This window comes from Salvia splendens, chromosome 12 (genome assembly GCF_004379255.2).
Source record: "Salvia splendens isolate huo1 chromosome 12, SspV2, whole genome shotgun sequence".
NCBI classification, from domain to species: Eukaryota; Viridiplantae; Streptophyta; class Magnoliopsida; order Lamiales; family Lamiaceae; genus Salvia; species Salvia splendens.
In genome coordinates, this window is record NC_056043.1 from 25970722 (window position 1) to 26042810 (window position 72089).

Genomic DNA, 72089 nt, shown 5'->3' on the forward strand with positions numbered 1-72089 from the left:
AACATGCATAACTTCTCACACTTAGACCCAACACAGGTCTAAGTGTGAGGTGGAGTAGAAAATCAGTTATACAAACCAAAATCAAATAAAATTAAAATTGTTTTGAGATGGAAATAAGCTGAGATGGGAGATTGTACTTAATGCTTCCGGGGAGGTTGACCGGGGGATGCTGAGGGTGGCCCGGAGGAGGATGGGCGCCGAGACGGAGGAGAGCTTGTAGAGGGAGGTGGTGGTTGGCTGGCAAGGGTCTGTTGGCGGATCGCCTCCTGAATCCTAGCTTGAGCAACCAGCTGGGCATGTGAGTTTTCCACCTGCTGCGTAAGCATCTGCTCCATGCGGAGCCTCCATTCATTGTTAGTCCGTGCAGCCTCCTCTGGCTCTGTCGTGGGGACCATCTCCAGCCTTCGTCTCTGCTGCCTCTCAGGGCTTGCCGGACGATTAGCCGTCCTCCTCCCTTCGTCGCGCCTGGCCTCCTGCTGCTCTTTCTGCCTCTCCTGCCTAGCCTTCGTATAGAAGCGAAGCTTCCCGTCGGGCAGCCGTTCGAGTACCAGTATTCTTATAAAGAAATTCAGGTTAAATAATCCGGGCTTAGGGAAACTTCTGGGATGCTCCACGTCCCTGTGGAACACCAGGGTCCAATTCCGCTTAAGATAGGCCCCGAGAAGATGGCAGATATTGAGGTGGCGGGCAGGGCGAATGACAATCTGATTTATTGAGTAAGCAAGCCAGTAGCCAAGGTGCACCCTTCTCTGCTCCTTCATGCTCCACATAAAGTAGAGCTCAACCAGAGTAATGATCGCCAGTGTATTGGCTTGGCCAAGGAGATTGCAGACAAGGTAGACCCGGGCAAGGCGGAGGGCCGGATCAGCAATATGTGTTCCTCTAGACTCAGAGGTTTTGAAATCGGGGACACGTCCGTTGCACAAGGCCTGCCAGACAGCCTGTTGATCGAAGTCCGGCTTCCTTTGAGGAAGGCCAATGTCGCGCCCGAACCATTCTCCAATAGCGACGTGGGCCTCTATATAGAGTCTCATCCTCACAGAGAACTCGTTCAAGCTCATCTTCTGCTCACGCCCGAACACCCGGAAGGAGACCCTCTTGGCCTCCTAGTTTGTGCTTCCGGTAAATCGGAAGGACGTGAAGAATTCTTTGGCTAGGTCCTCAGGCACGAAGGCATCCTCAATCTCTAGCAGCCATTCAAAACCAATGCCGGTAATGTACTCGACGAATCTCTCCTCAACCCAGATAGTCTCCAGGGCTGGCTGGTGGAGTTTCTTGCCGGCCTTCAGCCGCTTCGTGGGCGTCACCCTCTGGTGGACCTCCTCAGCCCATTTGGGGTCTTCAAATTTCAGCATCTGCTGGAGGAGGTCCGTGGTCAACACCATAGTTTGCCTGGAATAGTCGATGGTTGGGGGTGTTGCAAGCCTTCCTTGTTGTCTGCAGAATATTTGGGCCCATCGGAGCTCTCTCCCCTCTGTATCAATACCCTCTTCTCCTTCTTGTGGAGGGGCAGGTTGGTATGCATCAGAAATCACAATGCCCTGGGTTGCGGGGCGCATCCTCTTTGGAGGAGGAAGAACAATTTCCTTTCCTTTCCTCTTCCTCTCCCTCTCTACTCTTTCTGGGTTGTCCTCGACAGCCCCCCTCTCTCATACGGCCTCACTGGCCCCTTGGTTTATCGCCCCAACGGCTCCTTGGTTTTCTGGGTCATCCAACAGCCGCTGCACTACACGGGGCCTCTCCACCTGCTGGCCACCCTGGCCTCCACCTCCTCCATCAGCGTGTTGATTTCCATTCTGCGCGCCCGGCGTCGCAGCGGCTCCTCCTTCGTCTCCGGGATCGATTCATCCTCTGCCAGAGGAATGAAGGTCCATTCTGCCTCCTTTTGTTGTAGTGTTTCGCTGGGGGGGGACAGAAAGTCCTCCGTAGAGTCGTCGTAATGTTCACTACCTCGATCGGTTGTGTCGGTCCTAGGAGAGTAGGGGAGTTGGAGCCTCCGCCACTTGGTGGTGTCGGAGCGTTGGGAGCAGCTTTGCCCTCTGCATGTGGTTGCGGCACGAATTATGTTTCGGTTGCCGGTCGCGCCCCTTCTTCCTCAGAATCGTCCCCACTGTACTGCACCAAGGGGGTGACGGGTGTAGGTTCAGGGGTGCGAAGGGGGGCTTGTGTTTGGGAGGTAGATGGAGGGTGTCGGGGAGGATTTTGGGAGGTGGAGGTTGTGGCTTTGTCCTTCGAGGATTAAGGTTTTCTATTTGGGGTTGGACGGAAGTTTCCCGGTCACCACTGTCGGCGCCGGAACTGGAGGAGGAGGATGAAGTCGGGAGTTGTTCAAGCAACATTGTCACTGGTAATGGTGGTAGGTCTTGGTGAAGAGGATGATAACTTGGGCAAAGGTTTTGATCTTGGGAGAATTTGGATGAGAGCAAAAGGAATGTACTATAGGCGGCTCGGGTAAAAGTGGTATACGGATCTGAAATCTTCCTTTTATAATGATATCGCGGTTGTTGGGATCCTCGACTGTTGAGATCCCTGCGGCTGTTCAGATCCTTGCGACTCTTCACGTACAGACGTGCCTTTTCAGAGTGCCAGCTGGCTTAGCTTCTCCGATACACTTCCTTCCTCTCTCTAGGACGTTCTGTCCAATGCGGCAGTTGGCGCTTCCTGACACCTTTTTAGTCACTGCGCACGTCCTTTCATTACCTGCCCTGATCAACGAAAGTACTGTACCACCAATTAAACTCGAATTGATCTGATCAAGTGGACAATTAATTCCAGATGAAAACTCAAATAGTTCCACTTGACCAGCTGGCTTACTTCCGTTGTGGAACTATTTGAGTTTTCATCTAGAATTAATTGTCCACTTGATCAGAGCAATTCGAGTTTAATTGGTGGTACAGTACTTTCGTTGATCAGGGCAAGTGATGAAAGGACGTGCGCAGTGACTGAAAAGGTGTCAAGAAGCGCCAACTACCGCATTGGACAGAACGTCCTGGAGAGATGAAGGAAGCGTATTGGAGAAGCTAAGCCAGCTGGCACTCTGAAAAGGCGCGTCTGTACGTGAAGAGTCGCAAGGATCTGAACAGCCACAGGGATCTCAACAGTCGAGGATCCCAACAACCGCGATATCATTATAAAAAAAAGATTTCAGATCCGTATACCACTTTTACCCGAACCGCCTACAGTACATTTCTTTTGCTCTCATCCAAATTCTCCCAAGATCAAAACCTTTGCCCAAGTTATCATCCTCTTTACCAAGACCTACCGCCATTACCAGTGAAAATGTTGCTTGAACAACTCCTGACTTCATCCTCCTCCTCCAGTTCCAGCGCCGACAGTGGTGACCGGGAAACTTCCGTCCAACCCTAAATAGAAAACCCAAATCCTCCACCACAAACCAACGCCGCCGTTCCACCTCCGAGGTGGATGAAAAGGCCCTACGGCGACTGACCAGAATCCTCCGGAGTATGCCCTCCAAGATGGATATCGCAATGGTTTACACCACCGTCAAAGCCCGACTTGGAATATCCCTGTCGAAGGACAAAGCCACAACCTCCACCTCCCAATATCCTCCCCGACACCCTCCATCTGCCTCCCAAACACAACCCCCCCTTCGCACCCCTGAACCTACACCCGTCGCCCCATTGGTGCAGTACAGTGGGGACGATTCAGAGGAAGAAGGGGTGCGACCAGCAGACACTCCAGCCGCTGAAATAGAATTCGTGCCGCAACCACATGTAGAGGGCACGACTGCTCCCAATGCTCCAACACCACCAAGTGGCGGAGGCTCCAACTCCCCTACTCTCCTAGGATCGACACGTCCGATACAGATTGTGAACATTAACGACGACTCTACAGAGGACTTTTTGCCCCCCCTGACTCAACTTTATTTTGCACAATTAATACCCACAAGTGTCCGGGGTTATTGTAGCATTTAGCAAGCAAGAGTATATCGTATCCCACAGAGACAATTAAGTGTAAACCTAAGTACCACGAACAAATTTCAACTACTATCCAGACAATCAGGAAATTTTGGGTTTTCAAACTACCAACTACTAAAAGCATATAAATTCAGAGATTAAATTAAAACACTTAAACAAGAAAACAATTAAGCAAGTTGTATAAGATGATGGAGAAATATGTAGAATTCCGGGATCCGATGCGCAACTCATAGTCTAACCCAATTGAAATAGATTTACCATTTAAAGTCTCCAGAATTGTTGAATAATCATGATTGTAGATTAAACCCCCTTCCGAGGTGAGAAATCCGTACATTAGGTGTAATAATTGAAGTTCCCATCTAATTCTTAGACCTAACTCCTAACAGTTTGATTAGATTAATGATCCCACTCAAAATCTCAACTCTCTCAAGTTCTATTGAATTAAGGTGTGAATTATTCCTCTTTCAAGATTAAATATTTCATCTCTCGATTACTCTAAGAAACCCTAACACTCCCAATTGGTGATCAAGCAATTGATAGGAAAAAATACAAGAATAATTCAAACAATTGCAAGAGCAAGATAAACCGAAATCAATTGGATTAAAACTATGAATCAATGCATCTTCACCAATAATTCTATATAAAAGGTGCTTAGCTACTCGTGTTCATGGTAGAAAACAAACCAAAACTAAGAAAAACAATGAAATTCATGATACAGATTACAATTGGCAGGGGAATTGAAGCTTGATTCTTCAAGCGTCTTCCAAGAGTGCTTCCTAGAGAGAAAGTGAGTTTTTACGGCTCGTAGAATATATCCCGAGTTGCCCTAACTCTTTTATCTTATTTCCCTCTTCTAAAATCGCGTCTGGCTTAGAAAATCGTCAGTTCGACGGACCCGACCCGGTGGAATTATTCAACATGAAATCCACCCGGTCGGGTAGAAGTCTCTAGAGTCCTCGCGTTATAAAAGTGTCAGCCGGCCGGGTGGAATTATTCAACATGAAATCCACCCGGTCGGGTAGAAGTCTCTGGAGTCCTCACGTTATAAAAGTGTCACCCGGCCGGGTGGAATTGTTGCAAAGGAAATTCACCCGACCGAGTGGCACTCTTTTTTTTGCTCCAATTTCACCTATTTTTGCCTAAAACACTCAACAAACACGTGAACTCCAAAACACAGAGTAATTGGCTGGAAATAACCATTTTGAGCACAGAAACTCAACAATTATGCGCATCAACATACCAGTCACAACACTATAAATACGAGTTTGTTAACTCCCCCAAACTTAGACTTTTGTTTGCCCACAAATAAGAATAAGAAATCATGAAGAACAAACTCATGCATAGAGGTGGGATTGATATATTACTTCAGAAAATTTTTCAAAGCAAGGTCGAAGGTAGGAAACATACAAAAATCAACCAAAAATTAATTGAAGATACTGTCTCGTATATCACTTGTTGTCAATGCTCTCACAAGGTTTATGGAGTGTGATTTTTTTTCATTTCCCTCTCACTCAAGTGTATAAGAGATAATATAAACACTCAAATCAAGTAACATACAAGGCTTACCATAGGCTTGCTCAACGTCAAACGTCTCCTCTACTCGGATGTGAAAGTGAATCTAAGATCAGGAAGGTCTTTATTCGGGTTGTAATGTAGACTCTTTGGACTGTAGGGAACATTTAGGCTATAGTTACTGAAGAATATAATTGAAGCAAACAATCCAACAATAACCATTTTCCAAAACAAAACTCAGATAAGCTCGATTTCATCATGCTTCCTCCTAGCCTCCAAGACCCACTTATAATATCTCCAACAACACAATTTTTCCCCCTAGACATCGTCTAGCTTATACCTCCGAGTTTTTTTTTTCAGACTACAGGAGAGACGAGTTTTGGGGAATGATCAACAATGAAGCGGCTTTCAATCCATCTAGAGCCAAAATCAACGCCATCAAAAACCCAGTGCTGAGATATATGGCGAAGGCCCTGGTCTACCTTCTTTTTGGCCACACGGAAGCATGAAGCATTTCAACAGAGATGTTATTCTTGTTGTGGGGAATGCTCAGCCGGAGAAGGATCAACATGGGCAACTACATGATTAAGCATTTGGAGAGGCAATCGAAAAAGACTACCGGAAAGCTTTGTTGTGGGGTATTTCAAGATAGAACCAGGGATGTGCATCAGATTCCCCGACCCGCAGCTCTTCGCAGTCGGAGGATGGGGTTACAAAGAAAACTGGAAAATGAACTCCCCGACTCATTTGGAGAAGATCGAAAATGACCCCCCTCAAGGAGAAGGGTCTCCAGACGCTAGGTCGGTCTTCATAGACTCAGCCTATTTGCCGCAGCTCATATCCCCGAGGAGCCTCTGCAAATCCAAGATGCGCCGACGGCCATGGATGAGGAAGGTGATGAGATCGGCTCTAAGTTTGAAGTGGGTCAAAGCAGTCGGCCCAAGAGGAGATAGACCCAATCCCTAAAACTCACAAAATTAAGATGCTTCAAGTACTTGTACTGGCTAATCACTATCAAAAAGGGAGATAGAGACTATCCCTATGCATGCCATATAAACAAGCAAGTAAGGAAAAAGCAATTAGGAAGATAGACTCGATTCCTACAATTACTTTCATTACACACAATACCGAGGAGATAGACACAATCCCTAAAACTCACAAAATTATCAATATTACCCCCCATTATAGAATAAAATGATCAAACAACAATTCTAACAACATCAATCTCGCAAGCAATAGCAATTTCATAACTCAAACATCAAGCATCAATTTCAAGCAATGAACAATTGATTCTCTCAACTCACCAATTCATAGTCAAAGACTTCACTTCACCACACAAGCAACAATTCATACTATAACTCATACAATCTTACAGGTCAAGTACATAACTATCATCAATTCAACTTGCAAAAGCTATAACCTTCCTACCCATCACAAAATACAACTCCATATCCATGGATAGAGAAGATTAGAGGTGAAGAACATATCTTTGTTGTTTAGAGCGAGACAATTCGAAATTAGGGCTTTCTCTTTGAGCTCTGGAGTAAAATCCACCAAATGCCCAAATTAATCGGACCAAAACACTCAAACAAGAGATAATTTGAGATGATGTGTGAGATTAGTGTGAATTCGTGTGTGTTTTGTGAAGAAAATCGAAGGAGGAAGCGAGAGGGGGTGAGAAAAAGAGGGAGGAGGTGGGTGTACCTGATTTATACCCAGGGTTCGCCGCGTCGGACTCAACCGGGTGGAATTATTGAACTGAATATTCACCTGGGCTGGTGAAACTCTCTAGACTGTCTATGAACAAAACTGGCGGTCCGGCCGGGTGGAATTATTGAACTGAATATTTACCCGGCCGGGTAAAACTCTTTGGACTGTCTATGAACAAAACTGGCGGCCCGACCGGGTGTAATACTTAAGAAAAACTAATCCTGCACACTGACAACTCCCAAGCAGAACCAACTCCACATTCTAATGGAACACTAAAGAAAAACTAAGACACTAAACAAAGAAAATTAAAACAATGGCACAACGACGCCAAGTAAAAGAATAACAAAAAAAAGTTACCTACTAGGGGTTGCCTCCCCTGAAGCGCTTTTGGTTAAAGTCGTTAGCTCGACATCTCCATAGCAGATTACTGGGGCTCCAAAGAGAGTCGGAACACCTCTTCCTTCTGCTCCATAGTATGAAACTTCTTCACATTTTGACCATTGGCCGTGAACACTCTCCCATCATCAGCATCAAGCTCCAAAGCTCCATTCTTCATCACAGTTCTAACTTTGAAAGGGCCGGACCACCTTGACTTAAGCTTTCCGGGGAAGAGTTTTATCCGAGCATTGAATAACAACACCAAATCTCCTGGGAAGAATTCCCGCTTCTCAATCATCTTATCATGATAGGTTTTGAGACGCTCCTTGTAGATGGCAGAATTTTCGAACGCCTCATTCCAGAATTCATCAAGCGAGTTTAGATAAGATTGTCTCTCATTTCCCGCCTTGTAGTAGTTGGCATTTAACTGCTTCACTTCCCAATATGACTTGTGCTCGAGCTCCACAAGAAGATGACAAGATTTCCCAAACACCAACTGGTAAGGTGACATGCCGATTGGCGTTTTATAACCCGTTCTATACGCCCAAAGTGCATCATCGAGCTTCAAAGCCCAATGCTTTCTATTGGCATTCACCGTCTTCCCCAAGATGCCTTTGATCTCTCGATTGGCCAATTCAATTTGACCATTGGCTTGAGGATGATATGGGGAAGTGATTCGGTGCTTGATACCATATTTGCTCAACACGACTTCCAACCACTTGTTCTTGAAATGAGAACACCCATCACTAAGTAAGGTTCTCGGCGCCCCAAACCTCGTAAAAATGTTCTTCTTTACAAAGTTGATAACCACCTTGGAAGAGTTGACCGGAGTGGGGATTGCTTCCACCCAACGGGAAACATAATCGATTGCCAAAAGGATGTATTGATGGCCAGAGGATGGTGGGAAGGGACCCATGAAGTCGATCCCCCACACATCGAAAAGCTCTATCTCCACAATAGTTATCATCGGCATTTCCTTCTTCTTGGAGACCCCTCCAGTTCTTTGGCATTCATTGCAATGAAGAACGAACTGTTGACAGTCTCCATAAATGCTAGGCCAATAAAATCCACATTAAAGTACTTTCATCGCCGTTCGATTAGCTCCAAAATGTCCTCCACTAGGACTTGAGTGGTAGTTTCTGATCACCGCTTCCCATTGCTCAATATGAGTGCATCTTCTAATTACTATATCCGCGCATCTTCTAAATAGGAACGGCTCATCCCAAAAATAGAACTTGACATCATGAAAGAACTTCCTCTTTTGATGCTTGTTGAGGCCCTCTGGAACCACCTTGGTTACGAGGAAGTTCACAATATCTGCAAAACATGGCGAGGAGCTCTAAGCATAGAAGAGATGCTCATCAAGGAACTCCTCATTGATAGGCTTCTTCAAGTTCTCCTCTTCAAAACAGTACTCCAATCTAGATAAGTGATCGGCTACCACATTCTCACACCTCTTTCTGTCCCGAATCTCCAAGTCGAATTCTTGTAGCAAAAGAACCCAACGAATTAATCGAGGCTTGGCATCCACCTTAGCAAACAAATAGCGAATGGCGGCATGATCTGTAAACACAATCGTCTTCGCTCCAATGAGGTACAGGCGAAACTTGTCTAAGGAATATACCACAGCCAACATCTCCTTCTCCGTAGTGGTGTAATTTGCCTGAGCTGGATCTAGAGTCCGGCTTGCATAGTAGATCACTCTAAACACTTTATCCCTCTTCTGCCCCAATGCTGAGCACACGGCCACGTCACTGGCATCGCACATGATCTCGAAAGGCTGTGACCAATCTGGAGCTATAAGTACGGGAGCACTCACCAACGCCTTCTTCAGAATTTCAAAGGCTTGCAGACATTCTGCTGAGAAGTTGAACTTGACATCCTTGGCTAGCAGATTGGAAAGGGGGCGGGCTATCTGAGAGAAATCCTTAATGAATCGCCGATAAAATCCTGCGTGCCCCAAGAAACTCCTCACGGCTTTCTCACTAGACGGTGGTGGCATCTGCTCAATCGCCACGATCTTGACTCTATCAACTTCGAGTCTTGCAGCAGATATTTTGTGCCCAAGCACAATACCATCCCGTGCCATGAAGTGGCACTTCTCCCAGTTCAGCACTAAATTGGTCTCCTCGCAACTCTGCAATACTCTCGTCAGATTATCCAAGCAATGATCATAGGAAGACCCAAAAGCCGAAAAGTCATCCATGAAGACTTCCATGATATCTTCCATCATGTCGTGGAAGATGGACATCATACATCTCTGGAACGTGGCAGGGGCGTTGCACAGTCCAAAAGACATCATCCGAAAGGCATAAACACCATACGGGCAAATAAAGGCCAATTTTTATTGGTCATCTGGGACGATCAGGATTTGATTGTATCCAGAATAGCCATGGAGGAAGCAGTAGTACTCATATCCTCCTAATCTGTCAAGCATCTGATCAATAATCGGGAGAGGGAAATGGTCCTTCCTCGTGGCTGCATTGAGAATTCGGTAGTCAATGCAAACTCACCATCCTGTCACCAATCTTGTGGGTATCATCTCATCATTGCCACCTTGAATCACAGTCATTCCGCCCTTCTTGGCCACGACTTGGGTGGGACTCACCCAATCACTGTCAGAAATAGCATATATAATCTCGGCTTTCAACCACTTCAATACCTCCTTTTTCACCACATTTTGCATTATCGGGTTGAGCCTCCATTGATTCTGAGCTTTAGGTTTGCATCCTTCTTCTAATAGAATCTTGTGCATGCAGATAGTAGGGCTGATTCCCTTGAGGTCTGAGATAGACCACCCTATAGCTCCCTTATGCTTCCTGAGCACTCGCAGCAGTTTATCGAGTTCAGTGGGAGTAAGTAAAGAAGAGATAATTACCGGATACGTCTCATTCTCTCCAAGGAAAGCATACTTGAGGTGTGAAGGCAACGGCTTAAGTTCATTTTTCTTCTCTTATTTCTCTTCCTCATCTGCCGGATCTTTGAGAGATAAAAACTTGTTGTTCCTTCTTGGGATCTCCCCACCAGAATTAAGAGCTCCCACAAAATGAAGTAGCTCTTCAGTAAATTCAGACACTTGTAGATTGTCTGAAGCCAGTAAAGACTGCGATAGGCATCGCTCGAGTCTCTCTTGATCATGTTACACGGTTTGAACCTCCAAGCATCCTCATCATCATATTTCTGCATCGCATCATAGATTTTAAATGTGATACTCTCATCATTCAGTCGGAGAGTAAGTTCTCCTTTGTGCACATCAATCAGTGCTCTCCCTGTGGCTAAGAAGGCCTGCCTAAGAGAAGTGGGACATGCCTATATTCCTCCATATCAAGTACTACAAAGTCGGTTGGAAAAATAAATTCCCTGACCTTGACAAGGATGTCTTCAACAATCCCCTTCGGATATGACACTATTCTATCAGCCATCTGCAGTGATATAGAGCACTCCAATCTTCATTTTCTGGAAGAAAGAATAAAACATCAGATTGATACTCGCCCCCAGATCACATAGAGCTCTCCCTTCTTGACAATCTCCCACTATGCAAGAGATGGTAAAACTTCCCGGATCCCTCAGTTTAGCTGGCAGCTTCTTCTGAATAATGGCGCTGCAGCTTTCAGTCAAATTCACCGTCTCATACTCCGTCCATCTCCTCTTGTTGGAAACCACATCCTTCATAAACTTGGCATAGCTGGGCATCTGCTGTAGTGCCTCCACCAATGGGATGTTTATCTGCACATTCCTAAATATATCCAAGAACCTCGAGAACTGTGCATCTGTCTTCTTCTTCTGCACACGTTGAGGATAGGGAATCCTCACGTCAATGGGAGTGTGAGCTGCAGGTGGTGTATGTAGAGTTGGAACCACGTTCTCCTTAGGTGGGGAAGTAATCTGTACTGTCTCGGTCTCAACTTCCTCGACTAACTCCTCCTCTTCCGGTGCCTTTTCCATTACTCTGTCCTCTGATGGCATTGCAGGTCCCTCATAACATTTTCCACTCCTCAACTGCACAGCTTTGCAATCTTTGAGATTTATGATGGTGTTCGAAGGGAATTTTCCCGATTGAGTAATAGTACTCACAGTCTGGGAAATCTGGCTGATCTGTGTGTTGATGTTCTTCAGATGATGGCCATACTTTGCACATCTGTCTCAACCTTCTCCATCCTGTAATTGTTCTGCTCCATGAGTTTGTTGGACTGTAGCATGAAAGACTTGAGTATGTCTTCCGTGGTCATCTTCTTTGGATCATTAACCACTCCATCAGTAACTGTGAACCTCAGCGGTGGTTGCAGAGCATTATTGGGGTTCCCATAAGAGAGATTGGGATGCCCCTTGTTCCCGAACTGATTATATCCTCCACCCTGAAAGTTGGAGCGTTGATTATTGTAGTACCAGGTGTTGCCCCCTTGATTCACATAGTTCACGTCCTCCATATTTCCTTGGGGTTCTTGAGACGTTTGCCCCATTACCATGCAGTCAAATTTCATGGTCAGCGCATCCAACTTGTCGAATAGGGCGTTCATAGGATCATGATCTGTAGTAGAAGCTACCCTATGCACCTTACTTCTTTCGTTGCTCCATCCTTCGTCATTAGATGCAAGCTCATCTATTACTTCCATGGCTTCATTCACTCCTTTCTTGAGAAAATAGCCACCTGAGCTCAAGTTCAACTCCCTTTGTGCTTCAGCCACACATCCCTTGAAAATGTAATGACTTGAATTGTCGGGGTTAACCCATGGTTGGGACACCGTTTCATCAAATATTTAAACCTCTGATATTCTCTGCAGGAGTCATCTGAATGACAATGATCTCGTGTTGCCTCTCTATAGCTTCACTAGGGGGATATAATTTCTCTAAGAATTTTCCACAATAGCATCCCATGTTCTAATTGATCTTGGCTCCAAACTCTCTAACCAGTCCTTTGCTGAATCGTCTAAAGAGAAAGGAAACAGCCTTAGTCGAACCTGCTCATCTGTCACTCCATTCAACTTTGTTGTGTTGCAAATCTGAATGAACTTAGTAATATGCTTGTTAGGATCATCTGTGGATTTGCCCCTAAAAGCAATGTTCTCCGACATCAGGATCAGTCCTCTTTTCAGCTCAAAAGTATTGGCCGCGATGTTGCTATGGACAGTTGGATTTGCCTGGCCTTAGAATACATATTGATTCTGCACAGGCACAGGTGGTCCACGGTTGACCTGTTGACGCAACTCCTCCAGCTGTCGTAGAAGCTCAGCATTAGTGGGAGGAAGGGGTGGTGGACCGATGTTACCCTCTTCGTACTCCATCAGACTAGGAGAAACGGGATCAAACAGAATATGGTCCTGAAACTGAGGATGCACCTATGCGGTTATGCGAAGAAGCTTGAATTTTCTGTGTGAGTCTTCTGTAGGCGTTCCTCTTCCGGTTTGTTGCTTTGATCTCCGGGTCGAAAGGTTCTAGAGGCAAGCCTTTAGAACGTGTGTATATACACCTGAACAAGAAACACAAATGTGAGAACTCAAAAAAAATTAAAATTAAGAATAAAAGAAAAATAAAGCAGTAAAATCTGAAGTAGTAATCTTGATTATTATCACGATATCAAGCTATAAAACACAAAATTGTCTCCGACAACGGCGCCAAAAACTTAACTCAACTTTATTTTACCCAATTAATACCCACAAGTGTACGGGGTTATTGTAGTATTTAGCAAGCAATAGTATATCGTATCCCACAGAGACAATTAAGTGTAAACCTAAATACCACGAACAAATTTCAACTACTATCCAGACAATCAGGAAATTTTGGATTTTGAAACTACCAACTACTAAAAGCATATAAATTCAGAGATTAAATTAAAACACTTAAACAAAAAAACAATTAAGCAAGTTGTATAAGATGATGGAGAAATATGCAGAATTCCGGGATCCGATGCGCAACCCATAGTCTAACCCAATTGAAATAGATTTACCATTTAAAGTCTCCAGAATTATTGAATCAATCATGATTGTAGATTAAACCCCCTCCCGAGGTGAGAAATCCGTACATTAGGTGTAATAATTGAAGTTCCCTTCTAATTCTTAGACCTAACTCCTAACAGTTTGATTAGATTAATGATCCCACTCAAAATCTCAACTCTCCCGAGTTCTATTGAATTAAGGTGTGAATTATTCCTCTTCCAAGATTAAATATTTCATCTCCCGATTACTCTAAGAAACCCTAACACTCTCAATTGGTGATCAAGCAATTGATAGAAAAAAGCACAAGAATAATTCAAACATGAAATCCACCCGGCCGGGTGGAAGTCTCTAGAGTCCTCACGTTATAAAAGTGTCACCCGGTCGGGTGGAATTATTGCAAAGGAAATTCACCCGACCGAGTGGCACTCTTTTTTTTGCTCCAATTTCGCCTATTTTTGCCTAAAACACTCAACAAACACGTGAACTCCAAAACACAGAGTAATTGGCTGGAAATAACCATTTTGAGCACAAAAACTCAACAATTATGCACATCAACATACCAGTCACAGCACTATAAATACGAGTTTTTAACTCCCCCAAACTTAGACTTTTGTTTACCCTCAAATAAGAATAAGAAGGTAATGAGATTGACTTCGTCTAGCTTATACCTCCGAGTTTTTTTTTGCGGACTACAGGAGAGACTAGTTTTGGGGAATGATCAGCAATGAAGCGGCTTTCAATCCATCTAGAGCCAAAATCAATGCCATAAAAAACCCAGTGCTGAGATATATGGCAAAGGCCCTGGTCTACCTTCCCTTTGGCCACACGGAAGCAGGAAGCATTTCAACAAAGATGCTATTCTTGTTGTGGGGAATGCTCAATCGGAGAAGGATCAACATGGGCCACTACATGATTAAGCATTTGGAGAGGCAATCGAAGAAGACATCCGGAAAGCTTTGTTGTGGGGTATTTCAAGATAGAACCAGGGATGTGCATCAGATTCCCCGACCCGCAGCTCTTCGCAGTCAGAGGATGGGGTTACAAAGAAAACTGAAAAATGAACTCTCCGACTCATTTGGAGAAGATCGAAAATGATCTCCCTCAAGAAGAAGGGTCTTCAGACGCTAGGCTGGTCTTCATAGACTCGGCCTATTTGCCGCAGCCTCATATCCCCGAGGAGCTCTGCAAATCCAAGATGCGCCGACGGTCATGGATGAGGAAGGTGATAAGATCGGCTTTGAGTTTGAAGTGGGTCAAAGCAGTCAGCCCAAGAGGAGTAGACCGCCAGCAATTTCCGCCAGATAGCTATCTCTGGATGATCTCCCCCGCGGTCTACTCCTCTTGGGCCGACTGCTTTGACCCACTTCAAACTCAGAGCCAATCTCATCACCTTCCTCATCCATGGCCGCCGGCGCATCTTGGATTTGCAGAGGCTCCTCGGGGATATGAGGCTGCGGCAAATAGGCTGAGTCTATGAAGACCGGCCTAGCGCTTGGAGACCTTTCTCCTTGAGGGGGGTCATTTTCGATCTTCTCCAAATGAGCCGGGGAGTTCATTTTCCAGTTTTCTTTGTAACCCCATCCTCCGACTGCGAAGAGCTGCGGGTTGGGGAATCTGATGCACATCCCTAGTTCTATCTTGAAATACCCCATAACAAAGCTTTCCGGTTGTCTTTTTCGATTGTCTCTCCAAATGCTTAATCATGTAGTGACACATGTTGATCCTTCTCCGGCTGAGCATTCCCCACAATAAGAATAGCATCTCTGTTGAAATGCTTCAAGCTTCCGTGTGGCCAAAGGGAAGGTAGACCAGGGCCTTCGCCATATATCTCAGCACTAGGTTTTTGATGGCGTTGATTTTGGCTCTAGATGGATTGAAAGCCACATCATTGCTGATCATTCCCCAAAACTCGTCTCTCTTGTAGTCCGCAAGCCGAAGGTCCTCAAGAAGGCCTTCTTCACCTTCTTCCGTCAACCGGAAGAGCTCATTAAACTCTTCGACGGTAAGGTCATGTAATACATTCTTAAGTCGGAAAGACATCGACTCAATCCTTTTTCCGGAGTACTCCACCTTAAGTGTGGTGAAGAACTCTACCGTCAGGGCCTTGTACGACCCGAACTTCCTCGCGAACAAATGTGTGAGATGGCCCGCCTCGACGATGATGTCCCAAGATTGCTTGATGCCGAGACCATTGAGGGTGACCCAGTTTGGATATCTTGATGGCACGCTATCCAACGCTGGCAATGCATCCCATTTCATTGATTCACCTTTCGGTGTGTAACGACTCCGTGAAGTTTTAGAGCGTTTGAGGCCATTCGATGAGTACCTAGAATGAGGAATGTTAGAACAAGATTGTACTCCATAACATAGTGAACAATAAAACATTCAAATTCCCCCAAACTTAAGATGCTTCAAGTACTTATATTGGCTAATCACTATCAAAAAGGGAGATAGAGACTATCCCTATGCATACCATATAAACAAGCAAGTAAGGCAAAAGCAATTAGGAAGATAGTCTCGATTCCTACAATTACTTTCATCACACACAATACCGAGGAGATAGACTCAATCCCTAAAACTCACAAAATTATCAATATCACCCCCCATTATAGAATAAAATGATCAAACAACAATTCTAACAACATCAATCTCGCAAGCAATAGCAATTTCATAACTCAAACATCAAGCATCAATTTCAAGCAATGAACAATGGATTCCCTCAACTCACCAATTCATAGTCAAAGACTCACTTCACCACACCAGCAACAATTCATACTATAACTCATACAATCTTACAGGTCAAGTACATAACTATCATCAATTCAACTTGCAAAAGCTATAACCTTCTTACCTTCACAAAATACAACTCCATATCCATGGATAGAGAAGATTAGAGGTGAAGAACATACCTTTGTTGTTTAAAGTGAGAGAATTTGAAAATTAAGGCTTTCTCTTTGAGCTCTCGAGTAAAATCCACCAAATGCCCAAATTAATCGGACCAAAACACTCAAACAAGAGATAATTTGAGATGGGTGTGTGAATTTGAGATAGGTGTGTGAGATTAGTGTGAATTTGTGTGTTTTGTGAAGAAAATCGAAGGAGGAAGCGAGGGGGGCGCCAGGTGAGAAAAAGAGGGAAGAGACGGGTGTACCTGATTTATACCCAGGGTTCGCCGCGTCTGACCCGGCCGGGTGGAATTATTGAACTGAATATTTACCCGACCGGGTGAAACTCTCTGGACAGTCTATGAACAAAATTGGCGGCCCGGCCGGGTGGAATTATTGAACTGAATATTTACCCGGCCGGGTGAAGCTCTCTGGACTGTCTATGAAAAAAACTGGCGGCCCGGCCGGGTGTAATACTTAAGAAAAACTAATCCTGCACACTGACAACTCCCAAGCAAAACCAACTCCACATTCTAATGGAACACTAAAGAAAAACTAAGACACTAAACAACCATTTTGAGCACAGAAACTCAATGATTATGCACATCAACATACCAGTCACAGAACTATAAATACGAGTTTGTCACCCCCCAGCAAAATACTACAACAAAGGGAGACAGAATGGACCTTCATTTCTCAGGCAGAAGATGGATCGGTCCCGGAGATGGAGGAGGAGCCGCTGCGCCGCCGGACGAGCAGAATAGAAATCAACACGCTGATGGAGGAGGTGGAGGCCAGGGTGGCCAGCATGCAGAGGGCGGAGGAGGAGCAGGTGGAGAGGCCCCGTGTAGTGCGACGGCTGTTGGATGAGCCGGAAAACCAAGGAGCCGTTGGGGCGATAAACCAAGGGGCCAGTGAGGCCGTGGGAGAGAGGGGGGCTGTTGAGGACAGCCCAGAAAGAGTAGAGAGAGAGAGGAAGAGGAAAGGAAAGGAAAGGAAAGGAAAGGAAAGGAAATTGTTCTTCCTTCTCTAAAGAGGATGCGCCCCGCAACCCGATGCATTGTGATTTCTGATGCAGACCAACCTGCCCCTCCACAAGAAAAAGAAGAGGGCAGTGATACAGAAGGGAGAGAGCTCCGATGGGCCCGAACATTCCGCAGACAGCAAGGAAGGCCTGCAACACCCCCAACCATCGACTATTCCAGGCAAACTATGGTGTTGACCACGGACCCCAAATGGCATGAGGAGGTCCACCAGAGGGTGACTCCCACGAAGCGGCTAAAGGCCGGCAAGAAACTCCACCAGTCAGCCTTGGAGACTATACGAGTTGAGGAGAGATTCACCGAGTACATTACCGGCATTGGTTTTGAATGGCTGCTGGAGATCGAGGATCCCTTCGTGCCTGAGGACCTAGCCAAAGAATTCTTCACGTCCTTCCGGTTTACCGAAAGCACAAACTTGGAGGCCAGGAGCATCTCCTTCTGGGTGTTCGGGTTTGAGCAGAAGATGAGCATGAACGAGTTCTCTGTGAGGATGAGACTCTATACAGAGGCCCAAGTCGCTAGTGGAGAATGGTTCGGGCGCAACATTGGCCCTCCTCAAAGGAAGCCGGACTTCGATCAGCAGGCCGTCTGGCAGACCTTGTGCAACGGATGTGCCCCCGATTTCAAAGCCTCTAAGTCCAGAGGAACACATATTGCTGATCCGGCCCTCCGCCTTGCCCGGATCTACCTTGCCTGCAATCTCTTTGGCCAAGCCAATACATTGGCGATCATTACTCTAGCTGAGCTCGACATTATGTGGAGCATGAAGGAGCAGAGAAGGGTGCACCTTGGTTACTGGCTTGCTTACTCAATAAATCAGATTGCCACTCGCCCTGCCCGCCACCTCAATATCTGCCATCTTCTCGGGGCCTATCTTAAGCAGAATTGGACCTTGGGGTTCCACAGGGACGTGGAGCATCCTAGCAGTTGCCCTAAGCCCGAATTATTTAACCTGGATTTCTTTGTAAGAATACAGGTACTCGAACTGCTGCCCAGTGAAAAGCTTCGCTTCTATACGAAGGCTAGGCAGGAGAGGCAGAAAGAGTAGCAGGAGGCCAGGCGCGACGAAGGAAGGAGGACGGCTAATCGTCCGGCAAGCCCTGAGAGGCAACAGAGACGAAGGCTGGTGGAGATGGTCCCCACGACAGGGCCAGAGTATGCTGCACGGACTAACAATGAATGGAGGCTCCGCATGGAGCAGATGCTTACGCAGCTGGTGGAAAACTCACATGCCTAGCTGGTTGCTCAAGCTAGGATTCTGGAGGCGATCCGCCAACAGACCCTTGCCAGCCAACCACCACCTTCCTCTACAAGCTCTCCTCCGTCTCGGCGCCCATCATCCTCCAGGCCACCCTCAGCATCCCCGATCAACCTCCCCGGAAGCATTAAGTACAACCCCCCATCTCAGCTCATTTCAATATCAAAACAATTTTAATTTTATTTGATTTTGGTTTGTATAACTGATTTTCTACTCCACCTCACACTCAGACCTATGTTGGGTCTAAGTGTGAGAAGTTATGCATGTTTGTTTTTGTTTGTGTTTGTTGGTATGCCTATATCTGTTTTGTTTTTTTCTGTTTTGATTGGCATGTTTGACTGTTGGCACTATTTCACACTTAGCCCAATGTCTGGTCTAAGTGTGAGAAGTTTTCCTTATTTTTTCTGTCGTGCCATTGCATGTACCTACCCCTTTTCCACTACATCCAGTCTCTCGAGGACGAGTTCATATGCAGTGGGAGGGGGAGGGTTAGTTCCAGAAAATAAAAATCATACATGTCAAAAGTTTGAAAACACAAAATATTAGTTAGTAATAAATAGGCAATATGCATGAAATTGGATAAGTGGAAGACTTGATTACTTTGGGAAGAGTTAGAGAAAGGAATCAGTATGTTTACATGCAGAAACTTGATTGCAAAAAAACTTGATCAGTTTGCACGACGCGAGTATGATGGAAATGCTCAATTTTTAAACTTACTGTGAAGCCTCTCTATATGTGAGTTATACGCCAAAGTAGAACACTTTCTACTATTTTTGCAAAAAAAAATTTTTTTTACGAGAGGCTGAATTTTTTATATTTAGATGAAAATTGCACAAGTAGTAAGGACTAAAGGCATTACGACTTAACCAATTTGAGCCTTTTCTTCTTTCGCTCCACGAACCCGTCTCGTCAAGCAAGGCACCCCTTAGTTAACCAAGTTGAGCCCATACACTTTGACCCCTTGTTACCCCAAAAATTTCACCAATCTAGTATGATCACAGAATCACAAAGCTAAAAAGGAAGCCAAGCATATAGCCTCAAAATGGAGGGATCACCCCTCCCCAAAATTCCAAACGCAAGAGGCTAAAAATCAAGGCCTTTATAAGCTGCCATCACCCCCTCTTTTTCCCCCACCACTTCGACACCATAAGCTTAGAGCATCCACTATAGGCAGCCCTCCCCAATAGCCTCGCCCCTTTTTTTGTCCACAGCCCCAATTTTTTGTCCACAACCCCAATTTTTTGTTTTTGCCACTATAGGCGGACATTTTCAATAGCCCCGAAATTTTATAACCAATTTTAATTTTATTTTTTTCATTTCGTTTTTAAATCAGCTGAATTGAAATAATTATAAAAAGAGGTAATTGAGACCGAATATTCGTTGTATTGACAAAGGTAAAATTATACAACGAACGTCCAAAAAATTACAAATAAAAACGCCGCCACCGTCTAATCGGTGGCGGAGTCCGATTCCTCCTCTTCTCCGTCTCCTTCTCCGTCTCTCTCGCTGCCGCCGGCCGCCGCTGCCCCAGGACCATCATCAGCCAAGCGCAGACGGCGCTGGAGCCGACGTATGAGGTCGGAGTATATATTCTTGATGTACGGGTCGGTTGCGGCCTCGTATTTGCTGCAGACTTCATGCAATTCGTGCGTCAGCTGCACATATACGTTATCCCTCAAGACCTCGCTTGCTCTTGACGGCGGTATACGCGCGAGCTGCGGGGCGCGCGATCCAGACGCTGCCGACGATCGGCGGGAGGAACCGCCAACTTCTCTAGCGCGTCAGATAGGGGCATGTTGTCCCGGAGAGCGGGCGCGCTTAGAGTGTGTAGCGGAGGGCTCTTCGGCTTGCTCTTCGTTCAGGTCGAACGATTGTGAGTCGCTGCCGCTGCTGTAGTCCCCGGCAATGTTGTGTCTTGTCCGCTTCAACGCCGGAGCCTGCTCTTGCGCACAGATGACCTTGAATTTCAGGCAGTCCTCGAGAACTAGATACTCCTCCCACGTTGTGAACTTAGGATGGCCCAGCGTGTCGTATTGGCTCATCCAAAGTGTTTTCACGTCAGCCTCGCTTCGGCCACTCTCCGCATAGAGCAGGTTGTTCTGGTATATGCCCGCGAACCGCCGGGTGGGCGGCAGAATCCAAGACCACTTCTTGCGGAGCTGTTCCGCGTCACGCGATTTGGCACCTCGAGGTTTGAACTCATTGTACGCCGCTACGACGCACTTCCAAAAGCTCACCTCGTTCTGATCAGTGCCCACTATGGAGTCGGATGTGGCGGCATCCCACGCCCTCGCCACAGCAACGGACTCCTCTTTGGTGTAGTGCGTGGCCTTTTGCCGTCCGGCTGGAACTGAGCCGCTGGAAGCTCCGCCAGTCGCTGACCTGACGCCGCTGCCCAATCCGCCGGCTCCGCTGACATTGCCCAATCCGCCGGCTCCACCGGATCCCCCGCCTCTCGTCGCAACGGGCGTATCCGGTACGCCGGAATTAAGCAGATTGAACATTGTATCTAGTGCATCTTGATCTGCCTGAGTGAAAGGAGAGCTGCTGGATTGGAAAGGGGTCTCCGGACGGGGATGGTGAAGGGCGTCGAGGTTAGGTCTTTAATCTCCAAACGCCGAGCGACTCAGATTCCTCGGCAAAGGTTGGGGCATTGGACTCGAAGACCTCCACGGCTGAGATGGTGGAGGAGTTGGACTCGATGCCCACGACGGGAGAGATTGATTCCAGCTCCATGGCTGGGACGGAGAGCCGCCATATCCCGACGTCTGAGAATGATAGCGGACATATCCCGATGGCTGAGAATGATAGCCGTCATATCCCGACGGTTGGGAAGGATTACCGCCATATCCCGATTCGTGCGAGCCGGGTGATTCGTCGTCTCCACCGTGCATTTTTAGAGAGTGAAAGTGTAGATAATGAATGAAGGGAGAGTGTGTGAAAATGGTGTAAATGGATGGTGGATGAGTGGTATTTATAGGAGAAGTTTTCGAAAAAAAATTAACAAAAAATAAAATTCGAGGGGGCTAAGTCGCGCCGACCGCCGACCCACTATAGACCGGCGCGCCTATAGGCACGCCTATCCCCCACTGCCCCGTCCTCGCCCCCTATCCGCCGGTACCTCGTCCGCCACACTTTAATTCGTCCGCCCCGGGGCAGACGTCCCTGCCACTATAGACCGCCCCGTCGTCGCCCCCTCCAGGGCGTCCGCCCCATTTTCCCTATAGTGGATGCTCTTATACAACACCAACGAGTGCAGCGAGGAGTGGATGGAAAGGCGAGGAGAGGCAGCGGCAACATAGAGAGACAGACCAAAACCGAGAATCATCAAGCAAGGTATCCTCCACAAAACCAACAGCTTGCATCAATTAGGAACATCATACATAGTCAATGAACTTAGAACATGGATGCTCAGAAACTAGATACGAACCATAGCAAGATGTAGCATTAAGTGGAGGCAACAAATACTCATTTCAGTGATCTAATTCCTCATCCCAAAATCAACTTAGAGCAACATAATAGAATTTCCCCATCATCACTTAATTACCGAAGTAACAACTCAAAGCAAGGAATCAAGCTTAAAAGGGGAAGGGGGAGCGGAACTTAGCTTAGGCCGAGACCCACGGGCTGTCCGGAGATGAGCGGGCACCGATGGAGCCCCGAATATCGCAGCAAGGACCGGCTGTCCACACGCGACGGAGAGAGAGACGAAGGAGAAAGGCGACACCTTTCCCCTCAAATTGTGACTCCGCCGAGAGGGGGAACACTCTCCGGAAGGCGTTTGACGGAGGGAGCGAGCGGTAAGCGTCATGGCTGCCTCGCGAAGGGGGGGCAGCGGCAAACGACGACACATGCAGCGAGCGGCGTGGCCTGTGACGGAGAACTCGTCGGAGGGAGCAGTAGATAACTCAGGCAGCAGCGTTGCTTGCTGGAGAGCGAGCTCGGCGGAAGGCTCAACGGAGGAGATGAAGGCGCTGCCTTATTCTGTAACAGTAGGGTTTCCTTTCAATTGGGGGAAGATGAGATGAATAGCGAGGAGAGAGAGAGACGCCGGAGGAGGACGTGGACGGCGGTGACTGGTTCTCGCCGGAGTTGGCGACGAGCCGAGGTGGAGGAGGAACCGCCGCCGTGCTCGTTTGATTTTGAGAATCCCTAATTTGGAGTTGGGAGATAGAAATGTGAGAAGAGAGAGGTCTCGATGGAAGGGAGGATATGGGGGGTTGACTCCATTTGTAATTTATTATTTTGGGCCTAATTAAATTGGTAGTTGGTCCAAGCAAATTATGAGGTGTCATTCTATTCTAAATTTGTGATTTGGCCAAGTAAATAGAGGATTTAGTAGTTGGGCCGAGGGAATTATTTTATACATGGGCCGAGAATTATTTTATGCTTGGACTGGAATTTAATTAGTAGACTAAGTCTGGGTCTACGGTATTATGTTAGTCGGGCTGAGTAAATTATTTTTGAACTAAATTTATTATGGAGGGGGAGCTTGGAGCTCGAAAAGTGAGAAATTTAAATTTCCAAATCATTTACTAAGTCCAGAAACGGAAGATATTGAGGACGGGAGACGCGAAGGGCCGACCGGCGTTGCCCCGCGACGCCATGGGCGGCCTTAAGAAAAACCCAAAGGAAAAGGATTTAAGAAAGGACTTTCCAAGAATCCATATTTTATTAAATAAGTGCCCAAATAATTATTTTAGAGAAAAATAGAATTTCTCCAATATTGGTAAAGAGAATAATTAGATTCTGCAGAACAGTGAAGCCCGAGATAGGATTAAGAAAAATCCTATAAGCCGAGACTAAGATATAGGTGTTATCCTTTATGATGCATGCATTCTTTTCTCAGAAAAATAATTCAACCACTAATTAGCATGCTATGCTATTTATTTTCAAATGATAAATTATTCAAGGACAAGTGATGCCAGACGATAGTTGTTAAGTGGAGATAAGCGTATCAGGTGGGCTTTCTTTTAATATCCAGCACTATAGTGTGGATATAAATCAAATACTTGTGAAATTATGAAATATCATCTTTTCTCAAAATGGAGCTGTGATTATTTTAAAGTTGTTGTCATGCCATAAAATGTTTGTTTTCGAGGTCTGTCTGTTGGGGCTATATGCCGAGGGTTTTGGCGATTCCAAAACTAAGTAACGAATTCGGTTCCCAATAGGACCGCAAATCCTGTTCGGAATAATGTGCACAAGAGCCGTGAGCCATCATAGAGAGGTTGGCCGGCCATGGTGTCCGTTGAAGGTGGCCACCTTCGCGGCACACGATTCTTAAGCATGGTATGAATTTGAAGAACTTAGACTGATCGGTCGGACTTTTAAGATCACAAAAGAATTTAGTAAGCCCGGGCCTTTTTAAGATAACCCCCGTGTGTTACTGTTGATGGATGACAACTATATAATGTATGTTTTGCTTTTCGGCGCGTGTCCACTGAGTACTCATGTACTCAACCTTGCATGTATTTATAAATGTGCAGGTTGAACGTCAAGAGGAAGGAATATTGATCGGAGTCGATGTTATTAAATAATCAAGTGGATTTCTCGACGATTCGTGTCTTCATACACGAAGTCGTTTAGTAAGGACCTATTCCGCTGTACTTTTGTCAAGTGAGAATTTCAAAGTCTCACCTTCGAACTCTGATTTAGTTGATATGATGAATTATTCTATTTTGAGATCTTGTAATCAAATACTTGGCTTCTATTTTGTGGTATCAATTGATTGGCATTTCGGCAAGTTCCTTGGATTCTATCCATTTTCTTTCCCCGCTTCTATAATCCCTTTATTAGTCGCGAATTACCCATTTTTGCTATCCTTAGCAAAAATAGGGTCGTGACAACTTATTAGTTAGCAATTTATCATTCCTCTATAAAAAATAAGCTATTTTTTATATATACAGTGAACTACTCCTACAAAATAAGGATTTGTACAATGCACTTCAAACGATAGTATGAGACGTTTTAATAATGTTTGATACCTAGAATGATATTATATCATAATTTGAGTTCATACAATGATATTATGTCATATCTTAAAGTACATATGGTTCAATGAAAAAGACTAACATGCTCTCGACTGACATAAATGTAAAAAAGAGAACAAAAAAATGACATAAAAACTAGAAATAGTGAAAAAGCATTTGAAATGTGATTACCCTCAAGTTTAGATCCCTCTAGATATTTTTGAACTCAGGTATTGAGACGTTCGAAGTGCATATCCAAATCCTTATTTTGTAGTTCACTCTTATATATAAAAGTTACTCTCTTCGTCCGTGAATATGAGTCTCATTCATATTCGACACGAGTTTTAAGAAATGCTAAGAAAAGTGGGTGGAAGAAAGTTAGTGGAATATGGGCCACACTTGTATATATTAGTTTTAAATGATATGTGAGTGGAGTGAATTAGTGGAATGTGAGTCTTTACCATTTATAGTAATTATGAACCTGGACTCTTATTCGCGGATGGGCTAAAATGGAAAAATGAGACTCCTACACGCGGACAGAGGGAGTATTTTATTAAAAATTATACAAAAAAAATTTACTCTATTGAATGTAAAACTAGGAATGTCAATGAAGCCAACTTGCTCGGATTGTCGGACCATTTGGGTGCGAACTATTTTGGTTGTGAATTTTTCGGATTACTGATTTTCAACCCTAACCCTAATCTTTCGGGTTTTAGGCTAACACATCGGGCTAATCCTCCGTCCCATAAAAGATGTCACACTTGTTGGATTGCACAAGAATTTTAAGAGGTTTTGTTTTGTGTGTTAAGTGGAAAGAGAATATATAATTTTTATATTAATGTGTGAGAAAACTTTTTCTGAAAATAAAAATGTAACATCTTTTATGGGACGGATGGAGTATTATTATATTGTTATAAATTAATAATTAATTTATTTTTTAAATATAATTTAAAAGTATACAATCATAGTAATAATCATATTTAATTATTATTATACTAATAACTGCTAATTTACTAAATTGTGTAAGATAATTATTTAAAGCATGTAATAGAAAACAATACTAGTATTTATTATTATTGTTATTATTTTATTATATATTAATAATTAATCAATATAATGTTAATGAAAATTTAAAATTATTATATTCAGTTATAAAATCAATAAATAACTATAATTGATAATTATGTTATTATATCATTTATTGTTATGATAATATAATAACGGAGTTCTAATCAATTGCTAACTAATTAGCAATTCTAAATTAAGACCAATTTCTAATCATTAGATTAGAAGATTTAGTGGTTGAAATAATGTTAAGTGGATTATATTTTAAATTTAAATATAAACTATATTAATGTCAATTCTTCTTATATATGGTATTTAAAACTAACATTTTTTTCTCTCTTCAAAATCATCTCAAAACTTTAAATTTACGTAACTCTCTCGATTTAAATTATTTTTTCGCAAAACATATATCAAATTAAAGGTAATTTTATAAGGATTCTAATGAGATCTTAATTGCATATGTTACGATAATTTTCGGATGATGAAATTTGATAATTTTTATTTCAGTTTTCATATATGTTGATTAACATATTTTATATCAACAAATGCATCAAAAAATTTCAATATAATGCATGTAAAATATCAATAAAACTATGTTGATATTTTCGTGTAATTGTGTTGAAATACTCGTGTTATTGTGTTGATATTTGTAATACACTATGTTGATATAAAAAAACCATGAAAATTATGATATGATAACAGAATGACGATCTTACCACTTTGTTGATATTTTGTCTACTATCTATTGAAATTGGTGAGATTTAATCTCTTATCTCATTCACTCATCCTAGAATCTAAGGGTGTAGATTCGGTCTTAGTTTTGGATTATGATACTATAAGACCACCTCCAACCATACACCAAATCTCATTTTTGGTGTAAAAAAATTCTTCAACCATACACCAAATCCCATTTTTGGTGTAAAAAAGTTCTCCAACCATACATCATACCCAAACTCAATTTTGATGTTTTTAATGAAACAACACCAAATAAACACAAAAAATGAGTACCTAGTGCAAAATTTTTTGAGAAAATGAGTACCTACTGCAAAAAATTTTGAGATATTGCATATCAGTCATTATTATTTTGAGATGTTGAATTAGCCAGCCATATTTTGAACATAAGTAGTGTTAATGTTGAATTGGCCGGCCATATTTTACACATAACTTTTTTTTGGAATTTGCAAACATTTTAACATTGAAAAATAAATAAATAAGAATTAGCAAGCTATTGGGAGACTATCATATCACAATAAGTAATATAAGAGGACTCATAAATCATAGTAATAACTTATTAAGTAGTAACTCTTAATCTAATTATTTAAATATGCTTATAATAATAAATATAACAATTAATTAGTATCATTATATTTTAAATTATAACTTATTAAAAATAATATTATAATTTTGAAATTATGATGATATGATTTCTATTATTAAGTATTTTATTAATAAAAAAAATAAATTATTGGTTTTTCAGTTTAGTGTTTAATTGAAATATAAATTTAAAATCATGATAATTTTTCAAATACGAGAAAGTAAAGTTGTTGGGAATCATATTCTCGGGCATAAATCATTTTTCCCGCCAACTTTGCTTTCCCGTCAAACAAACCTGGTTTTAGTGTTTTTTAATGGCGCCTTTTGCGGCTATAAATTGATTTATAATATAATTAATGATCATGCAGGAGTGGATTATTAATACTTTTCATGTGAAGTCGTAATTTAACATTGCTTTGTCAGTATATGATTCTCGAAAAGTGCAAAAACGGTAAAATGAAACATGCATATAATGCTACAAAATACTACTACCATATAAATAAGAATTATTTTTTTAATAAATATATGCCACCCGATGGACTAACTCACAGTCCGACTGGGTCAACCCATGTGACCAGCCAATTCAAATGAGATAACCCGTATAACTCGATTTGACATTCAGGTTATATATTTAGGTGGCATTCTGTTGCCATTACTAATATTATGAGACTATTCATCTAAAATTAAGTTGTGGGATTATGTTAGTTGGAGGGGGAGGCTATGACTAATTACCATGAGACTATTCATCTAGAATTAAATTGTGGGATTCAATCTTATGAACCAAACATGATACATATTTAATCATGAGATTTAATCTTGTCAACCGAACACCCACTTACTATCCTAACTCACAAAAACAAACTCAGTTGGGTATGGGAGCACGAGTAGGTCAATTTTTTTGCATGTATGCCGACAAATATACCGATATCGTAAACAATATGAAAAAATCTGGTCGAATTCCAAAAAGAAAAAAAAAGAGTTCAAGTACGACTACATCTACATTTTTGTTTGGAACCACCCATATGTAACTACTTTAATAAAACGACTGGAATATAGTAATAGTAATAGTAATAGTAATAGTAATAGTAATATCAAGTATCCATTCACCAAATTACAAACAAGTCTTAAATTATTCATCCCTTTTCTATTTATTTTGCATAGATATCCATGCAATCCATCCATCTATCTAGATCCCCTAAAAGGAGAACAATTTGTGTCATTAAACGGACAGCTGACTTATATTAGTATTAATATCAATCGCTGGTTAATAGGTTTTTAATTCTCCTCATTCTAATTCAATTATCACGAGGATTAATGCATGTACTACACTATATATTAACTCCAATTTATTTGGGAAATAAAATTGAAAGAAAATGTAGTCGCATAGGAAGAGGGTAGTTTCGTCTTTCTAGTGCGCCAAAATTCCATCTGAGCTGGACACGCTTTTAGAGTATGGCTGTTAAATCACTTAAATTCCATTTATACCCTTTTTCATTGCAAGAAAACCCTGACACCCCCATTTCTGATCTCATCTCTCCAAACTAGAAGTGTAACAGAAATACAAAGCGAGAGGAAAATCAAAACCTAAAAATCTACAAAATCAAAATAAACAGAGAGAAAATTCTCTCTCACTCTTCCTCGATCTACGCCCAATCATCCCATAAACCTAGATCTGTTTCACGCGATTAGCCGATTGCTTTATGTGAATTTTCCCTCCTCCGATACGTAGGTGCATCTTGTTTCACAGATCATCATAGATTTTTGCAATGGCGGGCTATATAAAGGGGATCAACAGATCGGCCTCGACGGCGTTCTCGCCTGACGGTGCGTACATCGCCGCCGGGACGATGGCGGGGGCGGTGGATCTGCAATTCAGCTCCACTGCAAATCTCGATATATTCGAGCTTGATTTCGTTTCCGACGATCGCCAGTTGGTCCTGGCGGGCACTATTCCGAGCTCTGAGCGCTTCAATCGGATTTCTTGGGGGAAAGCCTCCGCCCAATCGGAGGAGTATCCGCTCGGTCTTATTGCTGGTGGCCTGGTCGACGGAAACATTGGGCTTTGGAATCCTAAGCCCCTGATCTGGTGAATTTTATTTACTTAGATATGTTCTTTAGTTTCTCATCTAGAATTGCTCCTATTTATTGGACGATTGGATTATTTTCGTCTTGGCTATTGGTTATGGCTGCATTTTTTTTATGCTCGTGTGATCGGTGCTATATTTAATGCACTGTAACTTGCATGTGATTACTGTGACGAGTCTTTTGATTGCTTAATTTCATGAATTAGGAAATTTGAATATGAACATTTTTGAACATTGGGTGCTGGAAATTAATATAAATCAGTAAGTTGCGGTTTGATTTCAAAATGGAGTGGTTATGTTTTCAAATTCACTATGACCTCAGGTTGCTTGACAAAAAAGTATAATCAAATTGACCAATTTCAGACTATTCGCATCACAATACTGTTGTGATGTGGACATGTTGTTCCTCTTGGGTAAGATTGGTTTGCAGTTCACCTGATTTGTATGGTTTAGGATATTGAACTTTTTTATTTTTTTGGTTGTAAATTAGTAGCAAATTGACTGAATCCAAAAGACATGGAGAAAGTGAAACTAGAACTGTAATCAACATGAGTTGTATGTGCCTATGTGGTGTAAACACACTAAGAAGAATCAACAAATATTGATGTTTATATGAAGACTTAATCGCTTTGTATGGTTGCTGAATTTTGTCTCGGTTGTGCTATTCTCTAGTTTTGCTTATCCTCATGTTTCCTCAATTAAGTTATTGGATTTTTACTTCCAATTGTATTTTTTTTCTACATATCATTTATGTTATTACTTTTCTGATACCAGTAAAGAAGGTTCCGACCCAAGTGAGAATACGTTAGTTACAAATCTCACAAGACACAAAGGGCCTGTGAGATTCTACTCCTTGTTCTATATCACTAATGCATTTTATGGATCCCATGTTAATTATACGACTTACGAATATCTTGGTGGTTTTGATTTTTGGTTCAGGTTCGTGGGTTGGAGTTTAATTCTTTTACTCCAAACATTATTGCTTCTGGTGCCGATGAAGGCGATATTTGTATCTGGGATATAAACAAACCAGCAGAGCATAATCTTTCTCCACCACTGAAGGTATGCAGTGATTAATAAATCTAGCACCAACTCAAGGCCTTTAAACTAATTATGTAGAAAACAGGAAACTCTTGAAACATATTGCAATGTTTTACATGTATGATGTATGATGTATCATGGGTTGTTTGGTTTTCCATTTTCTTTGTTGGGGAGTTCTGTAATTCATATGTTAGATGTTAAATGTTTGATGGATCTGTGTTCAAAATCATGAGATATCCTTGTCTGTGTACTACTGAATTCATTCAAGAGAGAGATGACTAATTGTTTACAAACTGTATGTAGTTCAAAATAGTCTTTCTTCAAAGCTCAAAGGATCAAATTCATATTCTTACTGAAAATGGCTAAAACTGTAATGAAATTTAGTTATTCTGTTATTGCCTGGTTCGGTCAAAATATATCACTTTTTATAAATTAATAGATTATTATGTTATAAAACCCTATAGTTTTATCCTGGAGTCACCTGACACCACAATCCTTGGGGCAGGTAACAAAGATTTTTATGGATTTAGTAATACATGTTGAGCAACATTTTATTGATCTGTCAAAATTCACTATGAGCTGATTCACTGATATTGTGGCTTTTGGACTAGCATTTACCTTGTGGCCGCAAACTGAAACTATTTCGTTTGAGGAATAAAACCACCTCTATAAAACAAAAGCTAGGCTTCATATGCTTCTCTAGAGCAAAAACATCTGCTTCTCAGCTTCATTGGTAGCTGTCTCATTGATGAGTAAAAATGAATTTCTGACTGACATTAAATAGAATTCGTCTAAGAAAGTTGGATGTCTAAGACAAATGACAAAGGAAAAAAAAGAAGAAAAGAAGTAGATTAATGACATACTATAAAAGATGCAGTTGTAATCTTGTTTGGTAGAATATCTTCTGTTATTGAGATAGCCTACCCTGCATGTTGAGTCTTGTATAAGAATCTGGCATCTGCTAAACATGTAAAACTGTGGGTAAACCCTTAACCTTACTTCTTGCTAAGACCAAAGAATGGTCTTGTAAACTAGGGCCCTCAGGGTTCAAGACAAGGATATCTTCTTCCAGATAAATAGAAAGCGAATGACGTATTTCTCATGTGTAGTTTACTTTGTGGAATGCTTCTTATGGGCATTTTAAACATGTGTAGACCAAAAATTGTTTTCACTGACCCCACATAGATTATCGAGTTTTCCATTTCTATTTTCCCTTTCAGATCGGTTTTGCTTTTGATCTCTAGTAATTAATAGGTTTTGGCCTATCGGTTTTAAACTATGCTGCCTCTCTTGTCAGTTATTTCCACATCCGGATTGGGATGAGAACTCAACCTTTTGAAATGTTAACAGGGTAACGGATCTGCATCACAAGGTGAAATTTCATTTTTGTCCTGGAACAGCAAGGTTCATCATATCCTGGCATCCACTTCATATAACGGGACAACTGGTGAGAATGCTGCCATTCTAACGGATTTTTTCCTATTGAATATACATTGCGTTAGAATGACAAGGATTAATTGTAATTTCAGTGGTGTGGGATCTGAAGAAGCAAAAGCCAGTTATAAGGTATGTCATCTGTATTTGAGTTAATGTGAAATTACATTGTTGTGTTGAGCCGCTGAATAATGTCCCTTATGTTCCTTTTCGGATGATCTTTTATATGCATGCCCTTGCAGTTTCTCGGATCCAGTTAGAAGGAGGTGCTCTGTTTTGCAGTGGAATCCCGATGTTGCAACTCAGCTTATTGTTGCTTCTGATGATGACGTGTCACCTTCTCTCAGCGTAAGCAATACATATGTCCTTAGTGTTAGTGCATTGGCACAACATTATTTCTCAAATGCTACTTAAATTTGTGTCTGTTGGTGATTGCGGCTTGTCATTTTCAGATGTGGGATATGCGGAATATAATGACTCCAGTGAAAGAGTTTGTAGGACACACCAAAGGTGAATTATCTGTGTTTTACTTCTGACATTTGCATAACCTTTTTTCCTAACTTGATTACTTGGAGTTTTCAATAGGCTTCCACTCGGTCTTATCCTCTTTGTGATATCTCAATCCTTTGGTAGATTATAACTTGGTTTTTCGTCTGAAATCAAGCTTCTGAAGGTATATGACTTCCAAATGGACTAATAAAGATGATGAGACCGAGTGGAAGCCAATTGTGGTCACCCAAGAGAATAATAAACTATTCTGGTGATCAACCAAACAAGTCAATAGTTCTCATAACTTGCATGAAATTATTATTTTTAACATTTTTCTTTTGCATAAAGAACCTATTTAAGTGCCTAGCAATATTGTTAATGGTGTGTGTGTGTGTGTGTGTGTGTGTATATATATATATATATATATATATATTATAATAGTATGAAAAATAAAATGCAAAAATTTAGAAAATAAAATAAAGATATAATATATCAAATCTTAGAACAATTATATAATATGTCTAATAATTAAAGTCGTAGCTCACCAAATAAAATGTTAAGCCTAGTAATTCAAGTCTCCAGTAGACATTATTGCAATTACTATAATATAAAACAAAGTAAAACACATAAATGCTCAACAAATAATAATCAGATATCTACTGAACTGAAGCATTAAATAAATATGTTATATAGTACCTCTTGCTTTATTCTCTTCCCTGCCTGCATCTATAAGCATGATATTTATATTTTGTTCCTTGGGTTCCAAGTAACCTTTATGATAATGGCCGGTGGGTAGACCTTTTGACACTTGTTGGGATTTCATACTGCTGTAATCATTGTGAACAGGTGTGATCTCTATGTCCTGGTGCCCTATTGACAGCTCTTATCTGCTTACATGTGCCAAAGATAATCGCACTATTTGCTGGGACACAGTATCTGGGGAGGTTAGTTTTGATTGTTTATATTTACTGAAATAAAGGCATCTTTGTTTTTCATGTAGAGTCCTCTCTTGGGTTGGTTTTGGTTTTCATTAAGCTCTGTAACACCTGACAGTCTCAACATATTTTTTGTATAGATTGTGGCTGAATTACCTGCTGGAACCAACTGGAACTTTGACGTTCACTGGTATTCGAAAATTCCTGGAGTCATATCAGCATCTTCATTTGATGGGAAAGTTGGCCTGTATAATATTGAGGTTAGTTTGTCTGGAGCTCTTTCAGTGGTGTACTGGTTTCTGGTGTTTTGTGTATGCATTGGTGACATGATTGGATGGGTTGTCATTGATTTTGCCATTCTGAAGTGAAGATGCATGAGTATATATAGATTACTCACAGTTACATTAAAACACGCCTAATTGAGTTCATAAAAAATGGTTGCAAAAAATTATGAAAACTAATTGTTCTTTTTTTGTTATTTATTTTTCTTCTTCCCATTTCCTTCTGATAACATTTCTCTCAGTTTTTTGGTTTGTTTTTTCACCTAGTAAATCATTCTTTGTCAACTGCAGGGTGCTGGTCGATATGGTCTTGGAGAGTCCGACTTTAGTGCAGGTAACTTACATTCTTTATATGAAAGAACAGTTGTGTAATTCATCTCGACATGGAAAGCATGGAATGATAAGTGAAGAATCTTTAAATGCTTGTAACTTGTAAGGTTTATTACATCTCAAATATCTTTTCAAATTTATCCCTTGATTGGTCATTGGAGGTATAGCTGGATGTCCTATTACTGAGATTGGCTTCTCTCAAACTTTAAAATCAGTAGTGTTTCATATTGTAGCACCTTTAGAGTTTGTTCCTTCCATCACCTTGGTTTTTTTCCATTTTTAACTTACATGAAACTACATCATCAATTTATCTGTGTGGTTAAGCTAAATACCTACATTACATATATGTCTAACTTTTTTTACCAGTCATCCGATCAAGCAGCATTTTATGAAAAATGTATTATGCTTTTATTGCAATAGTTTGCAGTAGAGGATCAGAGTAGGGACTAGAGTTTAAAAATTAACAGTTCTGGATATCATTGCTCTCTTTCTTGATGATAGAGGGAGGCAACTAAATGGTATAAGCTTGAAAGTGTTTAGGCTTTTACCTTGCACTCTGTTGTCATGCATTGGGTTAGTCTTATGTGCCATGTCTTGGGTTCTTGTATTATATATAGCACCTCTGAGGGCCCCAAAGTGGCACAAGAGAAAAGCTGGAGTTTCATTTGGCTTTGGTGGGAAGCTCATTTCATTTAATTCTGCTGAACAACCTACTGGATCTTCAGAGGTATGCTTACAGCATTTTAGATTTCTGCTGGCACATATTACACTCTCTGACAGTCTCTTCTACATCCAGGTCCTTGTGCACAATTTAGTCACTGAACATGGTTTGATTAGTCGATCTTCTGAGTTTGAAAAGGAAATACAAAATGGGGATAAATCAGCTCTAAAACTCTTATGTGAAAGGAAATCTCAAGAATCTGAGTACGTCTTCTTCATTCTAGACTTGGTAGAATCAGCATGCATAGGAACTCTTAGGCCTATATTTACTTATTATTTCCTGCTCAGATCTGAAGACGAAAGAGAAACATGGGGCTTCATGAAGGTTATGTTCAATGAGGATGGAACTGCACGGTCAAAGCTGCTTTCCCATCTTGGTTTCAGTCCGCCTATTGAAGAAATCAAGTCTGAGCAGAATGATGTTGCAGAGCAGGTTGAAGATCTTAGTCTTGATGAGAGTAAAACTATTAAAACAGGTGTTTCTGGGTACAGAGAATCTGCCTTGTTTGCAACTGACAATGGGGAAGATTTCTTTAACAATTTACCTAGCCCCAAGGCAGATACACCTGTGGCTAATTCCAAGGGCGAAGTTGTTGGAGCCGCTGTAAAAGAATCCCGTCAAGAAATTGACAGACTGGAGGAGAGTTCTGACCCTTCATTTGATGATGCTGTCCAACGTGCTTTAATTGTTGGTGACTACAAGGGGGCAGTTGCACAGTGCATTTCTGCCAACCGTTTGGCAGATGCCTTGGTCATATCTCATGTTGGTGGTACTTCATTGTGGGAGAGCACACGTGACCAGTACCTCAAGACAAGTCGCTCTCCCTACCTGAAGGTGGGGAGTCATTGTTTACATTGCTGGCTTTCTATTATCTCTTAGAATGACTAAACTTTAGTTTCTTCAGGTTGTTTATGCAATGGTAAACAATGACTTAATGAGCATAGCAAACACCAGACCTCTGAAATCGTGGAAGGAAACCCTTGCTCTCTTTTGTACTGTAAGTCTATCATTTCCTCTTTAAACAAAGTTGGTGTTTGTAAAATTTCAAATTGTTGTTACGTCCGACCTATTTATGTGAACATATTTTAGATTGTAAACTTTTGAGATTTAAACCCAGATAGCTTGTCTGCCTTCATACTCTGATTCTCTCAGGGATCAGTGCTTAATATCTTGATAAAGAAGGAACATTTGTCTAGAGGAGCTATTTGCAGATTTCATGTTATAAAACATAATGAGTATGTTCTTTTACAGAGGTGTAGATGATGACGTCTGTGTATTGAAAAGTAGACAATGTTTCTTTTGCTCTATAGTACTCCCTCCGTCCGCGAATAGCAGTTCCATTTTTCCATTTTAGTTCACCCGCGAATAGGAGTTCCGGTTCACTTTTACCATAAATGTTATTAACTAAAATGGTAACTCTTAGTATAGGCCTTTGCTTGTCTATGGAAGATCAGTTGCCATTAAGGTGTTTATCAAAGCTATGTGTTATAAATGAGGGGTGGTTTTTGTAGGTTACATCCTTAGATGCATTCCTAATGATTTATATTTGCATCTTAAACTACTACATATACATAAAACAAGACTTTAAAAAATACTATGAGTTATGATTAAGGGGTCACATGTTATATAGTACTCCCTCCGTCCCCAAAGAGTATGAACTTTGGGTTCGGCACGAGTTTTAATAAATAAGGGGAAAATTAAGAGAGAGAGAGAAGGGGTAGTGGAAATAATGTTAGTGGAGAGTGGGGTCCACATTATTATAATGGTATAAGTGTTAATGATAATGGTATAAGTTGTAAATAAAATGATGTGTAGAGGTAGTATGTTGTTTGAATTTTTCAAAATTAGAAAGTTCATACTCTTTAGGGACGGACGAAAAAGGAAATAGTTCATACTCTTTGGGGACGGAGGGAGTAGTATGTTATAGTATGAGATTTCATTCATTTAATGCTCGGTATTAACATTCAACATATCAACTCCTTATATGTTTTATTACCAGTGATGGTAAGTCTAGTGGTTTGGAGTTTGCACGAATTAATCTTCTATGGATATTAAGTGTCGTGCGCACATGTATTCTGTGTGGAGCATATTTATGGGTTAACTCCACAAGTAAATCTTTTTTTATTTGCGTGCTAGACTGCTAGTCTAAAAAAGTTCTGACATGTCTCGTTTCTGGTCTCTTGCTGTTATCCAGTTTGCACAGACAGATGAGTGGACTCTATTATGTGACACTCTTGCTGCTAAACTTATGTCTGCTGGTGATACAACTGCCGCAACTCTATGTTATATCTGTGCTGGAAACATAGACAAAACTGTCGAAATTTGGTCGAAGAATCTGTCAGCAGAACATGATGGAAAGTCCTATGTAGACCGTCTCCAGGTAAGCACACATTCACTTAGTGTTATTTTAAAACAGTCTAAGCTCAGTGGGAGATGAATTCACGTGGTTTAGTTTTACCCTTGAAGGATTTAATGGAGAAGACTATCGTCTTTGCTTTGGCTTCTGGGCAAAAGCGATTTAGTGACTCACTGTGTAAGCTAGTTGAGAAATATTCTGAAATATTAGCAAGTCAAGGGCTTTTAACTACGGCGATGGAGTACTTAAATCTTCTGGGGACTGAAGAATTGTCTACTGAAATCACTATCTTGCGTGATCGTATTGCTCGTTCAACTGAGCCAGGTCTGTGGTTATGCTATTTCATCTCTATATTCTCTCCTTATAGTCTGTCTCCAGAAAGGGCTACAATTGTCTGCCACTAAACTGAATGTATATCTTTCTCAATTTGCTGAACTTATTGTCAGATTTCGAGTTGTGCTTCTGCAAATAGTAACTATTTACCAATGGCTCATTTAATATAATTCATTCCACATCATTCTTCTTTTTGTGCAATAAATTTTATATTAAAAACATCACAACCTTCTATGGGTATATTTCAGAGAAAGAGATTGTGAATACAGCAACTTATGATAATAGTCACTCGCAAGGGGGAGCTGTATATGATAATAGTTACAGTGGTGTTGGCACTTCTCAACATTATTATCAGGTGTATATTTCACCCTTCTTTGATTAAAATGTTAGTATTGTTGTCTTAGATATATTTTCTCTTCCTCAGGATACTCGAGCATCCCATATCCCACCAACCAATGCGGGCAGTCAGTATGATAATTATCAGCAGGCAACACCTGCTGTTTCATATAGAAGTGCTTATACTGCTCCTCCTACTTATCAGCCAGTTGCACAGTCTAATACTCCTCCGCCTCCTATGTTTGTCCCTTCTCCTGTAACTACAGCTCCAGTGGTGAGTCCAGTATGGTTTGGTTTCTATATTAATGCTACATCTATATGTTTGGGTTATTGTGGTGAAGTTAAATTCTGATTAGTTAACATCTGTTCGCTATATCATTGCAGGGAAACTTTCTTCCTCCACCTGTTAATGCTCTGCCTCCTGCGAAATTTATTCCCTCAACCCCTCCGTTATTGAGAAACGCAGAGCAGTATCAGCAGCCATCAACTTTGGGTTCTCATTTATATCCAGTATGTTAGCCTCCTTAATTCTCACCCCTTATTTTAAATATAACTGCCATTTCTGAGTGCATGAATTGCATATTATGTAGGGGGCTGCTAACACTGGTTATCAAGCTGGTCCTCAGGGTATACCTGCATATGGTGGTAACACATCTCAAGTGGGACCAACTACTAGGCAAGTTATGTCCCAGGTTGTGGCTCCTACCCCACCTTCTACAGGATTCATGCCAATTGGCAATTCAGGGGCTCAAAGACCTGGCATGAATCCAGTGCAACCTTCTAGTCCTTCTCCACCAGTTGCTATGCAACCACCTGTTACTCCTGCTGCCCCCCCTCCTACAGTGCAGACTGTTGATACTTCAAATGTTCCTGGTGAGCTTCTTTTCCCACTCCCACTTTAATTAAATCTATTGAGGAGTTATAGAAGCAACTTATCAAATGCCTGCAGATCCTTTCATCAACTCTCAACTCTATTTTCTCAAAAAAAATTTCCCTTCCATTTTTTTAATCACACTTTTCTTTCTTCACTCTTTTACAAAGAAAGTAAAATCCATCTCCTTTCATGCATTTTGTTCACCAACTACTTGAATAGTGTGTTAAAAAGACGGAAACCAAAATACAATAGATTAAGGGCTTACTATAGTAAGGTTATAAGTAAAAGCTAAAAGGCTAAAATAAACCAATCACTGCCATCAACTGTGGAATATACCCTCTTCTGTGGATTAGGAAAATCTTTCCATATGTTCTTTGTGAAAAAAACGTAGTTGGGTCAGGTTAAAAGAAGTGAAAATACAGATTGAGAATCAATATGAGCCACGAGAGAGTGATTGAGCTTTGAGCAGAGAATCAATATCCCACTTGAGCAGTGAGCTATTGTTTTGGAATTTATTGTCCCTGTTTACAATTATTGAGTTTTATGATTGAGGTTGAAACTCTTAAGTAAACACTTGAAGTGTGCCATAACTTTTATTGCAAAACTTGTACTAATTGTTAATGTCGTATGAAGAACCTTATTCCATTTGGTTTTACTCCCCTGACACAACGTTTGAAATCTCCTACAGCACAACAGAAGCCTGTCATTGCAACTCTAACTAGACTCTTTAACGAGACAAGTGAAGCATTGGGTGGATCGCGGGCAAATCCAGCTAAGAAGAGAGAAATAGAGGACAACTCAAAGAAGTTAGGCGCCTTGTTTGCGAAACTTAATAGTGGAGACATATCTAAAAATGCTGCAGAAAAGCTCGTACAGCTTTGTCGTGCTCTGGACAATGGTGATTTTTCCACTGCCCTTCAGATCCAGGTACAGGAGAAATCTCCAACAGCTATATCTTTTTTTGGTTTTTGATTTATTCTTCTCCCTTTTCAATTGATGGCTTTGCATGTGAATGATATGATATAGGTTATCCTCACAACAAGTGATTGGGATGAATGCAACTTCTGGTTAGCAACGCTGAAAAGAATGATCAAGACCAGACAGAACTTGAGATAAATTATTTGAGCGCGAGTACTTGTGATGTAGCATCAAATTGTAGTCGTTGGTTCACGTTCAAGTGAGAGGTCTGTACACAAGAATTTATATACAGGTTCTTGTTTTACTCTTTGGGACATGGCAACTTTTTGGTTCAATTTGATTGGATTCTTTGGTAACAACTCCAACGTTAGATGGTTTTACAGAGCCAAGAGTTTTTGTTTTGTCTGTTTTGGGCAATTATTATCCAGATAATATATTTAGCGTTGAGATGTAGATTACTGTTTTAATTAATTCAAGCACAGCGCACTGTTGTAATTTTGTTCAAGGTTTGGCTATGGAAACTACCATCTTTTTATGACATCTTTGGGTTCTACTTTACTTGGTTTTTGGATTATTAAACAGTAGTATCAATTTTTTACATCTCTGGGCTTTGGCTCTTATATGAACATGTCCAAATAGTATCGCTTCACGAGCATAAAAGGGAATATATACTACAGTACTTGCTATATACTGCAAAAAGGATAGATAATGTAATGAAATTTTTTGTTTGACGTGAGGATAAGAAATTGATTCTTAATCATTAAATTCCTAGTTAAGTTGATTCTCAATCATTAAATTCCCTGTTTAATTATAAATAATAAGACGTGTGATTAAATTTTCAATTGATAAACTTTATACTAGTATATAGTTTAATTATTTGAAAAATAAAAGTAACTAAAATACTATACTAAACTATAAAATTATTTAAACATCAAAGTCTTCGACACACGACTAAAATTTATACCCTTTTACATGTGTATTATCCTTACTGTTTGGCCGTGATAAAACACTAACTTTGTATGGACAAATAAGTATGTGGTGTTGTTCGCCCTGTTATGCTTCATGGCGTTCAATTTTCAAGATAAAATAGTAGCAAGGTATAATCTAGGATTAATTTGTAAGATTATTTAATAAGAAGGGATTGACTATGACTAATTATCACATGATCACTATCAATTTAGGATTAAGTCATGATATTCAATCTCATGAACCAAAACATAAGTATAATTTAATCCACTTTCAGACCCACAACAGCTCTACACTCTTCCAATCTCGTGACCTTTATGCATTATCAACAAAGTAGATCTGCAATTTCAACAAAAAAAGGTTTCCATTGTGAAATCTTTGTTGTAGAATTAATCGACCTAAAGTAGAAAAATTCTTCATAACAATGTTATTCCTATTTCACAAATTAAAAAACGATTTAGGAAAGGAATTGGGGAATTCGCACATTAACTATATCAACAGTATTGGACAACATTTTGTTTGCTTGATGGTGGAATTGAAATTTCATTGGGACAATATCATACTATATATTCTCCCTTTTCATAATTACATGTCAAAATCCACATCATGCCTTGTCATGACACGTCAATATTCTTTATTTCCTAAAATGAGACTGAAATTATTAGTTACAAACCTATCCCGCATCGGATGAATGAGAGAAGTTGGAAGGTGTATATAATTTCTGTCTAACCCCAATTAGTTTAAGGCTTTTTGGGAGTGACCAAAAAATAAATCCGTGCAGGCTTGACCCAAAGCGGACAATATCAAACTAATGTTGCAGTCGACGATCCTAACAAGTGGTATCAGAGCCTAGGTGGCTATGGGTTGTGCCTGGATGAGCCCCGGTTAGGGTCGGGCCCTGAAGGACTCGGGTTAGAGTCGGGCCCAAGATGACCCAGGGGCCAGGGTTGGAACGACCCATGTTTGTGTCGACTGCGTTCCGATGTGGTCTCGGTTTGAGGGGAGGTTTGTTGGGTTACAAACCTATCCCACATCGGATGAGTGAGGGAAGTTGGAAGGTGTATATAATTCATGTCCAACCCCAATTAGTTTGAGGCCTTTTGGGAGTGACCCAAAAATAAATCCGTGCGGGCTTGACCCAAAGCGGACAATATCGAACTAATGTTGCAGTCGACGATCCTAACAATACTATCTAAATATTGAGACGCTTGATGTTCCAAATTGAACATTAACAAAATTATATATCCTGACCAGGTAGTAGTAAAATGCAAACTCTATATATTGTACAAACTTCAAACTTCAAACTTCAAACTCCTCAATACAGTATCAATACAGTTTCAACACAATGTCAACACAGTATAAAATTTCAAGATTTTGATGTCCACAGTGTCAACACAATATCAATACAGTGACAACACAGTATCAACCGTAGACACTGTGTTGACATTTTTTGTTTCTATTATTTTGTCATCTGTTGACATTTTTTATCCAGATCATAGTTTGGAGTTTCTACAATATTTAGAATTTGCATTTAATTACATCCTCTTTGACCCAAAACATCTTATGCTGCACTATCTAAACGTTGAGACATTTAGGCCATCCGCAACGCTTTCTCTTATCCGTCTCTTAACCGTCTCATCTCTTAACTATTCATGGGCCCCACTGTACTTTTCACTCCATCTCTGAAATAAGAGACAGAACCTGTAACCCTCCATTTCTTATCCGTCTCTTAACCATCTCATCCCTTAACTATTTATTCAATTTCATTTTCTTTTTATTTCCAACAAATTCAATTAATAAAAACACACTTCATTAAATAAAATAAAAATTATAACTTAAAATCCTAAAAAAAATACATAATTAAATTTGTGGCAAAATAAATATAAAAAAAGACATAATTTAAAATAAAATTTTATAGAAATTATAAAAACTACTCCGCCGACGAATCATCCCCCGGAGGCGGTGGAGGCGGAATACCAAGTTGTCCCAACAAATACACAATGCCGGCATAATGGGCTTGAAATTGGGCAGACGCCATGCGGGAAGTGTCCGCCATCGTGGCGGTGAAGTACATGGACATTAAGGAGGAGGGCGGCCCTTGAAAGCCTGCCTGGCTTGATTCACCTCGGCCCCTCCTCCCTCTAGCCGCTTTCTCCGCCTTGGTCCCTTGCGGCCGACGGCGCCCACGGGAGGACCCCCCTGCATCATCCGCCGTGCTCTCAACCTCCTGCAAGGCAACCTCTTGTGTGGCGCTGCCTGAACCGCCCCCACTAGATGAGTATTGGCCACCCGCCGTGTGCTTCGTGCGCTTCGAGGTCGAGCCCGTGCTGGACTGGACACCGCCAGCCCACCTTGCCTCATCTTTGACGACCTCCCAAACATCGACATGTTTGATTTCTTTGCCGGTGTCGTCGAAATAGAATCGAAAAGCCGATCTTAGAATGTCGGCTCTCGTGGTTCCGCTTTGGTAATGAGCCGCTCATAATTTTTTGACCTCTTTGTCGACTCGGTCAAAGTGAGCGCGGAGAATCTTCATGTGCGGCGGCGGGACCCCTTTGGCTTAATCTCGTTGTAGGTCTCGGAGACCTTTTCCCAGAAGCACTTCTGGGTTTGTTGATTCCCGACGATGGGATCGTACGAGACGCTGATCCAGGCGTTGTACACAGCCATCGTGTCCTTACGGCTGTACGGATGTCGGCCTACATCCTCCTCCTCCTCGGCTGCCTCCGCCTCGTCCTCCTTCCGGAGTGGGTTCATCCGGATAATCCTCCCTAATTTGGTATAATCCCTGCGAATACCTCGGGGCGGAGGGATGAGCGTATGCATCCACATCAAAATGGGGTGGTTGGTACCCCGCCGGCGTCGACGAGCCTTGGGTGCCCGGCGTCGACAGACTGAAACCCGAACCACCCAATACATTGTACATGCCCCCCAGTCGCCAAACGCGTTGATGTCAAACTCGCTGGAGCCGCCACCGCCAGAGTTTCCATCGCCGGACATTTTGTGATGAAAATTGGAGAGGTTAGATGAAAATTGGAGAGGAAATGGAGATGATTTGAGAAGAATAGATGTGTGTTTGTGTGTGTAATGAGGATGAAATAGGAGTATTTATAGAGTAAAAAAATGGTAATATTACCTTTTGATTTTTGATTTTTTATTATTTTTTTATTAAATTTGATTTTTTTAAAAAAAAATGATTTATTGCATCAGCGTGATGAAGCCCACTCGCGGGACGGCGAGTGGGCGTCACGCGTTGCGCCAGTGCGCGCCACGTCGCGCGGGCGCGTGGCGAGACGGCTCGCCATCCATCTCAGTGGGACGGGCGTCTCGGCTGGATGGTGATGAGACGAGACGCTGCAAGACGGACGGAGAGACAAAATAAGAGACACCCACGAGATGCGTTGCGGGTGCTCTTAGTATCCCAAACATTAGCAAAGTATTAGTAGTACTACTATATCTAGCAAAGTATTAGTAGTACTACTATATCTTTACTTATATTATTTTAGTCCCTTCAAGATATATTAAACTCCTATCATATTAAATCATTAACTGTCAGCTCAAATACTCGATAATATTATGCACCTCGGTTACCACATCCAATATGTGGAAATATTATAATACATGAAACAATATTAAAGACATATATTCTTCTTTTTATGTGTTTTAAAGCCATGCATTATTGTGATGATTGTTGACTTTAAAGTAATTTGACCTCCAATTTGTAATTGCATCATGACATGAGGGTCAAGTCCTTTTTCGTCCATAAATTATTGCACCCATAAGGCTATCATTTCAAGTCCCATTTTCCCTTTAATCACCCAACTTATTAGTAGCAGTGAGATCAAAATATAAAATTAGTTTCCTCCATTTTTCATAGGTTATTCATTGATTGTACTGGCGACATAATAAAGAATTTTATTTTTTGGAAAACATAAAATAAAATAAAATAAAATTAGAGACACGAAGTATGATTAAATTTTTATTTTTATTTTTATTTTTTGACAAAGTTTTTGGGAGAATGTATTTCTTGGTGTAGTCACCTGGTGAACCATATCATCTTATATCTGGGGTATCATTATCAATCGAAGATGATGGGCATTTTTTTATCAGAGCTATAGCAGTTGAAGCAGCTTCTGCCCAAAAATGCTTTGGCATTCCAGAAGATATTAGCATACATCTTATCCTCTCCAAGATGGTTCTATTTGCTCTTTCTGCAACTCCATTCTGTTGGGGATTGTGTGGCACGGTTCTATGCCTCTTCATCCCCTTTATCTTGCAATATTCATCAAACTTTGAAGATAGAAACTCCAATCCATTGTCTGTTCTCAGACATTTCAGTGCATGACCTTTCTCAGTCTCAACTTCTGCACTCCATTCCTGAAATTTGATGAATGCATCTGACTTTTCTTTCATCACATATAGCCAAATTTTCCTTGAGTAGTCATCAATAATCGACAAGAAGTATCTGCCTCCACCTAAACTCTGGACTGGAGATGGTCCCCATATATCAGCATGCCCATATTCCAGTGGCTTTGCTGATGTGTGTTTCCCAATTGCATATGGCAATTTCTTGCTTTTAGCCAATATGCATTCTTCACAGGATCTGATGTCATCCTTAGCTACATCACCTTCAAATGCAATCAGGTTTCTCTTGGCCAATTCTTTCAATCTATCAATCCCCAAATGGCCAAGTCTGTGGTGCCAGTTTATCAATCTCAATTTCACTACAGCATTCACTTGATCTACATCCATTGCCTTGGCTCTGAGATAGTATAAATTGTTGACTCTCTCAGCAACCATAAGAATATCAGCCCCTCTCAGAACCTTGATGAGACCATCAGCCAGAATTGATGTGAATCCCTTTCTTTCTAGCATTCCTAGAGATATGAGATTTCTCTTGATAGAAGGAATGTACCTGACTTCAGATAAGATCCTCTGAGTCCCATCCTCCATCAACAATCTGACACTTCCTATCCCCTTTACTTGGCACACTTGGTTATTTCCCAGTAGAACAGAACCGGTAGAGTCTTGAAGGTCCATGAGCCATCTTTTCTTGGAGGTCATGTGGAAACTACAGCCTGAGTCCATCACCCATACATCAGGCGCCTCATCCTCCATAACATTCATCACCTGGGCCACCTCCACCTCTTGAGTAACGTCTGCGGTGTCAGGAGCTTTATCCTCCTCAGCTTGCTTCTTCTTAAAAGAATAACAGTTTCTTTTAATGTGTCCAGGTTTCTTGCAATAGTAGCAGGTTCTTGATTCCTTTTCTTCAGCAGGTTTTTCCTTCCAAAGCTTCCATTTCTTCTGGAATTTCTTCTTCCCATTCTTCTTTGGATCAAACTTGACATTCAAGCTCTCGCTGGCCTGATCAATGGCTTTATCTGCCACCCTCTGAACTTCCTTCATCTTCAATGCGGAATGAACTTCCTCATAAGTGATCTTGGAATCTCTCCCGAGTAATATTGCATCCTTGAATTGTTCGAAACTCTTAGGAAGAGAATTCAGCAACATCAACGCTTTGTCCTCATCCTTGATGGTTTCCTCAATATTTTCAAGATCATCAACATACTTTGCGAATTCCTCAAGTTGTTCCCCAATACCCCTTGATTCAGAGAACTTGAAAGTGAACAATTTCTACTTGAGCAGGAGTCTATTGTGAGAGACTTAGTCATGTATATTGACTGCAATCTCTTCCAAACGCTAGCCACGGTCTCCTCCTTAGAGACCTCCCTCAACACCCTGTCACTTAAACTGAGAATCAAAGTGCTATAGGCCTTATCATGAAGATCTTGAGCCTTAGCATCGCCTTTAATCGCGTCTGCATCAGCCTCCCCGTTCAAAACATCCCATAGGCCCTGTTGCATTAACACCGCCTTCATTTTGAGTCGCCATAACCCAAAATCATTCCTTCCTGTAAACTTCTCCATATCAAACCTTGCGGTTGTCATCTTGTGGGCAAGATCCTTCCCACAGACGGCGCCAATTTGTTAAAACCGAATAGATGCAACCAAATAACGCAGAGAAACCAGAATCGCAAACCAAAAGTTGCAAACTCAAGAAATAACAGAAACTTAGCGATGAAGACGATGACACATGGAGTTACGTGGTTCGGCTCTTCGAACCTACGTCCACGGGAGAATCACGATGCACTTTATTCAAATCACAAGGAATTACAATCACTCAACACTCCAATACACTCTAGAAATGATAGCTATACATTTTCATCTATGAACTCTCGTCACACTATGAAACTCTCTACCAAAACTTCACAAAGATAGTGCACCTTTCTCTCAAGAAAACCGTTGAGTTGTGTTGAGCTCGAAAACCGCAGCTAAAATGCTTAAATCCAACTCGGCTTCCTTCCTACTGAAAATAGCCGTTAGTTACCGTTATAACTAATTTTCCAAGCTTTGACTTTCTGAATTTGCAATTAAGTCCTCCAACTTTATTTGGCTTTTAATTCAGTATCCACAATACAACATTACCCACTATCTCGCGCCCATTAAACTGCGAGAAATATGGCAAAAAGTGATTGAAAAGAAGTCTAAATTTGAAAATTTGGCATTGGGTTTACGTTCATCAATGAGTGCATCTAATAATTTAATCTTAGTTTTTTGGTTAACAATCGGAATTTAATGGTCAAAATTATTTGATATTTATGGACATGGTAATTTGTACTTGCAAGTATTCTATCAAGCTTTGTCTCAGATATTTTTGAACACCACAATTTTATTTATATGCCAACATACCTAGCTGACATTATAGATACGTTTCTCTAAACTTCTAGTATTACAATTTACACATATATGTATATTTTGAAATTTGCATATGGAGTATATATCCATTAATCATTAATTTGCAAGGTGATGTGTAGAAAATGAAGACGAGTCGAGTCTTATTCATGTTGGCGCCATCTCATAGAGGGCACTCCAAAAGTCTTCCATACCAATCATATACAATAATTATTTGCTTTTAATACCACATGGTTTTAAACCTGAAAAAAACGCACCCCATGAAGAAATCTCCATCAAGAAATCTCATCGAATTACTTTCTTTTTTTCCTAATGAAATGCAAGATGAGATGCAACAGATAATTAGAAGATGTAGTTTGAATTGCTTGGTATCTCTTTCAATGAAAAAGTGGATAAGAAGAAAGGACTCAATAGACAGACACAAGTGAACTTCCTCGGCAACCGTTCCCAACTTTCAAGTCATTCCATTTCTAGAATGTATAAAGAGGGCCACACAATAGTTTTTATGCCGACGATGAAAAATGAATCTAATATAAAAAGTTCATACAATTCTTGTCTGAAAAAAGTTGACGAAAATCTATAATAAATAGAAAAAGAGTCAATTATATAAATGACATCTCTAAACATTGCACATTACTTTAGCATTTAAAAAAATTAAACTAAAAATGCCCTCTAATTTATGAATGACATTTTAGTTTATTTTCACATTCCAAATAAATAGCAAATCAGGTAGGTACTAAAAAACAGTAATAGCATATAGTAATATGTACTCTAAATGTAATGAAAGATTGTTTCCTATTAGTATATTATATCTCTCACATTAATATAATACTACTATAAAAATTACATTCATTGGAAGTTAAGGCATATGCCTCACACAAGATTATTTATAAAAAAAGGTGTATTAAGTAATGCAGTATTCCCTCCATTCCTTCATAATTGAGTTATTTCACGGCATATGCCTCACACAAGATTATTTATAAAAAAAGATGTATTAAATAATGCAGAACTCCCTCCATTCCTTCATAATTGAGTCATTTCTATATATGATAACTTTTTTCTCTTTCTTACTTTACTTTCTCTTACTTTATTTTCTCTACTTTATTCACTTTTATTTTATTCTCTTTACTTTATTCACTTTATACTTTATTCTCTCTACTTTTTCCTTTCTCTTACTTTTTATCTATTTATTTAACACATCCAACATTCATTTCTAAAACCCCGTGCCGAAAAGTTTCGCCTCAACTATGAAGAAACGGAGGGAGTATATTACTACTTCTTCCGTTCCGAAGAAGATGACCAATTCCTTGGACGACCCGAGATTTTATGCAATTTTATTTTGTGTGTTAAATGGAGAGAGAGAAAAGTAAGATAGAAATAATAAAATAGAGATAAAAGTGCATGTTTTCATTTTTAGTAATGGATCATCTTGATCAGGACAAAAAAAAAAGTGGATCATCTTCAGTTGGATGGAGGGAGTAACTATTAAAAGATATTGGGTTATATATTATATTAAGCGAAAAGCATAATAGTATACATACAATTTTGATTATATTTAAAATGAAAAATATATCAAAATACCCACCATGAGTGCATTTTAATCTCAAAAAATTGGAAAAAATGCAAAAGTATATGGACTTTCCATAAAATAATTTTCAAAGACCAAAGTTCAGGAGTATACGTGGTTTCAGATGTTCAGTCAATAGAAAAAACAATGCCCCCTACAAAACAAAATTGTGTTTTGCAAGCACCAAAATGCTTGCAAATAATTAAATATGCTCGCAAAGCGTCATTTTGCAAGCACTTTACTAGCACGAAGGGTGCTACGCATTTGGCTCGTCGCAAAAAATTGCAAGCATTTTAGCAAGCACATGCTGAAAAATTTGCGAGCATATAGACCGGTGCTCGCGAAATGGCTTCAAAATCTAGTGATCGAATATTACTTTGCAAGCACCTTTTTTGCTCGCAAATTTGTTGAAGCCTCTTTTGTGCTTGCATATGTGCTCGAAAAATAATTCCATTTTCTGAGCTATTTGCTAGCAGCTCGCAAACTGAGTACTATTTTTTTCTAAAAATTCTATATAATTTTTTGATTTATTATTATTTTTTTGAAATTAATATTAGGGTTTATTTTTTAAAAATTATACTATGAAATTAATATTAGGGTTTATTTTCAAAAGAATGAAAAAATTTAAATTTTACATAAAATAAAAAATATTGTTTTACACTTCAAACCAAACGAATGATTTGAATCTTCCAAAATGATAACTGTCAAACCACTGCTTCATAACTTGCAGACCATAAAGCTAGAATAGAAAAAAAAACCTCCATTTTTCTTCTATAAACATAGATGTCAAACCTAACACTTCCTAAATCTATGCGCTTATTCTCCTCCTCTCTTGAACTTGTTGACTACGGACCTTTACAAGCTCCTGCAATTTTTCGATTTCATGCTGCATTGACAGAAATACTCATATTAGCATAATCTAGGTTTAGGACCTAGAAGATACTTACTTCGTACGTGGCTCCATACTTTCACTGAAATCAAGGAAACTCTCAAGAAATTAATCCATATAACACAATGTGTAGGCTGCCAAAATCAGGAAGTTTAAGATCAATTTTCTGGTCTGACGGGATGGTAGTTAAGGAAATCACACACACTCAAAGCATATTCATTCATTTGCAAAAACATGAATTTTGCAAATGAGAAATGGTACAGTTAGGAGATATACCTATTACCAATTTGCAGCTTGAAAGACAGCTTCGAAATGAAATCTCCCCTTAGAACTAAAATCAGTGAGCTCAAAAATCAAATTTGGTTTTCACCGCAAATAAATCTCAGTAAATCAAAAGCTTTAGCAACTTATAAACTTCGAAACGATGTTTATTTTCCAACATGGATGGACTCTTACCCCTTCGAAAACTTCTCCAAGATTTTCACATCGTTATAAGTAACACACAAGTAAAGAAATCTACAAATGATGAAAATACATAAAAAAAATACAAATAAAAGTGAAATCTCCAAAATCCACATGGAAATAACTAAGAAATTGAAAATCTAACCATAATTTCTCCTAGAAATCAGATAAGTGTGTAAACCGATTGAGGATTGTCTAGTATTCACATAGTTGGCAGCTCCTAATCAATGAGAAACGAGGTGAGTTGATTTTATTGGGTTAGTTATATAACTTTGTTCCCTTTTACATAAGTACAAATATGCAACATGATATATTTTATACTCCATTTTTATGAACAATCACATAAAGATATGAGATCAATACTAATGTGTTTGTTATGATTGTGAGAAACAACACATAAACATAGCTGGAACAATAGTGAATCTCCTTCAATAATCAATACCTATATTTATGGTTATGTTACTTAACTTTTCTTATAAAATTTAATCAACCTTTCTATTCCAGTCAAAATGTTGACTAGAGAGGGTTTTAACAATGAACGGATGACTGTAAAAAAATATATAATTGTAAGTAAGCAGTGAGCAATCCATAGCTAACATATAGCTAAACGTCACCTCCCTATTTCTTAATATTGTTTAATGCACGGTTAACTCAATTATCTAATGCTACTAATGATTTAATTTCCAGTTTACAATGTAAAGAGTAAACAACATCAAATGATCATCACAATTGCATCGAACTCAATGCAATCTCAATCACGAAAGCAGTTAACCAGCTCAACATTCCACTCAAGTATGAATCACATATCTACATAATTCATTACAAAAGTCCAGAAGCAGTTCACTCACCAAAGTCTCGGCTTCACAGGATCCAATTACTCATTCTCTCAATTCAAACAATTTGAAAAAAAACAACAACAGAAACGCTAGAATCGTGAATCTAGGTGATAAATAAAGTAGATCAGAAAAAGCAATCTGAAAAAAAAATCAATAACAGAAACGCTGGAGACCTGGAGCAGAACATACCTGCTATTCGAGAAGCTTTGTGCGGCAGCATTTGATCCTCCGATCGAATCTCGCCGCTGATAACTGTTCGAAGGCGCAGAGATGAAATGAATCAGAGCGCAGCACATGGTTTAGTGAGAGATGATACGAGAGAGGGGAGGTTTAGGGTTTCTTTAGGGAGAGAGATTGGCGGTGAGAATTTTGAGAATTGAGAGAGATGGAGAAGAATTAGGCGGTGAGAAATTTTGAGAAGTATTTTCAGTGTAGGATTTGCGGCCCATTATTTCACCGAGGAATTGGTAAGCAAGAAAAGAGACAGAGAAAAAAAATAGGAACGGAAAAAGTGAGAAAGATAACACTTGAAGAAATCGCAAACAAAAAAGAGAAGAAAGAGGTGGGAAAAAATGAGGAAGATGGAGTAATAATTTTCCAAGCACCATTAATTGTGCTCGCAAATCTGCAAGCAGTGTAGCAAGCACAATTCGTTTACTAGAAAACTATTGATGCAAAAACTAAATTGTTGTTTGCGAGCACTACTTGCTTGCAAAATAGCAAGTACAAGCTTTTTACTCGCAATTCTGCCAAAATTTGTGAGCACATGCTGTGCTTGTAATATGTGCTTGCAAACGAGCATTTTTTTGCAGTGGCCTATCCCTGTTCAGCTAAAACTTTTGAATAAATACTAAAATAACACTGCCTCTCTCTCTTATTCTTTTGGCTACAAAGCATGAAAATTATAGTCACTTCGGTAGGAAAGGATTGAACAATAGGGATGTACATAGTGATCTTACCTTATGGTATATAGTGGAGTATATATTACTCCCTCCGTCTACTAAAAATAATTTTTTTTAAACAATACAGATTTTAATGCGAAATTGATAAAGTATGGGAAGAAATACAATAGAAAAAAAAGTGTGTTTGCAGAAAATGAGTCAAGAGAAATACGTAAATTTCTTAAAATACTAAAAAGTTTTCATTATTAAAGAACGAACCAAAAGAAAAAGAATTTATGTGGACGAATAAATATTTATTCTACTATTTCATATACTACTATTTAAATATTCAAAATACATCACATTTTGAAAAGAAAGAATGGATAAATAGGGTGGAGTTTGAAGGACAAAGAATTGCATTAATTGGAAGATGTCAAGAGCAATAATAACCAAATCTTGAGCTTGGATGCCGTTCTTGGATTCCATTTTCACCTCCCTCTCTCTCTCTAAAACACTAAAACAGAAGCTACTACTATATCCATATTGATTCATCACATGCAACAGAAACAAGAACAGAGAGCCAATTAGCTTACCTCCATTCCATTAATGTTGATGGGTTACCTCTCCTGCAAAACCGACTCCTCCATCTCCACATCCGACCCCTTCAAAATCCAAGAATTCACCTACAAAGACCTCCAATTAGCCACCGCCAACTTCTCCGACTCCAAGCTCCTCGGCCGCGGCAGCCACGGCCTTGTCTACAAGGCCGTCCTCCGCTCCGGCCGCCTCGTCGCCGTCAAGAAGCCCTCCTCCAACGACCTCGACAACGAGATCGACATCCTCTCCTCCCTCCACAGCCCCTCCCTCGTCAACCTCCTCGGCTTCTCCACCAACTCCCACGGCCGCCGCCTCCTCGTCGTCGAATTCATGAGCAACGGCACTCTCTACGACATCCTCCACACCAATCCCCGCCCCCCTACATGGCCCCGCCGCCTCCGATTGGCTCTCCAGACCGCCACAGCCGTCGAAACCCTCCACTCCTCCTCCCCTCCCGTCATCCACCGCGACATCAAATCCGCCAACGTCTTAATCGATCGGAATCTCAACGCTAGGTTAGGCGATTTCGGCCTCGCATTGCGCTGCGTCGACGATTTCCGCCTCCGATCGACTCCCCCCGCGGGGACGATGGGCTATCTAGACCCCTGCTACGTCACGCCGGAAAACCTAAGCACGAAGACCGACGTGTTCAGCTTCGGAATCCTGCTGCTGGAGATAATCAGCGGGAGGAAGGCTCTGGATATGTCGAATTCGCCGCCGTCGGTGGTGGATTGGGCGATTCCGCTGATTAGGAAGGGGAAATTCACGAGCGTGTACGATCCTAGGGTTCCGGCGCCCAGGGATGCGAGGGTGAGGAAGATGGTGGCGGTGGTGGCGGCGAAATGCGTGAGGCCGTGCAGAGAGAGGAGGCCGTCGATGAAGGAGGTGGCGAGGTGTTTGGGTGAGCTGAGCAAGCTCAATTCGTGGAATGGATTGTCGAATCCCTGCATCATGGGGGAGGATGTGGGAATCGTTGAAACGCCATTAAAGAATCAGCAGCTAGAGTTGGGGGTTCGTAGCAATTTGATGGAATTGATGGCCTATCATAAATCTCAAATTAGGGCTAAAACTACAAATCTCAGATTTTGATTTGGGAAATTTGTTAAACATTGCATAATGTGTGTGATTAAGCAGCTCCAAAGTGTTTAGTTCATTGTTTAACGTAAACCACAGATTACATTTGTTCCAATTCAATAACCCTCTAAGGATAATTCATAGCTACAATACAAAGTTATCATGGTGATTCCAGCTTTATGCAGAAAAATAACTTGGATTCAATCCAAGCATAATGATGCAAATATTATTGCTAGAGTTCAAACCATCTCATCTCATCTCATCTCATCTCATCTCATCCTCATATAATTATGACATATGCAAGTAAATACTATAACTCCAACTTCTACTTTGTTAGTATGGAGTTTTTGTAGAAAGTGTTGTAACAGTATCATATTATTAACTTGAGTCATATCTCACCAAATACTATAGTGAATTTTGAATAGCGGACAAATATGTGAGACACAGAGATAGACTAATAAATTACTGAATCGAACAGTTCAAATTTCAAACATGTGACACAACAAAGCAGGTCAACTTATTGTCTTATTTGGCAACTCCAAGCTGTGTACCATTTCCTGAATCGGAATAACATGGATATTCTTTCATTTTTTAGTTACTTTTTTTTAAAAGGTGGATGTAACTTGGATCCTGTTGAATTTAACAATTCAAACAAAAGTAAAAAAAATTGCACAAAACACAATGGAGGATTTTCCAGATAATTAGAGCATGAATAACGCGGAGGGCCGGGCCGCAAATTGCGAGTCCCGGCCCGTCTCGCTCGTTGGAGGAGGAGGCGGCACGGCCTGGGCCGGTCCCCGTGCCGCGATCCCGGCCTGGTGCCCGTCCCGCGGCCCGGCCTGGGACGGCGTTGCAGCTTCGGGGCTGTGACGGAAGGGCTGCAATTTTTGCCAAAAATTGGAAGAGAAGAAGAGAGAGGAAGATGAAGAAGAGGGGCAGCCGATCCATTTGTAAGTTATAATTTTTTAGTTTTTTTGCATTTGTATTTTTTTATAGGATTTGTAATTTCTTTTCTTGAATGAACAATGCATTTTTTCGGTTTCAATTGTTCAACGAATTGCGTTTTCGAGTTAAATATGTTTGAGTTGTGAATAATGTCATTTATTAGTTGCGGCCCGAGTTGCGGCCTACATGGTTAGAGGAGTTGGGGCCTGGGCCGCAACTGTAGAGGAATGATGACGTGGAGGGACTTGGGGCCGGAAATGGGAACGGGGTTATTCATGCCCTTAGGTCATTGAATGGAAGCATGAAAATTCGAAATATATTCCTAAATGCAGCCAAAATTTGAAAACATCGATTTGGCTGTAGTAGATAGCTGTATTGGAGAAAATTAGATTCGTTTTCATGTCTAATGTCTAGACTCTTGAGGTCAAACAAATGTGATATCCCTTTTGATCTTGAAACCTGTAACTTTTCAAATAATCATATAACGAATATTAGTAATTACTGAAAGTTAAAAAAATCATTCATTTATATTTATACTAGTAATATCGTATACTATATCATTAGAATCCCTGTAAAGTATATTGGTAAACTAGTATTACAATATTAATTATCTGCTCCATAATTTCCGAACCTGGTTTGACCAACTTATAATCACAGTTTATTAAAAGAAACCTTACGTATATTTTAAGAGATATCTCCAAATATTCGCAAAGTCTACTTAATTATGGTAAAACCGAATTCAATTCCATATCATGCAAATCTAGTTAACTAATTTATGGAAACAAAACCAAAAATAAATTAAAACAAAGAACATAAAAAATAATAAGGAAAAAAGGTTAAATTAAAGAGGCAGAGTTAGTTGGAAATTCCAAGTTGGAATGCATGCAAACCCAACATCTATAAATTCGGAACCCTCCCCTCTCTCTCTCTCTCTCTCTTTTAAATTTGTAATCAATTTCCGTCTCTCTAAAATCTGAGGTGAGAAAAGTTGCTTAATTGCGTTTCCGATTTGTGTTTGGAATATTGACCATCGCTAGGAGGCGTGCGTGATTGTTCAAGACGGCGCATGAACTTGCCGTTCTCTGCGATGCTCAAGTCGCCATTATCATTATTTCCTCTCATGGCAAAATCTACGAATTTGCTACTTCCAGGTACAATTCCATCTCTATACTCACTTCGGTTTAGTTGCTACTGAATTTTGATTTCTTGGCTTCAAATTCGAATTTCCCGCTTAATTTACCCCTTCTTCACTCTTTCCTTCGCATGCTATTTTTGTTTTCCTCTTATTAATTGAGATTTCTAGGGTTTGATTAGTTATGTTTTGTTTGCTTTCATTGCTGCTGGTATTGATTAGTGATTTCTGATCTCTGTATCATTATATTGAGGCTCTTGCACCAGAAAATCGTCTAATCTCATATCAATTAGAGTAGTAATTGAATATATCCCCAATTTTTTGTGCTTTTTACTAATTTATTAATTGATGGTAAGGTTCTTTAATTGACATGCTTATCGATATGGTTTGTTTAATTTATTGTTTTATGCAGCATCTAGTTATTCAAACACCATCTTTCATCCTTGGGAAGTTGAGTTAAAACTGTGTTTGTTGTTGCATGCAGGAAATTATAACAAGATACTAAACGTGCTTGGAACTTGGCAATCCTAATGCATTGCATTCGAATCCAGAGGTATGTTTCTTGTAGGTAATCTAATTTTTTTTCACTGCTCTGGTGCTTTCTTCTTTGCCTTTCCATATACAATGCTTGGCTGAAAGAGAAAACATGGTTGCCTTAGATGAACTTTGATACGAACAAAATCTTAGGGCAGTTGTATATGTATAGAAGCTCTGTAGGACATTAAGTCTGATATGTTGTCTATTCCTTCTAGTGATGGAGTTTGGACTACTAGTAATTTTAGAATATAGACAAGCTCTGCTGATCGCCTATCACCAGATATTTCGACAAACTATTGTTAGGGTGTCTCTGTCTTGACTGGTTATCATTGTTAAATATAAGAGTTCAGTTTTCTGGTTTAACTCTTTTCTTGAACCAAAAACAGACAACTGAGGAAGATGCACTGAAGGAGGCCGGAGTTTCCAAACAGAATGCTGATAAACTCAAACCAAGGTAGAAATACAACTCACTTTAGAAATCTCAGCATTGGCTATATTTTGAGTGAATCTCTGTTTTATTTATATATTGGTTGTGATGTCCAGGAAATTTCTTGGTAAGGACTTGGCACAGATGAGCTCACATGAATTATCAGAGCTTAGAGAGAAAATAAACAAAGGGATGATGTTTATAAAGGATACAAAGGTTTGACATTTATGTCACATTCTTATGCTGATAAAAACCTTTATAGTTAAATCAAAAGGTTTTAGAAGTACTTGTCCCTAAAAGAATGTTCTATTTTGCAGCTGCAACTGTTGAGGGATGAATTAGAAAAATCAAGAATGCAGAAAGAGCAGCAGCTGCAGAAATGCCAGATGTTGCAGAGACAGGCAAATCCATCTCCTACACTATTATGAACAAATAGCCACTTTGTATGCTTGGCTTTTGCTCATGAATATCTTTAAATAAACCGTTTATTTCACTTGCGCAGGTTGAAGAGCTTAAGAAGAATTTTGTTCCATCAGTAATTTATAATCCAGTACCAATTTCTGTTCACTGCCCTGCAATGGAGGAGGAGGATGTTGTGCAGCCGGAACAGCTTAAGAACTTTGTTCCAACAAAAATTTATAATCCAGTACCGATTTCTGTTTACGACCCTGCTACTGAGGAGGATGAGGACGTGGATGTCGTGCTGCCGGAATGAGCCCAGTACCAATTTGTTCCAAGTAACAATTTTGCCGCAAAGCTTGGTATCAGCAATGGTACATATAATGCTAGTGAGCATTAGGCCATCTGCAACGCTGTCTCTTATCCGTCCCTTAACCGTCTCTTAAATTACTATTCATGGGCCCCACTGTACTTTTTTACTTTATCTCTTAACTAAGGGACAGAACCTGCAACCCTCCATCTTTTATCTGTCCCTTAACCGTCTCTTAAATTACTATTCATTCACTTTTATTTTTTATTTTTATTTCCAACAAATTCAATTAATAAAAACACACTTCATTAAATAAAATAAAATAAAATTACAACATAAAATTCATAAATCCTAAAAAATTTAAAAATACATAATTTAATAATTTCCCCCGTCAAATTTTGCCCAAATGTGCTCAATTAGATCATCTTGGAGTTGGGCGTGGGCGGTAGAGTCACGTGTCCTTGCCCGAATAGACAACCGTTCTTGTATAGACGGATGCACTCCACTGCGAGTCAGACTACTTGTGGTAAAGCTTCCGGGGGCTTCAGGGTCGAACCAATTTCCCACCTCAGGTCCTTCGTCTTGGACAATCATGTTGTGCAAGATTATGCACGTATACATGATGTCGACCATACTCTCCATGAACCACGTACGAGCCGGGGCTTTGATTATGTTGAAGCGCGCTTGGGGAACCCCGAACACCCTCTCCACATCCTTGCGAGCAGCCTCCTGCTTCTGCACAAAAAGAGTCTGCTTTGCGTTCACAGGCCTGTTGCACGTCTTCATGAAGGTTGGCCACTTCGGGTAGATGCCGTCGGCAAGATAGTACCCCATTTTATACCGCCGGTTGTTAGCGATGAAGTTGATGGCCGACGCTTTACCATCCAAAACTTCGGCGAATAGGTCGGATTGGTGGAGCACGTTTATGCCAGATCCATAGCCGGAGGTCGGCAACGGCCTCGAGTATAACGGTGGGGTGCGTGCCTTTGTGGCCGCTAGTGTATGACCCCCTCCCCGCTACAGGGCAATTCTTCCATTGCCAGTGCATGCAATCGTCGTGCTTGGCCTCCGGAGAAATTCGTCGGTGAAGGCTGCCCAGACGCCTTTGCAGAATTGGATCAAGCACATTCTCCTAGTACTTTCTCCAATGTGGAGGTATTCGTCGAACACATCCGCCGTTTGTCCAGTCTCAAGTTAACGGATTGCTGCAGTACATTTCTGCAGTGTCGTGTGGCTGGGACGGCCGACGGCGTCGAACCTTTCTTGGAAGAACTCTTCCCAGGTTGCCAATGTATTTGCGATGTGGAGAAATAGCGGTTTCCGCATGCGGAAACGTCGACGGAAGTAGGTATCTCCCCAAACCGGGTTATCGCAGAAGTAGTCGCGGACTAACCTTGCGGCGGCTTCCTCCCGGTTACGATGGATGTAAGTCCGGGAGGGTCTTTGGGGCGGCGCGGCTTCCTCCGCCTTCCGGCGTCGATCTTTTTCAAGTGATTCTTCCATTATTCGATGCATTTGCTCATATGGATCCATTAGATCGATTAATTTTGGAGGAAGAATAAAAGAGTTGATTTGAGATGAAAATTGGAGTTGAAAGAGAGATGATTTGAGAAGAATAGATGTGTGTTTGTGTGTGAAATGTGGATGAAATAGGAGTATTTATAAAGTAAAAAAATAAAAAAAGGAAAACGGTCCCGTTTTTCGAATTTTAATTTTAATTTTTTTTTATTAAATTCGATTTTAAAAAAAATGATTTATTGCGTCAGCGTGACGAAACCCACTCGCGGGGCGGTGAGTGGACGTCACGCATGGCGCCGGAGCGCGCCACGTCGCGCGCGCACGTGACGAGCCGTCTCGGAGAGACAGGTGTCTCGGCGGGCTGGGGACGCGACGGGAAGGTGCAACGCGTCCCGCGCGCGTCTCGTCACGAAGGAACGGGCTTCGAGCCACCCGTGTAACGCGTTGCGGGTGGCCTTAGGCTTTAAATACAGTAAGTAGTCATATAATGTGTGCATATTTTTCTTGTAAACTATGCAATAAATAGCTATCTTTCTTATTATATGTACATAATTGTAAATGGCTCTGACTACTATGATAGTCGCATCTCAGCAATGTGTTTGAAATCCGTTCTAGTTAAATTTTAATTATAATTAATTGGTTCAACCTCAAATTTTAATTTTTTCTTTTTTGTTCTCATAATTAAAACTAAGACTTCAAAAAAAATTTAGAGACCTCAAATTCAATTTTAGTGACACTCTTCCTTGTTTGAATAACACATTTATATAATTAGATGATTTGAAGTAAGAATTATAATATTAATAAAAAAATTTAATTAAAAATATGTTTTAGTTTTTATACAAATAATAGTAAAAAATTACTATTAGAATTATTTTATTTTAATATGAGTTCTAGTCTTCTCCCATTGTTTCTTATTCTTGAAGTTACTTGAAGAAATATTAGTGTAGTTTTGTACTCCACATCTATTATCTTTAACGTAGACTACTACTTAAATATCTTGAGATTATAGAATAAAAACAAAAATATCTTAAAAATTGTAAAAGGAGTCCCATACCAATGTTCTTGAGACTAATGGTATGGTACCAATTCATCTAAAGACTGATTGTGCATCATTGTATGGACATACAAAAGTTTTTGTGTTTTTATAATTACTAATACAAGTCACATATACAATAATACAGGTAATGAGCAATAATAATTTGGAAAAAAGTATCTTACATCATTTACAAGTTACAATGTGTGATATTTTGTGTAGCATATTACAAATATAAGAAGTTAAATTAGGGGATGATGATTCTACTCTGGAAACCTAATGCTTGCGATCACCTCATTCCTTGCACTCAGAAGTTGAGAGAAGAGATGATCAGTTTGAGTGTTAATCCGCTGCAGTGAATCCTCCATCACCTTCAATCTCCTCTTCACCTCCTCCACACCCTCACCCATCTCCACCTCTCTCACCTCCTCCATCACCACAACCCCCACCGCCGCTTTGCTGAATCTCGAATCCACTTCCTTCAACAACGGATCGTCAATTTCAATTCCTCCCGCCTTCCCCCTCATCTCCACGTATGCTTCCGCATCCCCGCACAATCCGGAAACAATCAAACCCAGCGCCAACAATCCTAATTTCCTGCACAAAATTAGGGCTTCCAGAAGCACTTGCTCCTGCCGCGAAGTCGCCCTCTCTTCCAGCGTGATCGCCTTCTCGAACTTGATCTTCTGCTGCGGCGGCGCGGCGTGGCGAGCTTCCGCCGGCGAAGTGGTGAGGGCGTGGAGGAGGCGCTGTAAAAAATCATGGATTAAATATGCCCGGTCAATGGATTTTGACCAAATAATAAATGTGACGAGACATTTAATTTTGTGAAATTAAATGACATAGCGTCGATCTACATTTTACGTAGGTAAATGTAGTATATTCACTTTCTCAAATCCGATTTCCGGTGAGTGAGAAATAGTGGATTAAAGTTGGGCATAATTAGCTTTTAATTAAAGCTTGGAGATGGAGCTTAGGGAATAATTAACTAGTGTTAATTATCCCACATTGGAGGATTAACACATCTTTAATGTGTATAAATTAAGTGACTTTATGTTACTTAATAATTATAGTGGACCAAGATGGGTGAAAGAGCCCACACGCGCGCACACGCGCGCGCCGCCGCCGCCCGCCCACCCGAGCCCGTGCTCGTGCTCGTGGTCGCGGGCGCGGGCCGCGGGCCTCGGGCCCGGGCCCGATCCCGATCCCGATCTCGATCTTGATCTTGGACTTGGATCTTGGCAATTGGTCTTTGGGTGGTCTTTGGGCTTGGTGCTTGGCCCAAACTATTCTTTTTGGACCACCGCCGAGTCAGCAATCCAAGTGGCTTGACACGTCGTCAAGCGAGGCACAGTCACGGTTGCCACGTGAGAAATCCACACGCTCCACACACGGATGGCACACTCCTGCCACACGTCTGTAACCGACGTCGGTTACGAATTGCCATGATGACAGCCATCATGGCTGTTGACCCCCTGCAGTGGACTGAGCCTATAAATAGGCCAGCCATTCCATGCATCACTACACAATTCAAAAAGCATTCTGCATCATAAGCTCTCTCCCTCTCCCTGCATAGTTTTTTCTGTCGAAGCTCTGCCCTCTCCTCCATCCAGTTCGCCGGAGCTCTGTTGATTGCGGTGCTGCATCAATAGAGACGTAGCCGTTTTACCTTTGGGGACGACACGCCAAACCGAAGAGCACTACCGGGGCGTATCTCGTCTTGCGGGAAGAGGCCTCCTCGACTCGGCTAATCACACTGGTTTAGTAGTTTCGATTATACGTTGTATTTTTAAGTTCAGTTCTTCCTTTCCTTTCTTTTGGGTTGTATTACGCCCGGTAGTTATCTTTGTAATCCGAGAAACCAACAATCGCAAGACGAGATAACTTGCCTTTGAAGGAATTTGGACTTCTAAACTGAACTAAAACTTTCGAAATATTAAACACCTTTGCTGGAGATGTCTACCGACTCCAACACCGCCGCTGCCACCACCGCCGCCGCCATTCCCTCCACCATGGCGACCACTGGACCGGTCAACACTTCATCGATTCCCTCGATGATGCCAACTTCTGGCTTCCCAGCCGCTTCATCCACCGTCCCTTGGGTTTGGGACAACCCCTTCGGGGCGTCCACTGGTTCCACCTTTGGTGGTTCGGTTGGTTCCACTTTTAGTGGTTCCTTCGGATCCTTTAATGGATCGAGTGTTGGTGCCTTCGGGCTCAATACTAGTGTTGGATCTTTCGGGATCAACACGAATGCTGGGGCCTTCGGGTCTCATGCGGGTGCTAGTCCCTTCGGGGCTGGTACGACCATGGCGGGCTCTATGCCCAACATGAATGGTGGGGGCTCTATGCCCAACCAAGTTGTTGGCTCCTTCGGGGGCAACGGAATTGGTTCCTTCCAAGGACCAACTGCGGCACCTTTGGCACCAAGAATGATGCCACCTGCCGAGAAGCCACCAAAGTTTGGAGGATCTGACTTCAAGCGGTGGTACCAGAAGATGTTGTTCTACTTGACAACATTGGGCGTCGCCAACTTCCTCACGGAGAACGAGCCGCCCGCGCCAAGCGACCAAGAGACTAGGCTCGAAGTCATGGCGGACTATGAAGCTTGGAGAAAAGGGGATTATCTATGTAAAAACTTTATTTTAAGTGCATTAGATGATAGCCTCTATAATGTATACTCCAATGTAACCACATCTAAACAAATGTGGGAAAGCCTAGAGAAGAAATATAGCATAGACAATGCTGCAGGGACTGAACAGGTTGTAGCATCCAAGTTTATGGACTACAAGATGGTCGACTCTCGACCCATCATGGAGCAAGTCCAAGAGCTCCAAATGATCATCCACTCCTTAGTGGCTGAAGGGATGACCTTGCCCGATAAGTTCCTAAGGTGCACGATCATTGACAAGCTCCCTCCAAGTTGGAAGGACTTCAAGAGTTATCTCAAGCACAAGCGAAAGCAGATGACCCTTGAAGACTTGATCGTGAAGTTGCGCATTGAGGCCGACGTGCGCAAAAGTGATCAAAAGGCTAAGGGCTTCACCCCAAATGAAGCCAAAGCCAACCTGTTGGAGCGGGGCGGTCCCTCCAACAAACGCCCTCGCCCAAACCGTCCAAACGACAAAGGGAAGGGAAAGCAGCCTTCAAAGAAGTTTGAAGGCGACTGCTACAAATGTGGCAAACCGGGCCACTTTGCCAAAGACTGCCGCAGCAAGAAAAAGAAGCCGGCAGCCCACGTCGTTGAGAAGGAGTTCAAGGACTGGGATGAGAACGACCTCATTGCAGTGGTCACTGAAGAGGTTAACCTTGTTGATAACAAGGGAGGCTGGTACATCGACACCGGCGCTACTGCTCATGTTTGCTCCGACAGGAGCAAGTTTGCCTCCTACACTGCTGTTGAAGGGAGGAAGATCAACATGGGGAATCAAGCATCGTCAGAAGTCCTCGGCGTTGGCAACGTGATTCTCATGATGACGTCTGGCCTAACTATCACTTTGAAGGATGTGCTGCATGTCCCGGACATCCGCAAGAACCTAGTGTCAGGATCAATACTAGTTAATAAAGGGTTTAAACTTGTATTTGAGTCCGATAGGTTTGTCTTGTATAAGTTTGGAAAATCCATCGGAAAAGGTTATGTAACCGATGGGCTTTTCAAGCTTAGTGTAGCAACTCGAAGTGTTGCGAAGCCATTGGCCAATAAGAATAAAGCATCTACTTCCTCTTATTTGATTGAGTCTTCAAATTTGTGGCATTGTAGATTGGGACATGTAAATTCAAAAGCCATTAAAAGATTAGTAAATTTAGATTTACTAAAGGCTAATGAATTGGATATCCAAGATAAATGTGAAATTTGTCTTGAAGCAAAAATGACTAAGTTGCCGTTTCACTCGGTTGAACGAAGCACAAAACCCCTTGAATTAATTCACACGGATGTATGTGATTTAAAGATGTTGCAAACTAGAGGTGGTAAAAAGTACTTTATCACTTTCATAGATGATTGCACAAGATATTGCTACATTTATCTTTTTAGAAGCAAAGATGAAGCAATAGAGGCGTTCAAAAATTATAAGAACGAAGTTGAGAATCAACTTGGTTGTAAAATCAAAATGATTCGAAGCGATAGAGGAGGCGAATATGTAGCCCCGTTTGAGGAGTTATGCAACGCAAGTGGTATAATTCATCAAACAACTGCTCCATATTCACCACAATCCAATGGTGTTGCAGAACGCAAGAATCGAACTCTAAAAGAGATGATGAATGCACTGCTACTCAGTTCAGGATTACCACATAACATGTGGGGGGAAGCTGTTTTGACAGCAAACTATATCTTGAATAAAATCCCTCTCAAAGGAAAAGATGTTACTCCTTATGAGTTGTGGAAGGGAAGGAAGCCATCCTACAAATACCTCAAAGTGTGGGGGTGTTTGGCAAAGGTGATGGTTCCTCCGCCCAAAGAAGTTACAATCGGACCTAAGACGGTTGATTGCATCTTCATTGGATATGCACTTAACAGTAGTGCATATCGATTTGTTGTTCACAAGTCTGAAATATCGACTATCACAGTAGGAACAACAATTGAGTCGAGGAATGCTGTATTTCTCGAAAATACCTTTCCTTGCAAAGATAAGGAAAAAGTATCAACCAATTCTGAGACAAGAATTGAAGAAGCCACTAGTTCTAAACAAGTGGAAGAAGAAGCCACTAGTTCTAAATCAACAGATGCGGAACCTGAATCGCGCAAGCGTGCAAGGCCCGATCCAAAAGATACAGTACTAAGACGTGGTAATAGAGTCAGAACACCAAAAACTTTTGGTCCTGACTACATTGCTTTCATGTTGGATGAAGAACCAACATCGATAAAAGTAGCCTTTGCTGGCCCAGACGGGCTGCATTGGAGAGAAGCTGTTCAAAGCGAAATTGATTCAATTTTGCTAAACCACACATGGGTGTTGGTTGATTTGCCCGAAGGTGCTAAACCTTTAGGATGCAAATGGGTTCTTAAAAGAAAGTTTAAGGCCGATGGAACAGTTGATAAGTATAAAGCCCGATTAGTAGTAAAGGGTTTTAAACAAAAGAAGGACATGACTTCTTCGATACCTATTCACCTGTAACAAGGATTACATCTATCCGGGTGCTTCTCGCTATTGCTGCATTGCACAATCTCGAGATTCATCAAATGGATGTAAAGACCGCGTTTCTGAATGGTGAACTAGAAGACGAAATCTACATGGAACAACCCGAAGGGTTTGTAGTACCTGGACAAGAGAAAAAGGTATGCAAGCTCGTGAAATCCCTATATGGATTGAAACAAGCGCCATTGCAATGGCACTTGAAGTTTGATAATGTGATGTTATCAAATGGGTTTAAAATCAACGAGTGCGACAAATGTGTCTACATCAAGAGCACTAATAACGGTCATGTTATAGTGTGTCTCTACGTTGATGATATGTTAATCTTGGGTAGCAACACTCAAGTAATTAACGATACAAAGGCCATGTTAAAGAGAAACTTTGACATGAAAGACATGGGTCTAGCCGATGTAATTCTTGGAATGAAGATTTTAAGAACGAATGATGGAATCATCTTAACACAATCACATTATGTTGAGAAGATATTGAATAAATTCAAAGCCTATGATGGCGCGCCGGTTAAGACTCCAATTGAACTCGACGTTCACTTGAGCAAAAACAAAGGCGAGCCCGTTGCACAAGAAGAGTATGCACGGGTCATCGGGTGCATTATGTACTTGACTAATTGCACTCGACCTGACATTGCTTGTGCCGTGAACAAGTTAAGTCGTTACACGAGCAATCCAAGCAAAGAGCATTGGAGAGCTCTTGTGAGGGTTTTGAGATATTTAAAACACACTCAAAATCTTGGGCTACACTTCTCGAGATACCCCCCGGTGCTTGAAGGGTACTGTGATGCCAATTGGATATCCGATAATAGAGACTCACTTTCAACAAGTGGATATGTCTTTACTATTGGGGGTGGTGCTGTATCGTGGAAATCCACAAAACAGACCTGTATAGCCCGATCAACAATGGAATCGGAGTTCATTGCCTTGGATAAGGCTGGTGAGGAAGCCGAGTGGCTTAAGAACTTCCTTGAAGACATTCCATGTTGGTCTAAGCCAGTGCCACCAGTGCTGATTCACTGCGATAGCCAAGCGGCTATTGGAAGGGCAAACAATGGTTTCTATAACGGTAAGTCTCGACATATACGTCGACGACATAACACCGTGAGACATTTGATCACAACAGGGGTGATTACAATTGACTATGTGAAGTCAATAGATAATCTAGCGGATCCGCTAACCAAAGGGTTAAACCGTGATCAAATGAATAAGTTGCTAGAGGGAATGGGTTTGAAATCCACAAACTAAAGAATTGTCATAGTGGTAACCCAACCATGATGACTGGAGATCCCAAGAACTTGGTTCAAAGGGACAACTAAGCTATGAGAGTTCATGGAAAAACACTCAAACTATATCTATTCCCTAGAGAGCAATAGAGTGTTGGAGAACTTGCCTCGTGGTAAAGGCTAAGTCTATGACTTTTAATGGTTCTTAAGGATCTCAAAGAGATGGAATTCTCAAAGAGACCAAGTATGGCAAGGTACTTGACTAAGAATCACCTACGTAAGTGCGAAGTGTGGTCGCTTCATAAAAAACGCACTTATGAATCCAAAGTGGTGTCCAAGACCGCAATGGACACAAAACGTGAGAACGGATGAGGTTGAGGTGTTTAAGTGTTAACACCATTGTCTCGGTGCACGCCGTGGGGGATTAGTTCAAAGCATCGCGCTACTAAGCCGCCTGTGTATCCGATGGTGTCGACTATGGAGGGTTCAAAGTCAACAACTACCTATCCTTATGCTTATATACCTCGCGAGGGTTGAGCTTGTGTCTGCATGCATATGCATTCGGCTATTTCCACTCATGTGGGGGATTGTAAAAAATCATGGATTAAATATGCCCGGTCAATGGATTTTGACCAAATAATAAATGTGACGAGACATTTAATTTTGTGAAATTAAATGACATAGCGTCGATCTACATTTTACGTAGGTAAATGTAGTATATTCACTTTCTCAAATCCGATTTCCGGTGAGTGAGAAATAGTGGATTAAAGTTGGGCATAATTAGCTTTTAATTAAAGCTTGGAGATGGAGCTTAGGGAATAATTAACTAGTGTTAATTATCCCACATTGGAGGATTAACACATCTTTAATGTGTATAAATTAAGTGACTTTATGTTACTTAATAATTATAGTGGACCAAGATGGGTGAAAGAGCCCACACGCGCGCACACGCGCGCGCCGCCGCCGCCCGCCCGCCCGAGCCCGAGCCCGTGCCCGTGCCCGTGCACGTGCTCGTGCTCGTGCTCGTGCTCGTGGTCGCGGGCGCGGGCCGCGGGCCTCGGGCCTCGGGCCTCGGGCCCGGGCCCGAGCCCGATCCCGATCCCGATCTCGATCTCGATCTTGATCTTGGACTTGGACTTGGACTTGGACTTGGATCTTGGCAATTGGTCTTTGGGTGGTCTTTGGGCTTGGTGCTTGGCCCAAACTATTCTTTTTGGACCACCGCCGAGTCAGCAATCCAAGTGGCTTGACACGTCGTCAAGCGAGGCACAGTCACGGTTGCCACGTGAGAAATCCACACGCTCCACACACGGATGGCACACTCCTGCCACACGTCTGTAACCGACGTCGGTTACGAATTGCCATGATGACAGCCATCATGGCTGTTGACCCCCTGCAGTGGACTGAGCCTATAAATAGGCCAGCCATTCCATGCATCACTACACAATTCAAAAAGCATTCTGCATCATAAGCTCTCTCCCTCTCCCTGCATAGTTTTTTCTGTCGAAGCTCTGCCCTCTCCTCCATCCAGTTCGCCGGAGCTCTGTTGATTGCGGTGCTGCATCAATAGAGACGTAGCCGTTTTACCTTTGGGGACGACACGCCAAACCGAAGAGCACTACCGGGGCGTATCTCGTCTTGCGGGAAGAGGCCTCCTCGACTCGGCTAATCACACTGGTTTAGTAGTTTCGATTATACGTTGTATTTTTAAGTTCAGTTCTTCCTTTCCTTTCTTTTGGGTTGTATTACGCCCGGTAGTTATCTTTGTAATCCGAGAAACCAACAGGCGCATCTTGGCGTAGGAGAGATGGGAGACGGAGGAGGTGACGGCGTTGGAGAGGCTGAGCAGGTCGGAAGTGCAGCTGAGATACTCTGCGGTGAGGCAGGGGCCCCACTGCCGCATCGGGTAGTCGATCTGGATTGCCAGCTCCGCAAAAGCGCTGTTGCTTGTGTGGATCAGATCGAAGCATTTGTCGAATCCTTTCAGTGAGAGCAGCTCCGATCCAATTCCGGCGACGAATTCCGCGATTTTAGATCGGAAATCGGCTAGGGCAGCCGATTTGAGGGGGGGATCCAGCGGCTTCGGCTTGGATGGTGGGAAATTGAGGGAACGGCCTAGCTTTTCTACCAATACAACCATTTGATTTTGTGTGTGTGTGTGATGCTGTGTATACATATATATATATATTTATATATGTAGATGTAAAAGGGGGAAGAAACCATCAAAAACAATTCCAGCAGCTGAAGAGATGTGAGGCCCAAGGAATTGAAGAATGGTCAAGTCCCAAACCGTGTGGTTTCTGCAAATTGGAGATTGCTTCATCGCCTACGCATCGCTCTGCTTACATTTCACACGCCTTTTTGTCAACTATTCTATTTATGCGTTTGGATAACAATCACCTTTCGCCATTAATTTAAACGTGTATTTAATTTGGAAATTTGACCTATTTAATTATTGTTACTAGATGGTTAGTTTTTGTATTGGGTGTACGCCAACGGTATGATTAGAGTATCCGCAATAAGGCGGTCACACCCAATAGCCCCGTCCCAATTTGTCTATAGCCCCAGTTTTGTTGTCCACAGCCCCAAAATTCTATTTCCGTCACTATAGTGGACACCTCCAATAGCCCATAAATTTTGTAATTAAAAAATCACAGTGTAAATAAATAGAAAACGAGGTAATTAGGGCCGAATATTCGTTGTATTGCAAACCGGTAAAATTATACAACGAATAATTAAAATAAAATACAACTAAAAACTTCGCCACCGTCTACTCGGTGTCGGAGTCGGCTTCCTCGTCGTCTTCTTCTTCTTCTTCTTCTTCTTCTTCTTCTTCTTCTTCTTCTTCTTCTTCTTCTTCTTCTTCTTCTTCTTCTTCTCCTCCTCCTCTCTCGCTGCTGCTGGGCGCGGTTTCCCCAGGAGCATTATCAACCAACCCCAGTCGACTCTCAATCCGAGTGATGAGCCGCTTGTAGACGTTCCTGACGTACGGGTCAGTTTCCCCTGCGTATTTGCTGCATACGTCTTGCAGTTGTTGCATCAACTGCACGTCTATGGTATTGAACAAAACCTCGTGGGGTTGCACCATGGGCTGTGGGATTGGGGCGGGCGGAGGGATGCGCGAGCCGGACGCAGCCGCCGATAGGCGGAAGGCACTTCTACCCCATCTGGTGCTGCGGAGAGTGGCCTGTTGTCCCGGGGGGCGTCGTCGCCTAGTGTGAGTAGCGGCTGGCTCTTCGACTTGCTCGTCGGACTACTCGAACTCGTGCGAGCCGCTTCCACTGCTGTATTCCCCGGCAAGGTTGTGCTTTGTGCGCTTCGGCCCAGGAGTTGTGCCCACCTCTTGCGCCACGATGGACCTGAATTTCGGATAATCCGCGAGGACAAGATACTCCTCCCACAAGGTGAACTTCGACTAGCCCTCCGTGTGGTATTGGCCATCCGTTAGGTTCTTCACATCCGTTGCGCTTCGGCCACTCTCAGCGTGGCGAAGGTTGTTCTCGTATATGGACGCGAACCGCTTGGGAGCTGTTCTAGGTCGCGCCTCTCGGCGCCGTCGGGTTTGAACTCCTCGTACGCTAACATGACGCGCCTCCAAAAGCTCTCCTCGGCCTGATCGGTGCCCACCACGGGGTCCGAAGTGATAGCATCCCACGCCTTCGCCACGGCAATGCTCTCTTGTTTGGTGTATGGCTTGCCTCGGTTGGACCCAGAACTAGAGCCACCGCTGCCGCCAACGCCACTGCCCTCGCCACCCGCAATGCGTATGCCGCTGCCCGAGGGTCCACCGACGTTGCTGGTGCCACGACTGCCGCCTCCGCCCCTACCGCCACCCGCGACCCGACTGCTGCTACCTCCTCGGGTCGGAACTGGGGTTTCTACCCGTGCTGTCGGCGTATCTGGGATGCCGGAACTGAGCAGACCCATCATAGTATCAAATGCGTCTTGATCTGCTTCGGTGAACGAAGATTGGATGGCTTGGAAAGGGGAACCCGGACGCGGCTGGTGAAGCGCGTCTAGGTTGGGTCTATAATCTCCAAAAGCGGATCGACTCAGATTCCGCTGTAAAGGTGGGGGCGTTGGAGAACACCTCCACGACTGAGATGGAGGAAGGGGTGGACTCGATGCCCATGGTGGGGGAGATTGATTACAACTCCAACGCTGGGACGGAGTCGCGCCAAAGCCAGACGGCTGAGAAGCATAGGCGCCAAATCCCGATGGCTGCGAAGGATAGCCCGACGGATGTGATGGATTGCTGCCATAGCCCGATTTCTGAGAGTCGGGTGATTCATCATCGCCTCGGTGCATTTTTAGAGAGTGGTTGTGTAGATGGTGAGTGGATGGATTTTGTGAAAATGGTGAAAATTAGGTGGTGGAGAGTGGTATTTATAGAGGTAAATAAAAAAAAATTGAAATTGAATCCGCCGCGCCGGTTGTCCGCCCCCTATGGGCGCCGCGCCTATAGGCGCAGCTAATTCTCCCCAGCCGCGGGCTCGCCCCAACCCCGCCTATCCCGTGTCCGCCACCCCTACTGCCCCCAAATGTTGTCCGCCCGCCCTCTGGACAACTTCCCCACTATAGCCGCCCGCCCTTCGCCCCAACCCGCGGCTATAGCCGCGGGCTCCCCATAGTGGACACTCTTATTTTTGGCTTTGCAATTTAACAAGTACTACTAGTAATAGTATACTAAGGGTAGGGATGCTTGAGCCCTAGATTATTTATTAGGAATAGACGAATTGGCTTGAAACGTTATCGGTGGTTTTGGCCTTAGTTTTGGAATAGGAAGAGTCGATTCGGCTCAAAACGTAATCGGTAATTACGGTTTTGGAATCATAAAAAACACTTCACGATTAAATTGGAATCAATATACAAAGGTCTGACTAATTCGGTTTTGGTTCAACGTTGATTGTTATTTCTGAATCATTCGGATTTTATATGATAATAATTGTAGGGACAATCATAGACAACTTTTCAGAGGAAAACAACTAATTTTCAGTGACATTTTTTTTCCAAAAAATTGATAGTTTGCCTAAATAAATTTTGTTTGATTTCACCAAAATTTATTTGTAAATACCTCATCCTTTATTCTCGCATTGCATACGCACTCTTCAATCCAATCTCCAACATTTCTCATATCATACAACACAACTCTATATCTTTCAAGCATTTATCTCAAGTCATACTCTCAGGTATCAACACTTGTAACAAAAAGAACTTTTCTATCTTCTACTTCATTTTCAAGTTCACTCGAGTTTCGAGCACACCACAAATCTAGTTGTTGAATTACTTCATCTCTATCGTAAATTTGCCAAAATGCCATAAGGATTGTTGATGGCCCCCTGTAGGGCTGGGAATTCAGTCATCGGTTAGTTGGTTAACCTATAACCGAACTGAAATCGGTTCTCGGTTAACCGATAACCGAATCGGTTATCGGTTAAGTTTCAGTTCCCGTGTGAAGGTCACGATTGGTTCTCGGTTATAACCGAGATCGGTTATAACCGAGAACCGATCGGTTATAACCGTAAAGAACCGATTGGGCTTAGCTGATTTAATTTAATTATTTAAAACTGGCCCAAAGACTAATTTTAATTTTGAGCCCAAGTTACATGAAGCCCAAACTTGATAAAACAACACAAACCCTTTCTCCCACAGTCCCACTATCTGAGCGTACCTCCCACACGCCACAGTCCACACCGCCCCTCCCACCGCACCTCGCTCTCACTCTCCTTCTTCCCAGCGGCCGGCGACTCCTTCCCAGCAGCGGCTTCTCCAGCACCAGCACTCCTTCCCAGCAGCGGCGGTGACTCCCTCCCAGCACCAGCGGCAGCTCCTTCTTCCCAGCGGCTGGCGACTCCTCCCCACCGGCCGGCGACTCCTTCCCTTCCCAGCAGCCTGCGGCGGTTTCTATCGGTTAGAACCGAACCGAACCGTGTAAAATCAGTTCCTAACCGAACCGAACCGAACCGATTCCTTCTCGGTTCCGGTTCCGGTTCTTCGTTTTCGGAAAATTGGGGAGTCGGTTAACTGACTTTTCGGTTCAGTTAGAACCGAACCAAACCGATTCCCAGCCATCGGCGGATCCAGGTGGGGTCGTGCGGGGTCGGCCGACCCCACCGGCGGTCCACCGAACACTGCCGGAAAACATCATCTTCGACCTTTGACCTGGTGCAGTTCCGTCTCCGACCCCACGGCCAGCTTCAACTCTACCCGAAGCCTTCCGCCTTTTCCAAAAACTAAGAGGAGAAAGGAACAATA

The 72089-nt window shown here is 41.8% G+C and overlaps 4 protein-coding genes across 4 annotated transcripts; 3 read left to right on the forward strand and 1 right to left on the reverse strand.

Moving 5' to 3' along the window:
* Positions 1-10952: 10952 nt before the first annotated feature.
* LOC121757787 lies at positions 10953-11504 on the reverse strand. The gene has a single exon (XM_042153272.1). It carries the CDS (start codon positions 11502-11504, stop codon positions 10953-10955), a length of 552 nt encoding a protein of 183 aa, XP_042009206.1.
* A 17028-nt stretch (positions 11505-28532) lies between these two features.
* On the forward strand, positions 28533-39678 carry LOC121758699 (protein transport protein SEC31 homolog B-like). Its single transcript, XM_042154088.1, has 22 exons — positions 28533-29094; positions 29867-29930; positions 30032-30154; positions 31484-31580; positions 31663-31699; positions 31810-31915; positions 32020-32077; positions 32903-33000; positions 33132-33251; positions 33564-33606; positions 34220-34329; positions 34399-34526; positions 34611-35157; positions 35228-35320; positions 36518-36703; positions 36790-37003; positions 37261-37367; positions 37437-37622; positions 37733-37858; positions 37939-38221; positions 38911-39149; positions 39249-39678. The coding sequence occupies exons 1-22, from the start codon at positions 28775-28777 to the stop codon at positions 39336-39338; spliced, it is 3375 nt and encodes a 1124-aa protein (XP_042010022.1). The 5' UTR covers positions 28533-28774; the 3' UTR covers positions 39339-39678.
* A 9363-nt stretch (positions 39679-49041) lies between these two features.
* Positions 49042-53332, forward strand: LOC121759260 (serine/threonine-protein kinase-like protein At3g51990). The gene has a single exon (XM_042154799.1). It carries the CDS (start codon positions 52103-52105, stop codon positions 53180-53182), a length of 1080 nt encoding a protein of 359 aa, XP_042010733.1. The 5' UTR covers positions 49042-52102; the 3' UTR covers positions 53183-53332.
* Positions 53333-55069: 1737 nt separating this feature from the next.
* Positions 55070-57087, forward strand: LOC121758429 (agamous-like MADS-box protein AGL18). The gene is made up of 6 exons (XM_042153833.1): positions 55070-55263; positions 55729-55797; positions 56168-56235; positions 56325-56424; positions 56526-56609; positions 56711-57087. Exons 4-6 carry the CDS (start codon positions 56353-56355, stop codon positions 56921-56923), a joined length of 369 nt encoding a protein of 122 aa, XP_042009767.1. The 5' UTR covers positions 55070-55263; positions 55729-55797; positions 56168-56235; positions 56325-56352; the 3' UTR covers positions 56924-57087.
* The last annotated feature ends 15002 nt before the right edge of the window (positions 57088-72089 follow it).

What these genes read in the sequence shown, in the direction of transcription:
- LOC121757787 (XM_042153272.1), bottom strand. Translation starts at nt 11,504, where the DNA reads ATGCCATCAGAGGACAGAGTAATGGAAAAGGCACCGGAAGAGGAGGAG.
- LOC121758699 (XM_042154088.1), top strand. Translation starts at nt 28,775, where the DNA reads ATGGCGGGCTATATAAAGGGGATCAACAGATCGGCCTCGACGGCGTTC. An exon ending in AATCCTAAGCCCCTGATCTG is followed by an intron (nt 29,095 to 29,866) that starts GTGAATTTTATT and finishes TTCTGATACCAG; the next exon opens with TAAAGAAGGTTCCGACCCAA. An exon ending in TTCATATAACGGGACAACTG is followed by an intron (nt 31,581 to 31,662) that starts GTGAGAATGCTG and finishes TTGTAATTTCAG; the next exon opens with TGGTGTGGGATCTGAAGAAG.
- LOC121759260 (XM_042154799.1), top strand. Translation starts at nt 52,103, where the DNA reads ATGTTGATGGGTTACCTCTCCTGCAAAACCGACTCCTCCATCTCCACA.
- LOC121758429 (XM_042153833.1), top strand. Translation starts at nt 56,353, where the DNA reads ATGAGCTCACATGAATTATCAGAGCTTAGAGAGAAAATAAACAAAGGG. An exon ending in TGTTTATAAAGGATACAAAG is followed by an intron (nt 56,425 to 56,525) that starts GTTTGACATTTA and finishes TCTATTTTGCAG; the next exon opens with CTGCAACTGTTGAGGGATGA. An exon ending in GCCAGATGTTGCAGAGACAG is followed by an intron (nt 56,610 to 56,710) that starts GCAAATCCATCT and finishes TCACTTGCGCAG; the next exon opens with GTTGAAGAGCTTAAGAAGAA.